At 38.1% G+C, this 72089-nt stretch overlaps 2 protein-coding genes and 3 long non-coding RNA genes across 5 annotated transcripts in view; 3 read left to right on the top strand and 2 right to left on the bottom strand.

Moving 5' to 3' along the window:
• The first annotated feature begins 13593 nt into the window (after positions 1–13593).
• On the top strand, positions 13594–21399 carry LOC115928251. The gene is made up of 4 exons (XR_004065978.1): positions 13594–13747; positions 17731–17837; positions 20692–20763; positions 21053–21399. It is a non-coding gene; the product is annotated as an uncharacterized LOC115928251 (long non-coding RNA).
• Positions 21400–21728: 329 nt separating this feature from the next.
• Positions 21729–22598, top strand: LOC105447206. The gene is made up of 2 exons (XR_974005.2): positions 21729–22141; positions 22172–22598. It is a non-coding gene; the product is annotated as an uncharacterized LOC105447206 (long non-coding RNA).
• A 2322-nt stretch (positions 22599–24920) lies between these two features.
• LOC105447207 lies at positions 24921–28441 on the bottom strand. The gene is made up of 2 exons (XR_004065942.1): positions 28258–28441; positions 24921–25798 (listed from the first exon to the last, which is right to left on the bottom strand). It is a non-coding gene; the product is annotated as an uncharacterized LOC105447207 (long non-coding RNA).
• A 5651-nt stretch (positions 28442–34092) lies between these two features.
• Positions 34093–39875, top strand: LOC589306 (hormonally up-regulated neu tumor-associated kinase homolog A). Its single transcript, XM_030994568.1, has 4 exons — positions 34093–34460; positions 38138–38430; positions 38865–38920; positions 39184–39875. Exons 1-4 carry the CDS (start codon positions 34194–34196, stop codon positions 39783–39785), a joined length of 1218 nt encoding a protein of 405 aa, XP_030850428.1. The 5' UTR covers positions 34093–34193; the 3' UTR covers positions 39786–39875.
• A 25688-nt stretch (positions 39876–65563) lies between these two features.
• The window catches only part of LOC115927880 (nuclear receptor subfamily 2 group E member 1-like), a 10570-nt gene continuing 4044 nt past the window's right edge, over positions 65564–72089 (bottom strand). The window contains exons 2-4 of the mRNA XM_030994185.1: positions 67593–68083; positions 66737–66995; positions 65564–66121 (exon numbers count right to left, since the gene is read on the bottom strand). Of these exons, the coding sequence (XP_030850045.1) occupies positions 65880–66121; positions 66737–66995; positions 67593–68083 (992 nt within the window). The 3' untranslated portion in view covers positions 65564–65879. The remainder of the gene's footprint in view (positions 66122–66736; positions 66996–67592; positions 68084–72089) is intronic.

The following is a 72089-nucleotide window of genomic DNA, read 5'->3' as shown; positions in this document are numbered from 1 at the left end:
CTTCATAAATTGACTGTGCAAATCGATGCTATTTAACAGTATTTCTATTAAGTAATAATCTAATAATATCCATTAGGTCTAAAAATATTTATTTCACCAAATCCACCGTTATATCAAGACAAATATACCAATAAAAGTAATTCAATAAAAATCAAATCAAATATGAAAACGAAAACATTCATGTTAAAATTCCAAAGTAAGTATAATAATATCTTACCATACTTACAATAGAAGATATTCTGGATTTTGAATCTTAGTTGAAGATTGATGGGTGTTTCTTCTGACACAGAAACCAATCGCTTGAAGAACGTTGCCGCGATGTGACGTGTTCGCAAAGGAATAGGAAGTTTATAGTTTGTCCATTTCCAACCCAACAATCTTCGTGATAATGGAATCTACAATATTCTAAGATGAGTAAGGGTGGATTAAAACTTGGCCCTTACACTACTTTAATATTAATTAAGGGCCTATGTGTATCAATGTTGTCCTAACGTTTAGATTTGGCCAAGCTCAAACCCATCCTGACCCATCTCAGTGAATTATAGAGCTCCATTAAGATCACAAGTGATATTGCTGAATTCTCTACAGACAACTTTCACTTACCCCGACATCTAGTTGTTCAGTCTCAGCATTCTCCGGTTCAGTCTGGCAGGAATATAATCCAAATGATTGAATATCCATCCAACAAATATTTCCTTGCACACACAATAAATAGGATCCAAAAGAATTCCTCAGGCAATCGTCGATTCAGGTCCAATATACATGATTCATAAACAAGTGTTCAGCAATGTTATTCCATATGGTGATCTTGGTAGTAGAAATCGTCAATGTTTGCATTTAATCTTGAAGCCTTTCTGCGCGTCACAGACCAATCAACAAACCTTTTGCAAGGTTCGAATCAGTCAGGATGATATTTGGCTTTGGCGAATTCTGTAGACGATGTTGACATCAGTCCCTTCTTAGTTATGCTTTCTTCAGTTAATGGTGATATTTGAAAGAATGGTTCATCTTATTACCATCCGTTTCCATATCTGTCTGCTTCTGAAGCACGCGTCGAAATGTTCACTTGGAGATAGATGATTGGAAATTTAGCAAAATACGCGATATACATCGATGCTGTTTATCAAGTTTGAGGGCCTGTTCCTGAATTGAACATATTATTAGGTCACAGGACCTTCGAACTGTATATTTCAGCTGAAGAGATGGCGTTTGGATTTCAAAGTATGTTGAAACATGCAACATGTTTTCCGAATGTCGAACAGAGTCCCGAGAATTGTGTTGCAGAAAAGTCCAATCATCGTTGTCGAAAATCAAATCGTAACGATACCATATACAGTGGACACAGGATTAATCACACTCAGTCCTTTATGTCCAGAAAAGAGTTTAAACTTGATATATTTGTGCCGAATAGATGATAGATTCCGAAATTGGTTGAATGCAGTCACAAAAAGCCCAGTGTCTTTGATTAGTACAGGTTAATGTCTCCACGTTGCAGCAAGTCCACTTGTGTCAATAACCATGCACTGTCCAAGGGACATCCTTTTCTTCATAACAAGAAGTTCATGTCCAGAAAGAATGGCGAAGAGGTTAAACTCGAGATGGAAGTCCCAGGTTGGGGCATTGCATTCCCGATGTGCGTGACGACCCATTGGCTTGAAGAAGATGTTCCTGTATATCAGTTCGGCCTCATCCTCTACCTGTATACATGGCATGAAAATATAATAAAAGCCAATGAAAATGTAATAAAAGCCAATGATTTTTATTTAATATATTTAATCGAAAATTAATATGTTTAAATTTAATAGACCGGTTTACTATTAAACACATTTTAATTTATGGATGTTTCTTTCCTGGGGACCTAGTGACGAATTATTCCATTAACCTGTTATTAGTGAATGAACTACAATACTTGGAATTCAGTCTGCATGCATTATTTGTTGCTTTGTCGGGCAAGCTTTCTGGTTCTCAAAAACAACGTTTGTTTATAAAGTATGCATAATATTTGCATATGTTAGTAAACCGGTCTATTAGGATGAAGTCCACTTACTCTCAAAAGTTGTGGGGGGCACTTTATGAGGGAGCTAGGGAGTGGAAGGGGTAGCCTTCCCCCATGAATTTGTCAATTTGGGGTCATACAGAAGCATTTCAATTCACTGTGGAGAAAGAAAAACCGCTCAATCTCGTTGGTGGGCAAGTGCTGTGGTACCACAAACTTTGAAATGACAGGATATAGAACAGTGCACATTTTACTTCCCATCTCGTATTGTTTGTAAATTTTTGAGATAGATTTCGATATGATTATTTGCAAGATAAGGAATTGGTGACATTTTATTTTGACAGAATGGTTCGAAAGATAAAATGGGTATCGAGTGACTTTAACGTATATTACGAATTACAGTTTTCCTCATCAGGCTTTAGCTACTTGAATGTACGTGAACCCAATTCCATCAGGCTCCATAACCAAGAACTGTCAAATAATTCAGAGAAACTACCATTATTTATATTAAGGCTTTTACATTAATCTAATCTATCGATAGTTTACTTAATTGACTGCAGAGTCAGGTAAAAGTGTCTGGTCTTTGTAAGAATTGTTTTCGGTGGTGCCTTGCCCCCTTGAATTATGCTACTTAAACGCCTTAACCTATTTGATGTTATCTTTTAGATCGCTTTTTTCTTCAGATCTTTTGACAAAGGTTTAGGAGGAAAAGTATATCTCACAAACTGAACTTACCAAATTGAGTGCCTCAGATAGGTTAAAGCTGTCCCCTATATGTCAGTTTTGGCGAGACGTCGTTGCCGATATGGAGACCTAAAAACAATAGTTATTGGTGAGACTTCATTGCCATGACGGTGATCTGAAAACAATAGTTATTGGTGAGACTTCGTTGCCATGACGGTGATCTGAAAACAATAGTTATTGGTGAGACTACGTTGCCATGACGGTGATCTGAAAACAATAGTCATTGGTGAGACTTCGTTGCCATGACGGTTATCTGAAAACAATAGTTATTGGTGAGACTTCGTTGCCATGACGGTTCCTGAAAACAATAGTCATTGGTGAGACTACGTTGCCATGACAGTGATCTGAAAACAATAGTTATTGGTGAGACTTCGTTGCCGACACGGAGATCTGAAAACAATGGTTATTGGTGAAACTTCGTTGCCATGAAGATTATCTAAAATCAATAGTTATTGGTGAGACTTCGTTGACATGACGGTGATCTGAAAACAATAGTTATTGGTGAGACTTCGTTGCCATGACGGTTCCTGAAAACAATAGTCATTGGTGAGACTACGTTGCCATGACAGTGATCTGAAAACAATAGTGATTGGTGAGACTTCGTTGCCATGACGAAGGTCTGAAAACAATAATTATTTGTGAGACTTTGTTGCCATGACGGTGATCTAAAAACAATAGTTATTGGTGAGACTTCGTTGCCGACACGAAGATCTGAAAAACAATTATTATTGGTGAGACTTCGTTGCCATGAAGGTTATCTGAAAACAATAGTTATTGGTGAGACTACGTTGCCATGACGGTGATCTGAAAACAATAGTCATTGGTGAGACTTCGTTGCCATGACAATTATCTAAAAACAATAGTTATTGGTGAGACTTCGTTGCCATGACGGTTTCTGAAAACAATAGTCATTGGTGAGACTTTGTTGCCATGACGGTTATCTGAAAACAATAGTTATTGGTGAGACTTCGTTGCCATGACGGTTTCTGAAAACAATAGTCATTGGTGAGACTACGTTGCCATGACAGTGATCTGAAAACAATAGTTATTGATGAGACTTCGTTGCCATGACGAAGATCTGAAAACAATAATTATTGGTGAGACTTCGTTGCCGATACGAAGATCTGAAAAAAAATTATTATTGGTGAGACTTCGTTGCCGACACGGAGATCTGAAAACAATGGTTATTGGTTAGACTTCGTTGCCGATACGAAGATCTAAAAACAATAATTATTGGTGAGACTTCGTTGCCGACACGGAGATCTGAAAACAATAGTTATTGGTGAGACTTCGTTGCCAACACGAAGATCTGAAAAACAATGATTATTGGTGAGACTTCGTTGTCGACACGAAGATCTGAAAACAATAGTTATTGGTGAGACTTCGTTGCCATGACGGTGAAATAAAAAACAATAATTATTGGTGAGACTTCGTTGCCAATACGAGATCCGAAAAGAATATTAGTGGTGAGACTTCGTTGCCGATACGAAGATCTGAAAACAGTAGTTATTAGTGAAACATCGTTGCCGATACGAAGATCTGAAAAACAATTATTATTGGTGAGACTTCGTTGCCGACACGGAGATCTGAAAACAATAGTTATTGGTGAGACTTCGTTGCCGATACAGAGATCTAAAAACAATAGTTATAGGCGAGACTTCGTTGCCAAAACGGAGATGTGAGAACAATAATTATATTGGTGAGACTTCGTTGCCGACACGGTGATCTGAAAATAATATTTATTGGCCAGACTTGAGACGTGTAATGAAGGTCATGACCTTTTGATTTCACTTCAGCAATTCCGATATGATATTGCTTTTCTTTGAATTATCTTGTCTTGCAAATATTTTTGTTTTGCAAGTACATGTAAAAAAATATTGCTTGGAACAACTGCAGAATACCCCGCCACACAAATAACCCTACCCTAATCCTATATCTAGTCCTAATCATAACCCTCACCCTAACCCTAACTCTAACCAGAAGGGAAGCTAATCCTAAAACTCACATATTCTACTGATGCGTGGTATAGGGTATTCTGCAGTTGATTAATGTAACTACACAATACTGTACCGATACCAATCCTACCATTACTGGTACAATTTCTGATACAATTAAGCAAAACGAACTAAAACTACCCCTTTCCTTTCTATTTCTTGGTCAATTTATTGGTAGGGCCAAGTTGTCTTATTCCTTTCTGTTTTGCCGTATTATATTTTCGTAAGATCGAAAATTATAGGCATGACATATAACGTTTGATAGCAATGCCAAATATATTAGCTATCTTTTTTCCGTCGTCGTTTTTTTCTACTTAGATCGGTATGTATGATAGGCATCGTCAATAATTACTAATGCCAAAATACACTGTAAGGCAAAAATCTCTTTTAAAAAATGCCCTCTTATTCTCCTATTATAGATCTAGCCTTCTTCGTCGTAACTCCGATTACCAATTATAAATTACCAAATCAGTCATTACCTACTAATCATTTAATTATCCAATGCATGTCTAATGCTGGGATAGCATGCTATGTTTATATCTACACAAATCTTCTAATTCTCTTATCATAGATCTATGCTTCTTCGTATTATAATTCATTATTTCAACTATCATTAATCAAATTGTTATTCATCAATTATCATTTATCAATTATTAATCATCAGTTCCTAATGCTAGATTATCAATATTACTATACTCTCTCTATAAAATATCTACTTTGTCATTTAGATCTATTATTTTACTTCATGATAACGGGAATTTTTCATTTTTACTGCTTAAAATTATGCCTTAATACATTTATTGTAATTCTTTTATTCTATATTTAAACTTAAATCGATACATATATAACGTAAAAGCATAGTTTACTGAAACAATAAAACAATATCTTATGCCTTACTTTATTGTGTAATAGTACACAAATCTATTGATATCGGTAACGTATTGTGTAGGCATTGATTTGCATATGGTCAGGAAAGACCAGAGTAAAATAGCGGATCGTAAAAACGTCATAAATTATTGACTGTGCAAATCGATGCCAGTAACAGTATTTCTAGTAAGTAATAATCTAATAATATCCATTAGGTCTAAAATATTTATTTCACCAAATCCACCGTAATATCACGATAAATATACCAATAAAAGTAATTCAATAAAAATGAAATCAAATATCGAGACGAAAATATTCATGTTAAAATTCCAAAGTAATAAGTATAATAATATCTTACCATACTTACAATAGAAGATATTCTGGATTTTGAATCTTAGTTGAAAATTGATGGATGTTTCTTCTCACACAGATACCAATCGCTTGAAGAACGTTGCCGTGATGTGACGTGTTCGCAAAGGAATAGGAGGTTTATAGTTTGTCCATTTCCAACCCAACAATCTTCGTGATAATGGAATCTACAATATTCTAAGATGGGTAAGGGTAGATTAAAACTTGGCCCTTACACTACTTTAATATTAATTAAGGGCCTATGTGTATCAATGTTCTCCTAACGTTTATATTTGGCCAAGCTCAAACCCATCCTTACCCATCTCAGTGAATTATAGAGCTCCATTAAGATCACAAGTGATATTGCTGAATTCTCTGCAGACAACTTTCACTTACCCCGACATCTAGTTGTTCAGTCTCAGCATTCTCCGGTTCAGTCTGGCAGGAATATAATCCAAATGATTGAATATCCATCCCCAAAATATTTCCTTGCACACACAATAAATAAGATCCAATAGAATTCCTCAGGCAATCGTCGATTCAGGTCCAATATACATTATTCATAAACAAGTGTTCAGCAATGTTATTCCATATGGTGATCTTGGTAGTAGAAATCGTCAAAAGTTTGCATTTAATCTTGAAGCCTTTCTGCACGTCACAGACCAATCAACAAACCTTCTGCAAGGTTCGAATCAGTCAGGACGATATTTGGCTTTGGCGAATTCTGTAGACCATTTTGACATCAGGCCCTTCTTAGTTATGCTTTCCTCAGTTAATGGTGATATATGAAAGAATGGTTCATCTTATTGCCATCAGTTTCCATATCTGTCGATATCTGTCTGCTTCTGAAGCACGCGTCGAAATGTTCACATGGAGATAGATGATTGAAAATTTAGCAAATACGCAATTCACGTCGGTGCTGTTTATCAAGTTTGAGGGCCTGTTCCTGAATTGAACATATTATTAGGTCACAGGACCTTCGAACTTTATATTTCAGCTGAAGAGATGGCGTTTGGATTCCAAAGTCGGTTGAAACATGCAACAATTGTGTCCCGAATGTCCCGAATGTCGAACAGAGTCCTGAGAACTGTGCTGCATCAAAGTCCAATCATCGTTGTCGAAAATCCAATTGTAAGGATAACATATACAGTAGACACGGGATTAATCACACTCAGTCCTTTATGTCCAGAAAAGAGTTCAAACTTGATATATTTGTGCCGAATAGATGATAGATTCCGAAGTTGGTTGAATGCAGTCACAAAAAAGCCCAGTGACTTGAATTAATACAGGTTAGTGTCTCCACGTTGCAGCAAGTCCACTTGTGTCAATAACCATGCACTGTCCAAGGAACATCCTTTTCTTCATAACAAGAAGTTCATATCCAGAAAGAACGGCGAAGAGGTTAAACTCGAGATGGAAGTCCCAGGTTGGGGCATTGCATTCCCGATGTGCGTGGCGACCCATTGGCTTGAAGAAGATGTTCCTGTACATGTATATCAGTTCGGCCTCATCCTCTACCTGTATACATGGCATGAAAATATAATAAAAGCCAATGAAATTCATTTAATATATTTAATCGAAAATTAAAATGTTTAAATTTAATAGACCAGGGGGTGTTTCATAAAGCTGTTCGTAAAGTTACGCATGACTTTACGAACGACTTGTATATGAAAAGCCAAATGGGATGCTCAATCATTTTTGATTTTTATTTATTAAGTTGAACTGTGCAGATGTAGATTAACATTCTTGTTATAACAAACAATTTTAATGCAAAGTATATTTTTTCCCATAATTTAATTGAGGTTATTGGAAATATCAGAAAAAAATTTGGGCATCCTATCTGGCGCTTCATATAAAAGTCGTTCGTTAAGTCATGCGTAACTTAACGAACTCTTTATGAAACACCCCCGGTTTACTTACACATTTTAACTGATGGATGTTTCTTTCCTTGAGACCTAGTGACGAATTATTCTATTAACCTGTTATTAATAAATGAACTACAATACTTGGAATTCATTCTGCATACATTACTAGTTGCTTTGTCGGACAAGCTTTCTGGTTGCTAAAACATATTTTGTTTATAAAGTATGCATAACATTTGAATGTGTTAGTAAACCAGTATATTACAATGATGCAAACAGGCTCTCAAAAGTTGGGGGCACTTTAAGAGAGAGAGCTAGAGTGTGGAAGGGGTAGCCCCCAAGAATATGTCTATTGGGGGTTATAAGGAAGCATTTCAATGCACTGTGAAGAAAGAAAAACCGCTCAAGGTACCACAAACTTTAAAAGGAGAGGATACAGAACAGTGCATATTCTACTTTCTATCTCGTATTGTTTGTACATTTTTGAGATAGATTTCGATATGATTATTTGCAAGATAAGGAATTGGTGACATTTTATTTTGACAGAATGGTTCGCAAGATAACATGGGTATCGAGTGACTTTAAAGTATATTTCGAATTACAGTTTTCTTTATCAGGCTTTAGCTACTTGAATGTACGTGAACCCAATTCGATCTGGCTCCGTAACCTAGAACTGTCAGATAATTCAGAGAAACTGCCCATGATTTATAAGGTTTTTACGTTAATTTAATCTATCAATAGTTTTCTTAATTAGTCAGGTAAAAGTTTCTGGTCTTTGTCAGAATTGTTTTCAGTGGTGCCTTTTCCTCTTGAAATATGCTACTTAAACGTCTGAACATATATGATGTTATCAACATTTAATATTATATCTAGATCATTTTTTCAGATCTATTGACAAATGCAAAGGAGGAAAAGTATATCTTTCAAACTGAACTTACCAAATTAAGTGCCTCACATAGGTTTAAGCTGTCCCCTGGATGTCAGTTTTTTGGAAGGGGGGGGGGGTCGACAAACCAAACTGTACTCCATTTTTCTTGGGCGAATAGAAAATCTGGAGAAGCAAACAGAAATGCAGATATACGTCAACGTCAAACTTGTTATACATGCCAGAATGCCAGAATATGGCAGAATGCACGTAATACGTGGTATTGCTAGGTCAGACAAACTGTCCCTATTTTCACGAAGTGACTGTAGTGAGGAAAATCGTCACGCAAAGTGAATGCAATTTTTTTTTCACTACCGTCACTTTGTGAAAAACAGTACACAATGGTTTGTCTGGCCTCATAAAACCTATCGATATGTGCAGTTTGTATTCTGATTATTAAAACTAGATGTGGATGTAATAATTTATCATTAGACACACACAACAAAGAAACAAATTCTATATTGACCATTTACAAAATTCAAATGAATGCATTCAAATCAAGTTATATCTATATATAGAGACGAGTTATTACACTCACCTGTCACGAATGATTATACTTAAATTGTAAGAATGCAAATTACATAGGTTACATGTTGCCAGGTTAGACAAACATTATGGCTTGCCCTATCTAATACTTGCATGTAATTTACATACTGACGTTTGAAATACAATTATTCGTTAACAGGTAAATGGAATAATTCGTATCGGAGCATTCACAAAGACGATGGCGTTTTACACAGGGAAACAAATGGGTATATAGGGGTAGGAAATCTCAACGTGAAGTATGATCACATAAATATTATGGCCTTGACTAGTCGAACACTGAAAGGGAATTTTGAAATAAAGAATCAATATTTTGAAAAAAAAGAGTAAGAAATATAGGAAATAAATAAATCAAGAAAAATGTTCCACTTTACCGCTTTAAAAGGTTAACAATATTAAAATTACTCAAGTTATAACCTTTAAGATATTATCCAAGAGTGATTTTAAAAGTATTCAGAATACAGTAACTCGCTCTTGAAAATGCAGCGGTAGATCCACGGGGGCTGGGGGGCATGTGTCCCCTGGAAAACATAATCTCATACACCTTTAGTATATTCAAATACAAGAGAACATGACCCTAAATGAGTCCCTCCCCCCCCCCGCCCTATTCTCCCGGAAAACATTTCCCCCAAAGGCACATAGACTAGCCCCCCCCCCCCCCCCCACCTCCGGTGAGAAAACCATGGATACGCCACGGTTAGTTCTTTATATTGATTAAGGTTAGCCTGCATGAATAATGTAAATTAAATACTACTGATACGTTTATAATAATTTCTTACCAAATTGGACGCCTCAGATGTTTTTTTCCCTCATGATGCCCTGTATGTCAGTTTCTGGGATAGACGAAGATAGAAAACGTTTTGTCTTTTTTTCTCTGTCGAACAGAAAATCTGAAAAGTGAGCAAAGTATAACACATTTTTTGAAAATTTTATCTCAAGATTTGATGACGAATGAGGTGAAGTTCAAATTAGGGGGTCATCGAACCTGGTACGCCATTTATGAAGTATTTGAAACGGAAAATTCATATAAATTTCTTTCAGTTTTTTCCTGTCATTATAAATAACATTGATAATGACATTTTTTGTATTGAGAAGAAAAAGATACTCAAATTAACTCCGTTCTAAAATTTTAATTCAATTATAGAAATTCCTTTCCATCCATTATAAAACACAATGAACAATGTATGCTACTTTGTTTATTGGATTCCCAGGCATTATATTTTTTCAAAGAAAAAACTCTTATTTATGATTTGGTCAATCCATCTGGTTATACAAACAAATACAATAGACCATTGTTGCTAGATATGACAAACATTATGGCTCGTCCTACCTAACAATAAGTTACATGAAATCGCATGCAATTCGCATTCTGACTAAGACTATGTAAAAACAATTATTCGTAATAGGTTAATGAAATAATTTGTAACGAGGCACTTAACAAATATGTGTGCATTAAATTGGTTGCATTATGATATGATCTAGAGTTTTCGAAATAAATTCCAACATTCATGAATCTGTTAAAAATCTAAACAATTTTTTTAGATAAGCTTTAACAAGTTAGAACTGAAATGAAGTATTACACAAAAACACTCTGAAATAAATCTAATTATAAACATCTCAAAGAGAACATCACTTTTCCCAAAACATTGATCCGTACTGAGTTTGAAAAAAATATATTAATAACAATTTGATCGCAGTCCCCATCAGAAATCAACTTAATTTCAATTTTCCGAAACTAGACTAGACTAGTCTGTCTTGTACAGTTAAAGTAGTTTCAAATCCAATGGGAGTACGTATCACAGTAAACGTGTTTAATAATATTATGCAAACGATGCGATGAGAAACGACCCCTCTACTATTAAAAATAAGTGTTTTCAGAGCTGGTTGTCCTATGACTTACCTCATCGAAAACATTAAAACAAAACGCTCCCCGAGAACGATGAAATATAATCCTAGCTCTGATTTTGACAATTTTGACAATGACTTCAACGACGACTTCGACGAGAACAACGAAATTCAAAGCATAAGTAAAGGGTTCCAGTGAACTAAAGTAACTGAATGATGAGCCATAACGGAGAGCCCGCACCCAATCACCTTCCCTGATTTTACATCTATCAGCAGTACTAACCAATCAGCTTCAATCTTCTGTACCTTGATTATCACGTGTCTTTACTTTAGCCAATCAATGTGTACAAGAACAAAATAGCACGTGCTTTCAGCCTCCCAAAATAGGCGTGGCTTACAAGGCCAGAAATATGTCCGGGACCCAAAAAAGAAATATACATAAGCCACGCGACTATGAATAGGCTGAAGATAACATGAATTCCATTAATGTTAATATTGGGCTAGTGTATATACCAGTACGAACACCTGTATGAAATTCCGTTATGACTGACAGATCAAGCAGGAACCGTCTCAAAATATGTTGAAAATCACCTGGCTCTATAAACGAATTCACGCATACACAATTCAATACCCAAAGCCTATGTTTGTCCGTGTTAGTTAAATTTCTATTTTTGTTTGCAAAGTTCCAAATCACTTTTAATACGTGTTTAAAGCCCTCACATTTTACTGGTCTAGCGCCCCCTCTACCCAGAAGAGATCACGAGGCAATACAAATAAAATCCATCATGTGACGATCTTTAGTATTATGAACGATAATACAAGAAAACATAAAAACAATTAGCTGCAGACAACGCAATAATTATGAAACACTTTTATCATTCGGTTATATTTTCCTATCAAACTGCACTTCTCTGATAAGTTCTTCTTTCAAGCTGCCTCCTCTGTGCATTTATTTATTTATTTATTTATTCATTTGTATTTTTACTCATTTATTCATTTTCTATATATTAATACATTTAATTAATTATTTTTTCCCCGGGGGAAGGGTGGACGGGGGGGGCGTAAAACCGAAACCTACATTACCTTGTCTACGTTCCACATTCTTATAAGTGCCGCTTATCATCTATGATAAGCGCCCTCTTCCCCCATGATAGTTGCCCCTATTCATTTTGACGCAAGCCCAGTTTTCATTTCTAACAAGAGTCCCTTACCCTTCGAATAAATGCCTCTTCTCACATTTCTCATTAATGCTTCTATTAAAATCTGAAAGGTGCCCTTTTTCCTTCGACAAGTGCTTATTTTCCTTTGTAATAATCGTCCATTTCCATTCTCATTATGTGTCCCTATTCATCTCAGGTGAGTGCCCCTATTCATCTCAGGTGGGTACCCATTTTCATTACAGGTGAGTGCCCCTATTCATCTCAGGTGGGTACCCATTTTCATTTCAAGTGAGTGCCCCTTTCAGGTACAAGAAGTGCCCTCATCACCTCTGATAAGTACCCCTTCACCTCTGATTAATTTCCCCCTTTAAAATCTAAGAGGTGCCCCTTTTATTTTGCAGTACGAGCCCCTTTTTATTCTGATAAATTATGCTGATGACACTGCTATCACAGGTTTCATTAAGGGAGGAAATAGTGAGAATGGGTATTTTTGTCAAGTTAATCACTTTGTTGAATGGTGCGATCGCCACGACCTATATTTGAATGTTAAAAAAACCCAAAGAGATTATTATAGACTTTCGACGTGGTGACGTTAATCATATTCCCTTGTATATTCATGAACAGGCAATCGAACACGTACATTGGTATCTTGATTGATGATAAGCTACGATTTAATAAGAACACCAACGCTGTACACAGTAGAGCTAATCAACGGATGTTTTTTCTAAGGAAGCTCAACAAATATAACGTTGACAGGACGATCTTGCATCTTTTCTATCAGTCTATCATTCAAAGTGTTCTTCTATTCAATCTCATTTGTTTTTATGGAAATCTCACACAAGCAGACAAAACTAAACTCGAACGTCGTAGGAAAATTGGCTCAACGGCTTATCGCCATTGAATTGAATTAAATTACCACCCCTACCAGTTTTGTTTGAAGATCGCTTATCGACTAAAATAACTTCTATCATGAAAGACCTATCACATCAACTAGTTTCTTGTTTTATCTTTATCCGCTCAGGAATCCGCCTGCGTGTACCAATAACCCGTAGAGTCAGATACAGAAATTCTTTTATTCCAAATTCCATGCACATCTATATGGTGGCCCTGAAGGGACATCGCGAAAAGACTAAATCGTGAAAAATATGCGATAAAATTCACGATATCGTCAATTTTATCGCATATTTTTCACGAAGAAATTCACGAAATCGTCAATTTCTTCGTGAAAAGTTCACGATAAAGTTCACGATAACACGATATCGTCAATTTCTTCGTGAAAAATATGCGATAAAGTTCACGATAAAATTCACGATTTCGTATATTTTATCGTGAACTTTATCTTAAACTTTTTTCTCCTGGCTTGGGCGCTTCGTAAACAAAACCAGCCCTAGCTTGATTGACATGAATTTGAAGACGATTAAATATTATGACGAGACGTTTTTACGATGATTTCTGTGAAAATGGTAGGTTTAACTTCATATTATGCTCTAGAGTCTATTTGTATTTTATCTTTGACAAGATAGGGATAAAAGTAATTGCACAGCGGAAAAATTACCCGGTATGCAATGGTCTAACGTTAGAGATGCACTGTTTTTAATTCCCATACATTCATTTCCATGTTGTAATATCTAGGCCCTATTGAGTAATGTAATTGATCTAGATCTAGGCCTACTTTTATTAGTAGGCCTACGAACTAGCACACTCAATTTATCAAACTGAGTCAACAAAGACTGATAGAGTCCATTGCAATAGCACACTCGTACTCATCGACTATAGACGCAAACTGAGCTGAGCTGAGCTGAGCTGATTCAATTCAATGAAAAGTTAGATCTAACTTTAGGCAAGCACCAGAGCTAGATCTACAAATCATGATCATGATTATAGATAAATCCAAGGGATCGTTTAACAATGTTAAGTCTCACTCTGAGATGCAATCATGCATGGCCCTAGATCTATGTGTTATTTATAATATTACTATGTCTGTGATACAGTGTAATAAATATCATTATTTTATGACATGATTAGGGGCGCTGGTCAGAGAATGAGGATCGTCTGCATAAACAAGGATATCCTAGAGTCGTAAAAACGGACAAATTGCGTTCGCGAACGTCTTTTTTTCATCGGCACTCTGCGGGTTTCAGGTTCCCAGCGCGGGCATCAGGGCATGCAAAAAAACAGATTCCTTGTAAGAAAATAACCCCAGTCTCCTTGGCGCTTGTTCAGAAACGTATCTAAAATTTGAGCTGTAACTCCGGCGTACTGGTGGGGGGGCTTGGGGGGGGGGGCGCCAGCCCCCCTCAAATAAAATTGAACCATGACTTATTTTCACAAGTAATGTATAAATGTTCGTGATATCATATGATTTTCAACAAAATGCTAGTTTCTCCATTATTTCTTGCAAACTGACCCATTCCCAAATAGCCAGGAAGAGCATGTATGTTGTTTATAGTCACTAAGGGCCTGATAGTGGCCACCAACAGTAACACTAATTCCTTTCCAGAAGCTACTGTGCAAAGCACGGTACTGTCGGGAGATAACATGCTACCCACCACTCGGGCTGAGCATGCACAGATTTGCGAACGAGCGTTCAATACTTACACCATGTAACACTGCACATATACCCTTAAGGGGCCCATGCAGTGGGGGGAATTGAATTCAGACAAGATTAAGAGTAGAGAACGGTATAACGAATCGTCTTAATCTTTCTCTAATAATTAATGAAACACAAAAATGATTTCAGACAAGGATTAAGAGTAATAATGTATTAAACGTCTAAGCTTCCGCGCTTAGCACGGGAGGGGGGGGGGGAACTGAATTCAGACAAGGATTAAGAGTCGGGACCGGTACAATGAATTGTCTTCTTTCTCTAATAATTAAATTTAACGTCATAGCTTCCGCGCTTTGCGCAGGAGGGGCGAAACAAGCTTTAAGAGTTGAGAACAGTACAACGGATCGTCTTCTTTCTCTAATAATTTAATGAAGTGTAAAAGCTTCCGCGCTTCGCGCGGGAGGGGAAAACTGAAAAATAACTTAGTTCCTGGCCCCGGGTTTAAAGGGTAAAATTTGTAGATATTTGGAAATTGACATTTTTATATTTGTCGGTAATAATATTGGTGGCTCGTTTTGTCGGTAATCGGCGGCCTCTACACCCTCCCCCCCCCCTCCCCCACTGAAAAAAATCTAGCAACGCCCCTGATAACGACACAGTTTATACACTCGAGATAATTTTTGCAAGTACTACTGGTGAAGTACCGACCACCGTATTTGTGCATTGTGCGGCATCAAAGCATCATTTATACAACTTCTCACGACGTGACAGATCACTTTTCTCTAACTTCTAACTAATCAGAGGGCCTCTTTTTTCTCCATGAAGTGCCGGTGGACATTAATGCGCCAAATGTGGTTCTCAAATTGCAAAAGATCCCTACTCTTGGAAGGGGTAGGAGAAAGCAATTTTACGTCATATTACTCCAGGAAGTGCCTGAAAATGCGTCTAATTTGGTTCTAAAATTGCAAATGCTTCTTACTCTGGGAGGAGGCCAGGACCCCCTCCCAGACCCACCCCCTGCTTGGTCGCTCCGCTCCCTCGCCGTTAAAGCCTCGTTCTGTTACTTCATCGTTTTACATATATTTCACCCCATGCCATTTTGTGCCCCCCCTCCCCCCCGGTAAGAAATTCCTGGATCCGCCACTGATGCCCATACCCCATGAGCTTCAGGGGCTTTGCCCCTTGAACCCCACCGGGGCTTTGCCCCTAGACCCCACTTTGAGAAACGTAATTCAGCGGGGCCTGCATGTTAGAGTGGGGTGATTCAGATTTTTTTTTTTGTCAGCCCCCCCAAACATTTTTGCTCATTACGCCACTGCCTACTATAACATACCGGTACCCAAAATGAGGTAAATATTCATTAAATGTCCAAATAAGATCATGAGTTAAAAGTCATTACCGGTATGTTTATTACCTGTTTCGTGTCAGTTTTTTTGTTATTTTTGGAGTATTTTTCGGAAAAACAATGATATTACTATACACTTTTTCTCAGGTTTCACGGCAAACCGCTGCACAATACAAGTGCATATCGATGGTGAGTTGCGGGCGGGCGCACGACTGTGTGAAGTTATCTACCGTAATGAGGATCCAAGACATAACTTCACACAGGCGCGCATCCGCCCGCAACCCACCATCGGTTTGCACTTGTATTGTGCAGCGGTTTGCCGTGAAAAAGTGTAGGTATACTGATATCATTGTTTTTCCGAAAAATACTCCAAAAATAACAAGAAAATTGACACGAAACAGGTAATAAACATAACAACTTTTAATTCACGATTTTTATTTGGACATTTAATGAATATTTACTTCATTTTGGGTATGTTTTGCCAGAGTTACGGGTCAAATTTTGGATAGGTTTCTAAACAAGCGCCATCTTCTTTTATGGGTTGTCCGTCTTCTCGAGGATTTATCGCCCCTAATGTGAAAGTCTCTGTACAAACTTAAGTCAATGTAAAATGCATCAATAAAAACATTGCGGAATCCGTTTTTCGCATCACCAACGCGCGGATTGGAAATTGGAAACGTCTGCGAAAATGCAGATGATCCTTATTCTTGTACCAGCTTCCCTACTGAATATTGAAGCCCTAAACAAATTTCGCTTCAAAATGATCATGAAGTGGCTCAAAAAAGTAATAATCTTTGAGTGACCGGTTTTACCATACTTATTTTCCTGAATAGACTAGGCTTAGGCCCTAGTTTATAAAAACCGTTAGGAAAACGCAAAGTTTGATTTCGATTTCCAATCATAAATAACTTGATAATCAGACAGACGATTGGCTTGTAAAAGTCACGGGATTCCTGACTGACCTAACAGAGGCTAAGCTAAAGGTTTAAAATTATGATTGCAGCATGAGCTAAATCCATGATTCTGTTTCAGAATCTGAGGCAATGTTACCGAGTCACTTTAAGTTAGATCTATATTACTATTAGGTATTCACTAGTCTATTTAGCGAATTACGGCTAGCACCCAGGCCAGGGGCCCGTTTCTCGAAACCGTCATAAGTCTAACTTCTTGACCAAATCAGCTTTAGTAAGCTACTTGTCCGCTACATGTTTCAAGAAGACCTCTTTGCCAAGATTAAGGACAACATCCTGACTAAGTACTACCGTATGTATTTATGACGCCTCTGACACGGTTATATCTCTGTCATAAACTTGATAAAAACATAAGACTCATAACTTTTTAGTCGATGGGCAGCGAACTCGTAGAGTCCTACGATGCATGAAGTCTAACCGTAAACGCTAAAGGGTAATCCAATCACAGTGTGATTATCTTACAAAAATTCATCTCTTGTAGTAAAAAAAAAGTGTTATGATGTTTTTCTTTTTCTTTTATAATGTGCAAAGTTTATCACTAGATTTTGTTTGCATATGTTTCTTTTATTATTCATTCAACAGATTACCTGGTTGGCATTCATGCAAGCAAGCCCTACAACTTGTAGTACAACTGCCATGTATCAACACTCCATACAAACCAGCTCAGGATGATGGGAACTAAGCTGAATGTATCCTTATTAAGTGTATGCGTTGAAATGATAACAAAATAAAAATTATCTTAGATAATGACGGGTTATAGATTGCTAAGCTGCTGTTACAGACACTGATGTTGTTTCCCTTCATATCCCTCGCATTCCCTTCTCTTTAACAACCCCTGGGGGCTGGCCTAAGATGTTGTTTTCTTTATGAAGGAGTGTTACTACAGTCGAACGACTGGTAATACTTTTTTTTTTAAATTGTCCTTGCTAAAAACCTAGTTGATACATATGATAATATAGTTGGGAGAATTCCGGAATTAAGCAGATCATTTTTTCAAATTTTGATCATTAATGATAGCCTGTTTTCACTCAAACTTTCAGATTATCTTTAAATGTATATCAAGCATTGAAGTCACTACCTTATCACCATTTTCTATCATCTGAACAATGTTAACAAGAACCTTAAATGAAGCTTGCACAAGAAATACTTTTATTTGTAAAGGTATGAACTAGAAATGTCCAATAGACACCAGTTTAAATATAAAAAGGACTACTTTATTTTTAAGACCTGTTAGAATTGTCAATGGAGAATTGGGCAGTTACCCTTTTTGTTTAAAAGTTGAAATGCAGTGTACATACCACATGTATGCTCATCTAAAGGTCTGTTAAAATGAGATCTGCTTACTATTCATAAGGACCGCTATTCATTAGGACCTCTTTCATAAGGCCCGCTATTCATGAGGACCACTATTCATAATTTGAGAAAAGGGTCATTATTCATTAGGGTCATTATTCATACATGTAAGAACCGCTATTCATAATCGAATAGGAGGGTTGCTTTTCATAATGTGAGAAGAGGGTGGCTATTCATGATGCGGAATGAGGGTCGCTATTCAAAATACTAGAAGAGGGTCATTATTCATAAGGACCGCTATTCATAAGGACCGCTTTCATAAGGACCGCTATTCATAATTTGAGAAAAGGGTCTTTATTCATTAGGGTCATTATTCATACATGTAAGAACCGCTATTCATAATCGAAGAAGGGGGTCGCTATAATACGAGAAGAGGGTGGCTATTCATAATACGAGAAGGGGGTCGCTATTCATAATACGAGAAGAGGGTGGCTATTCATAATACAATAAGAGGGTCGCTATTCATTTTAATTAATATAACCAGGCGCTGATCCAGGGGGGGGGGCCAGCGGGCCTTGCCCCCCCCCCCAAAAAAAAAAAGAAAAAGAAAGAGAGAGAAGGAAAAGAAGGGAAAGAGGGGAGAAAGAGAAAGAAAGAAGAGTTGCAAAAAGCCCTTGCCTCCACCCCTTCCCCACCCCCCAAAACGGGGGGAAGGAAGGGAAAGGGAAATAGGAGAGCTAAAAGGGAACAAAAAAGAGGAAGAAAAAAAGAAGGGGAGAACAGTTACAATTTTTCCCGCCAATAAGGTGTAGATCGGGGGGGGGGGGGGGGGGGCTCGGTTTATTTCTAATTCGATACCGGTGATTTACAAATGCTGCTGAAATGACATAATTTTCAGAGATTTTTCCCTCAATGTTTAGTAAATTATACTTTTTTATGCGTTTGTTGGAAAATGGCAAATTCATGAAGAAAGAAAGAAAGAATAGTGACCTGCCTTTGTCACAAAATAATAAGGTGCTCATATGCTCATCTGACTGTAATTATTGCCCAAAGCCCCTGAGCTTCAGGGGCTCTGCCCCCTGGAGCTAACCTAATTTGTGTCCTGTCAATGTCACAAATAAGGTATCAAAAGATGCTAATCTGACCGTAATTTATTACCCAAAACCCCTGAGCTTCTGGGGGCTCCGCCCCTGGACCCCACGCCAATTCGTGACCCGTCAGTGTCACAAATAGGGTATAAAAATATGCTCATCGATGGTAATTTAATGTATAAAACTCCTGAGCTTCTAGGGGCTCCACCCCTTGACCCCCGCAGGGGCTTCCCCCAAGACCCCACGCTAATTTATGCAATGCTCTACCTAATTTGTACCTACCCCCCCCCCCCCCCTCACCTACTTTAGAAACGTTCAGCGGGGCCTGCATGTAAGAGTGGGGTGGTGCGGATATTTTTTGTCTATCCCCTTGACGAAAATTGTTGGTAATATGTACTTGTCCTAAGGGAATGCTGCAGGGAGGGTGGGCCGAATGGCGCAGCGTGGTCGGACTGATTGGGGGTAGGGGTGATGTACATTATTGTAGCACGCCTTTTTTTCTTTATTTCTTCAAAAATGTTTGTTTTCAATAAATGTTTTCGACAAATATTCAAGGCCATGTATCATCCCCCCCCCCCCCCATCGCTATGCCACAGCCATGGGAGTGGGGGTGTCCCCTTTTCAAAATTCCCCTTGTTATTATTTTGTTTGCTTATTTAATTTTTATGAATAACGACCCTCATTCCGTATTATGAATAGCGACCCTCTTCCCGTATTATGAATAGCAACCTTCTTCCCGTATTATGAATAGCGATCCTCATTCCGCATTATGAATCAAGCAAGGTTACCACTTCTATAATATTGGCATCAAGAGAACTGTACTGGTATATTGGTATGCTTACGAGTCTTAATGTTCTTTTAATCAGGAACAATGTCACAGACCTAAATGTATGACCTTTGAAAAATTTTAAGTCATACATATTTTCAAGTCATTGTAAATGTGCAATTCATTTGATTTCAACCCCAAAAGTGTTCTGCAATACTTCACTTTATGTGTAAACCATTGGTAGGATCTTAACACATGAGTAACTAGTATTCCAAAGCTAACCTCTTGATATAATAGATGTGAAAACAGTTATTTAGTGTATATGTGGATGCTTTTCTAAGTTTAAAAAAAAATAGTTTTGCTCCTTGATTTCACAAATTCTATAATGCACAGTACTTTACCAGATTGCCTCTTACGGTAGCAGGGTATTCATGGAGCATTATCGAGATGGCATCAGGAAGAGAGGTATGAACTATGAAACAATTTTTGTATACGTGATGTTTTTGTATTTGTTATAATTTTATTCATGGATGTACCTAACCCGAAATATAAATCTTTCAAAAACCTGGAACATTTCTTAATAACATAAAACCCACCTTCATGTATCATTGCTTTGAATGGCATGCTCATAAAATATCTGATAATGCTATTGCATAATTTTAAATCAACTGTTGGGGCCTCCTAATATTATTATAGTATATATTTAATTGTATTTAGGGTTTAAACTGTGATATATTTATCTTTCCCTTTATAGTGTTCGGCAGGTGAAGCGCATTTGTAGAATCCTCAGACTTCGACGCCACTGCCCAGAATCATCTGAGCATGACATTGCCCGAGCTATTTGTCCGATGCCCTCTCGCCTTATCCTTGCTGATCACACTGTCCAACACTGCAATGTCATCAAGCTGCTCGGAGTGTTTATGCAGTCCAATATCAAATGGGACACTCATGATTGATGTCCCATTTGCAGGCCAAAACAAATGAAAAGGTTAAATTCCATGACATTTGAAAGATAATACTAATTTAGAATTGCCCTAAAGAAAGTTGGGCTTGAAAAAGTCTTCAAATGGGCCAATAAGTAACAGTCTTGATGTTCAGACCATTGTACCGAATGGTCATCTGTTTTATGCTGCGCAAAGATTCAATCAGTTTAATTTTGGCCGTCACAAGAAGTGGGTTATTGATGTAGACAAATGTTAATGTACCCTTTACAGCTCATTTCATGTATGTTATTACCAGAGAAGAAAAAAAAGCCAGTCAGACACTCAATAGTGTCTGACAGTGAAGTCTAGCAAGTATAAACGGGTTTCCTTGCATAATTTGAATATTAGGACACTGCTAACGTTTACATTTTACAGATAGGACATACATGACATATTCATAATTCCTGCAAAGTTCTACAGAATTTTAGGTTGGCTGCAAAAGGGACATAGTACCTTTAATATGAGGATTTTTTTTTAATTTTTTAATTTTGTATATATATATTTTTTTTGGGGGGGGTCTTTAGTAAAGATTAACTTTACTTTTATACCTCCGGCACATATTACAGCAGGAAGCATTAAGGTTAATTGTTCAATTTTTCTTTGAAAAAATACATCAGTACAACAAAATTTAATCAAATTTGGCAGGGATTATTCATGAGAAATGATAGGTTGTTGAGGTACCTTGCCCCTCAACGGAACCCCCGAAAATGTCCATACATGTATATAGCAATTTCTTTACTTTGACTCTAAAACTTAATGCTGACACTCAATAAAATTTGACATTTTGAGAGGGGATCTGAATTTGTTTGTATTGATTACTTTGCCCCTCATGAGGACTCAGGGGCAGTGCTCCCCTAAGGGTCTCAATTGTGGAAAATTATTACTTTTAGGTCTCTTGTACGTAGTGTTGCCAGATGTTTATGCATGGGGGGGGGGGGGTATATTAAAGAAATAATCATCTGTGGTACATTTTCGATGTAGGTACCCAAGGGCACAAGTGATAATATAGTAATATAGTATAGTAATAATTGATGTGGCCACTAATTTTACAGGCTCTGTTAAACACAAGGTCCATTGATCTCTTGTTATACATCTGTATGTTGTAATAAAGGTATTGAAATGATATTGATACGCAATTATGGTTCAAGGGGAAAAAATACTTGCGTTCATTCCAAAGTTTTCTCTCCACTATTTATACATGTAAATTGTTTAGCAATTGTTTGGCTCTCACATTGCTGAAGCAAATGGTCATTTGATGCCATATAAGATACTCATATGTTTGCAATTTTCCATTCTCAAATAAGCAGGGGCGGCGATCCCGTCCCCCCCCCCCCCCTCAATTTTTTTTAGGGGGGGGGGATCATCCCCCCCTGAAAAATTGAAAAAGTGAGAAAAAAAGTGTATAGCAAATACTGACTAAAGACTGTAACAAACTTTTAGGCTCTGGAGGGCCCTAGAGTGCAGCGTTTAGACAAATAAAAATGCAAAAATCTTCTCGCTCTGGAGCTACGCTCCCCCGCATAATATTCTTCGAAGTGTACAGTAAATATTCTCGAAAAGTGAAGTGTGAAACAGGTATATTGCTTGTTTTTATACTATTCTTTTGCTAATTAAAGTATGTAATTTGTTAATACAACAAAACTTCAAAAACCTGTGAGGTGATAGTCACTTCCGTAACCTCTACCCCTCTCTTTCTCTTTGCTCCCTCGCCTTGGCGTAATGATGAGGGGGGGGGGGGCTTGGGGGCAATTGCCCCCGTGATAAAATTCAAACTTGATTTATTTCTAACTCGATACCAGTGATTTACAAATGTTGCTGAAATGGCATGGCTCTGCCCCCTGGACCCCACCAGGGGCTCTACGACGAGCCCCTGGATGCTCATCTGACCGTTATTAAATGCCTAAAACCCATGAGCTTCACGGGCCTACGCCCCTGGACCACATGCCAATTTACGCTCCACTTGCTATGCTCGCTTTGCTCTACCTAATAAAATACTTTAGCCTCCCCCTCTATGAAAAACGTTCCGCGAGGCCTGCATGTACAATGTTAGAGTGGGGATGCAGATTTGTTTTCTCCCCCCCCCCCCAACGTTTTTGTTCAATATACGCCACTGCTCCCCCGTCCTTCGCATTTCGTCCCCCCCGGTCATGAAAAGAAATCGCCACCCCTGCAAATAAGCATTACCGCCAATTATGTTATTAAATGTACTTCTGTTTTGTCTTCCACACTAAATAGATGGGCATTTTTAAGCACATTTTTTAAATGTTCTTGAAAATCTATTACAAAAGCTGTGTGTATCAACTACAGATCTATTTTCCTATGTTCATACTTGTTTATACAGTTTATATTAAAATAACCTAACAAATGTTACCATAATCATGTTTGGTGTTGGTTATTACTTCATGTGTCAACAAACACTACACGTTTCAAGTGTAATCAGTTTTTGAGAGGTTTCAAGAAATGTAAAGTGTTAGCAGCCCAAGTTTTGTGGCAAAAATTAACACACACTTCTGCAAATATTTTTTAAAACAAATATGTTTGAAGATGAATATTGATGACAGAATGCCCTATTTGAGTTTATTGTTGTAGGCAGAAAACCCCAATTTCAGTTTCTTAAATTTTGCAGCAGTTTTTGTTTCAATATCACTTTATTAACAAACATGATTATAGTACATACACTTGTATAGATACTACAAGTAGAAAAGAGAAGAAGCCCAGGTCATGTTTTATTATTAACAATGCAGGGCTAATACTTCATATTATTCCTAATGGAATTTGTGATGCATAATGTAGACAAATATTAACGGACACGTTTAACATATCGTCTGTTTGGGGTCACAAGGGCCCTGACTCCATGTCAAAGTAATACAGATCAATGCCACTGTGGCTCCAAACAGACAATGCATTCAAAATTAATAAATAGAATTTAGAAACAATATATGTGACTGATATGTGTAAATTACATTATAGAGAGAGAAAACAAATTGATTTTATCTGAACTCTACATTCATACAAAAGCTGTAGAACAAGTATGAATGATGAATTAAGCATAACAAGAAACATGACCAAGAGGAATGATAGGAAGCAGAATGAGAAGAAGAAATAAGAATGAGAGAGGAAAAGGGGGCAGAAGAAGAAAGAGAAGAAGAAAAATAGACAGAAAGAGAATAAAAAGGGAGAAAAGAGAAGAAAGAAAGAAAAGGAGGGGATCAAGAAACAGGAAGAAAAAGAGTAAGAATGTGGAATATGCATTTATTAAGACTTCAGAAGGCTGTGGCCCTCCCAACATGGCTTATCCTTAGAGCAGTATATTGTAAAGGAAGAAGTTACTGCAATCTTTGATACGGTGTAAAATACGTTCAGAAATTATACAGACGTGTCCTTGTAACAAACACAATCAAATAATTGGATCAAATTACCATAAAAAATGAGTGCTTCAGAGCATGTTTGTGGCTTTTTGAAAAGATGTTGCTGCATATAGAGTTTTGGCAAGAACTGGATTAGGAGTTGAATGATCATGATCGATGATCGTAACTTGGTCAACATCCCAATTAATTCCTAATTTAATTCTTCCTTTTCTCTCTACTGTGATTCACGAGAGACCAGACAGCTATAATACAAAATAGTGGACACAAGATATATCATTTAAACCATGAGCGTTTATTCAAATCCGTGCTAAAATCTAGCCAGGAAATATTCCAATAACAGTCACATGTTAACAATTAAGGTAGTCTATTTATAAAGCGAAAGACTGCCGCTTTTCAAATTACACTACATTATCATCAAACTTGTCGAATGCGTTGATGTTATTGTCAATGATGATGAACCGACGATGTCAAAGAAACAATTAGGGTCTATTCTGTTGATGACGACAAAGGTATAGTTTTTGATGATCTCGAAGAAACAAGATTTGACGATGTGGAAAAGAAGACCGAAGTTTCTGACGATGTCGAAGAAACAAGAAGAGACGATGTGGAAAAGAATAGCAAAGTTTCTGACGATGTGGAAGGTAAGCGTAAATCCTGATCTTCAAACAAAGAACGGAAATCGACGGTGTAAATATACAAACTGGGGTTTGTATACTGTTAAACAGAAAGATGGCGTGGTCTTCATACAAAGAAACGATGTCGATGATGGCGAAAGTAAAGTTATCATGATGATTATGAACAAAGAAACGAATGGTCGATGTCAAAGGTAGAGTTCTGATGATGAATGAAGACACGGAAGGTCAATGTTGAGGATAAAAAAGGAAAATGGCGACTTTCAAACAACCAAAATAAGGTTTTCAGCACAAAAGTGATGATGCAGGCAAGTCAGTCAAACTGTTGCTTTATTGATATATTGCCGAAACAACACAATACAAAAGAAATATCACTGGATACTGAATGGTGCCAAATCGAGGAGGAACAAATAAGCAAAGGTCCTCCCGTTACCACTTTCTCCCATTGCCAAACAGTACTGTTGATCAATTAAATCCAATTGCGTCACATCTATTTCATGCTTGTAGTCAGTAGTTCCTGCAATAATAACATAAAGAATACATTTTTGATTACACAGAGAAACAGAATTTAGACAATTATTTGGCAGAGAGATTTTCAGGATTGAAGACAAGTTTGATTTTGCTCCAGAAGTTTGGATCTATCACTGCATCAGTGTCATAAATTATCAATTATCTCCAAGCTCCGATACAGTTTTACATATTGTTAGTGTTACCACGGTTAACAGTCCGTGTCTGCATGCATGGGCCTGGCCATGTACAATTTTTGGTTTACTTTTTAAATAAATATCTTTCAAACCCTGCTCTGCAGTTGCAGTACCATCACTCTGGAAACAATATCCGACCTAGGCCACACATAGCAGCATTAGTGTACTTTTTTGTATTACCTCTATTGATTCTCAACATTTTAAACAACACTGTACAAAACTCAACTGAGATCACTCAAAATAAATTGGTACTTTAGTGACAATTGATGACACCTATATAGCAGTAAAATAGTCTTTTCAACTAACCGATGTTAGAAAAAATTCTTTGAAAATTAAAATCGTGAGTCTACTGTCAAACTTGCCGATCATATCAGCCACTTCGTACTCATTGTGTCCACGAGTGTGTAATTGTGTGCAATCGATTGCCCTCTCAGCACGTATGCAGCGCTATAGAGGTCTACTAGTGCTACTATGCTTGGGGTCCAGACAACTCGCCACAAAGACAACCCGCCCCAAGACAACCCGCCACAATACCCTGGACATCTCGCCACAATACCCTGGACAACTCGCCACAGGCGAGTTGTCCATGGTGGGGTGCCTTTTCGGACAACTCGCCAGACTTTTTTCCCCTCATGATTTCTAGATCTAGAATCCCTCATCTTCATGATCTTAGATGAAATTGTCATTTTATTTGTTCATTATTCTTTTATAAACACTGTCATGACAGGAAACATGGAAATTGTGAGTATTTTGAGAGCTGTTCTAAAGAATAAAGATGATTTTCCTTGCGCTTGCAACAAGACCCGCAACAAGAATCTATTTTGGACTGTGCGAAACTAACCTAGAAAATCTAGAAATAAACCATATTTCAATTTTATTTCGCGGGTCAACTGCCCCCTCCCCCATCAGGACGCCAGTGCTTCCAGTACCCTTTCATGAATTCCTACCATTAAAAATTATCAGAAGAGAAAAAGGACATGTACAAAGGATAAAGGGGCCCTTTAGGGGAACCTGAAAAAGTGAGGGCACAGTGTCCCCCCCCCCCCCCCCCCCCATGAAGAATGCCGCCTCTGACGAAACTAACCCAGAAAATCTAGAAATAGATCACATTTCAATTTTATTTCGCAGGTCAAATAACCTCCCCCCCCCCCCCTCATCAGTACACCAGTGCTTCCAGTATCCTACCATTAAACAATTTCTGAGACAGAAAGATGCAGCTGCTATAGACCTCGAGATCTAAATACCAAGTTATCCCAATGATATGGCGATCGTACGCCTTCGGTTTGTCAAAAATATATTATTGTTGCAAGGGAAATCAGCTTTATTCTTTATTCTTTGTAATGACTATGTTTATAAAAGCACGAAAATCATGAAAAATGACAATTTCATCTAAGATGAGGGATTTTAAATCTAGAAATCATGAGGGGAAAAAAGTGTGGCGAGTTGTCCGAAAAGGCACCCCACCCTGGACAACTCGCTTGTGGCGAGTTGTCCAGGGTATTGTGGCGAGATGTCCAGGGTATTGTGGCGGGTTGTCTTGGGGCGGGTTGTCTTTGTGGCGAGATGTCTAGAATTCCTATGCTTTACTGGAATGACCTAGGCTAGGCCCTAGCTTAATTAATAATTCATGTTGTTGCAAGCATTGAAAAAAATATTAAAAATAAAATGTCTGCCAATGCAATAATCACTGGAGCCTATAGTCTACATGTAGGTCTGCATCAGCTGCATGCAGCTAGCTAGTGCACTAGACCGAATTTTCTGTCTCTCTCGTTCGTTAGCCTCTTATTGGGGTAGGGTCGGCTCTCTCTAAAGTGAGAGCCGACCCGAGAGCCGACCCTACCCCAATATGAGAGGGAGCCGACCCTACCCTAATAAGACTTAAGAGGCTAACGAACGAAAGAGACAGAAAATTCGGTCTACTAGTCTAGTGCACTAGAATGCTACTATTCTATATTCTGCTAGCCGCTGCTACCTATTACTTATTAGTATTAGTTCTACATCGACTCTGTCAGTCTTTGTTGACTCAGTTTGAGAAATTGAGTGTGCTAGTACGTAGGCCTACTAATAAAAGTAGGCCTAGATCTAGATCAATTACATTACTCAATAGTCTATTACAACATGGAAATGAATGTATGGGAAAAAACAGTGCATCTCTAACTGTTAAACCATTAATTAATTGCATACCGGGTAATTTTTCCGCTGTGCAATTACTTTCATCCCTATCTTGTCAAAGATAAAATACAAATAGAGCATAATATGAAGTTAAACCTACCATTTTCACAGAAATCATCGTAAAAACGTCTCGTCATAATATTTAATCGTCTTCATTCAATCAAGCTAGGGCTGGTTTTGTTTACGAAGCGCCCAAGCCAGGAGAAAAAAGTTTAAGATAAAGTTCACGATAAAATATACGAAATCGTGAATTTTATCGTGAACTTTATCGTGAACTTTTCACGATAAAGTTCACGATATCGTGAATTTTATCGCCAATTTTTCACGACGAAATTGACGATATCGTGAATTTCGTGAATTTCGTCGTGAAAAATTGGCGATAAAATTCACGATATCGTGAACTTTATCGTGAAAAGTTCACGATTTAGTCGATTCGCGATGTCCCTTCAGAGCCACCATACATCTATATTGCACAAATAACACGAAGTTCTCAGCTTTGGGCGAAATAATAGCGATAATAGCGATAATAGCGATTATGATTATTTGTTAACTTTTTCTCTACCCACCCAGTAAAATAAATTTGTAGGGATTGGGTTGGAAAGTTTTCCACCTTATCACCTCTGTGGGTCAAACACATCCGTTGTTTAGCTCTGTTGCTGATTTTTGTCTACAGTACTATGGTGATGTATTTTCTGTCATGCATTATGATTGGAAATTATGCCCTCTCTCCTTCTATCTCTCCCCTTTCCAGGCACGTAGCCACGGGAGAGGGGTGCAAGGGGGAAGGTACGGGAGGGGGGGCACGTGCCCCCCAAAATTTCCAAGATCGGTTGAACTTTTTTAGACCCCCTTTTTTTTTTTACCTCGATCGATTACATGTATGTGCCCCACCCCCCACCCCCAAACATCAAACTCTGGCTACGTGTCTGCCCCTTTCCCTTTGGACCCTTACCAACTCTCCCTATATTTCTCTCTTTTATCAGTCCTTCGAGCTTGAGCTCTCTTTTCCGTTCTCTTTCTGCTCGTATTTCGATCGTGATACTGCTCCTATTCTACTTTCATATTCACATTTATATTCCTACCTGAATTTATTCATGATGTGATTCAGAATTGAATTTAGAATTCTTGCTATGTATAAGTCATAATCTGTCTTGTTATGTGTTGGGCTGAAAGCCGGAGGACCGTATCTGCTCATAGACTTTTTCTCTATAGAGTCTTGACGCCCTTCTGGCTTTCAGCACACGACACCATGTTTTTGTCTTATGTTTTATATATTACATGTTACACCAATGGAAGACAAATTTCTGTATTATATTATGGACAATAAAATCTCTCCCCCCCCCCCCCCCACTCCGAGAACGGACGGACCCCATGCGTGTTGCCAAAATGTCCTTTTCGTAACAAAAGAAAAAGGTCGACCGTATTGACTTTACACACCGGACTTTTGCTGAAAAGGGGGGGGGGGGTGCTGAAAAAGGCTCGTATACAAAAGAAAAAGGTCGAGCCGTATTGACTTTACACACCGGACTTTTGCTGAAAGGGGGGGGGGGGGTCGGTTGGAACACGCATATGCGTACCCTAAATAACACTGAGTGGGGGGGGCCGGGCTCTAGGCCTATTCAAATCTGAGAGTTACCCCTTTCACTTGACAAGTGCCCCCTTTATACTATTGTATGTCCTTAATCAGAACCATGATCTTGTTTTTATCCCATATAAATCCCGTATAAATGTGTTTCAATACATTTATAAGAATAAATTAGGTAACGATTACCGTGATAGGGCAATGATGTGATGGTTGACCAAATATTAATTGCTGATTTCAAAATTCTCTGCTGGGGTTCTACAAAAACAACCTTCCCTACCCGAACAAGTTTTCGACTCCCAAAAGTTAAGTGAGGAAAATATTGCAAGATTTAAAAATCGACAAATTGCTGTTAAAACCTCATGAATCTTTAACAGTCTCTTAAATTATCTGCTTGGCCGAAAAAACGGAAATGTACAACGTTGAACATTGTGAGGACTTCAAAATGAAGAGAAAGGGAAACTGGGTCCGTGAAATTTTGCAAGTTAAAACCTAGCGGGAAAACTTAAATGATGTCATTATGAAATTGAAATAAAGCTGAAGTATTCTGAAACGTACAAATTAACACATTAACATATACGCACTTTAAAAAATACGTCCGTCTTAAAATTGTAATTTTGAAGAAAAAAAAAACCCAAATTTCCCGGCCCTGCAATGAATGAGGTGTAACCGTAAACAGAATAACTAACGATTCATTAACTACCGCTGTTGTTTATCTTGCAAAATAATGTATTGAAATAATTTTAAAGTTAGCAATTAAAGTAAGAACTTGAACAGATCAACGTGCAACTTCCTATCCCCAAGGTTTTGTTCATTACGACACTGACTGCAAGGACGATTTTTTCTAAAGTCACTAAACGATGAGACGTAACAAAAGAGACTGCATCCAATCAACTACCCTGATTTTATCAGTGCAAACCAATCGGCTTTAATCTGCTGTACCTTGATTATCACGTGTCTTTACCGTAGCCAATCAATATGTGCAAGAACAAAATAGCACGTGCTTTCAGCCTCCCCTCGCGAGCTCAAAGTTCTTAGGAAAAAAAATTTTTGCGTCCGGGACCCAAAAAGAAATATACATACGCCACGCGACTATGAATAGGCTGCAGATAACATGAATTCCATAAATGTTAATATCGGGCTTGTGTGCATATACCAGTACGAACACCTGTACGAAATTCCATTATGACTGACAGATCAAGCAGGGACCGTCTCAAAATATGTTGAAAATCACCTGGCTCTGTAAACGAATTAACGCATACACAATTCAATCCCCGAAGCCTACCTGTTTTCCGTGCTGGATAATTTTCTATTCTTGTTTACAAAGTTTCATATCGGCTCTTTTAGTACGTGTTTAAAGCCCTCACCTGTACATTATACTGGTCTAGCGCCCCCTTTACTCCGAAGAGATCACGAGGCAATAAATGAAAGCCATCATGCAAGTGACGATCTTTAGTACTGTGTATTTTGAAAGATAATACAAGAAGTCATAAAAACAATTAGCTGCGCATAACGCAATATGAAACACTTTTATCTTTCGGTTATATTTTCCAATCAAACTGCAATTCTCTGATAAGTTCTTCTTTCAAGCTGCCTCCTCTGTGCATTTATTTGTTTATTTATTTATATATTAATGAATGTAATTAATTATTTTTTCCTGGGGAGGGGAGGGGGAGGGGGCGAAAACCGAAACCGCATTCTTATTAGCGCTGCTTAACACCTTTAATAAGTGCCCCTTCCCCCATGATGTCTTTCGTCTATGTCTGATCGTCAACGAAACAGAGTTAAGTCTTTTGTCAATTCTGTTTGTTGCTACGGCAGGCAACCAGGGAAAACGAATTCTTTTAATAACATTATGAAAATGCAAGCATCATTTTAAACAAACAGAACTTTGTTATTCCTAGCTCGTTTTTCCTGATTGAGGTGTCTTATGAAAGGGCAGAAAATGAACTTTCTAGAAAATGTGATTTTCTCTTTGAAAAATCTGATACCGTCCGCCAAATGACTTTTTGTTTCCCTCTCTTCAAATAGATTGTTATCACTCAGGCGTGAAATATAAGTTGCATCAAATGAAAGAGTAGGATCTAAGCTTTAAAAATATGTGCCATTTATTAATAATAATTGTGATAAAATTATGATAAAACATCGAAAGTTCTCGGTTTTCTTTTGTACGCGCCGGTATACGCGTTTATGGTAATTTTCTAGCCACCAGGGCCAGACCGGAGGGGGAAAAAAAAGGGGGGGAGTGGTGATAATGCGCATTGGCGAGACTTCCGGCCACCGCCTGCGTCTGTCGCTCTTTAGATCTTCAGTAGATCAAGATGGATGCTCACGATACCGACCCAGACCTACCAAGTCTCACGCAGATAGCTGGTCCATTATACTTTGTTTTGCATAGTAGAATATGAACTGTTCATTGTACATTGTGTACTTTTTGTAAACACTACATGCACTTTAGATCGAATTTGAAAGGCAATTCTTTTTTTTAAAGAAAGGACTTATGATGTCTGCGCATTAAACCTATTTTGAAGTGTACAGGTTGATGTTATTGCTTCTCCATTGAAATAAATATTTACATTGTGAATTTTACATCAGAAGCGCAATTTGATTTATTTTACATTGTCAACAACTGAAATGGTAATCCCTATCGCACTTCAAAATGCTCAAGAGGTTACAATTTTACAATACTTGTTTAGGAATACACTTTTTTTAAAACCCGTTTAGGGTGTGAATTCGGGAAAAAAACATGCGAAATCCTCATTATAGATGTATTTTGGTTCCAGAAGAAATCCTCGTGTAGAGGGTTTCAGGAACACCTGTGGTCACACATGCTTACAGTACATGACTGAGAACCCCGGCTAGGATTGACGCCCTCTGGGTGTATACGCTCAACACTTCTCTAAAATCGTTCCAAAAATATGGACCTGCTTTATCAACAGAATGCACACGAGATCAGTACTATGTGAAACACTGTTTGTCGTCAACTGAATCGAAATGAAACGAAGTTTGTTTTACATTGTCGGTGTGAGGATGGTTACATTTCTGTAGTGTGCAGCCTTGTCTTTGTTTTTGTCTTGTTTTGTCCTGTCATGTCTTGATTATCTTGTCATGTTTTGAATTGTTTTGTCATGTCTTGTCTTATCTTCCTACGTCAGTTTCCTGTCCTTTGTGTCCCGTTTTTTTGTAATTCTGATCTTTTTGTATATTTCGATTATTTAGACACTTTAAAAGAGTTTATGAAAATATGTTATTATATAATATATATTTTTTACTGTGATTATTAAGACAATTTAATATGATTGATGAAAATAATGTTCATATTATATTTATTCTTGGGAACCTACAAAAACAAGCTATGCTTTCCAGTAGGTTCCTGTTTCATTTCATAATTTTAAACTTAATTTGTCAACTATGTTCTTTAGTGTGCAAACAATTGATATAGGAAATGGAAAAAATTCGAATCAATCAATCAAATATATACCCATCATCTCTTTCTACATTTTTGTTCAAATAAAATTTGCTCTATTTCAACTCCATGAACTTGGACAAATTGGAATGTATAAGTATACCGACATCTCACCATCAGCACTACCAGTTCGGGAAACAAGGACAAGGGTACGTAAATGCCACTTATTGGACACAAGGAAGGGTCGAATTCGTTACAATCTCCTGATTATTAGTAAAGTAATGAAACCTTGGTAATGATATAGGTCCTATTGCTTTGATAGCAAACCTCAAAGATTGGCTCCAAACCCGATACAATGACAACCTTGTCGCCAAACTTGAAAGTGATCCGGTTGCTATGGACATCTCTTTCACTTCAGTCTTCCGAAACCACTACCCCTTTCTTCCCCCTCTCTCTCACTCTCTCCCTCTCTCTCTCTTTCTCTCTCTCTCTCTCTCTCTCTCTTCCTCTCTCCCTCTCTCTCTTCTCTCCTTTTCAAACCCTTCTCTCATTCTCTCTCTTTCTTCCTCTCCCCCTCTCTCCATCTCCCTCCCTCTCTCTTATCTCCTTTTCAAACCCTTCTCTCATTCTTTCTCTTTCCCCTTCTCTCTCTCTCTCACTCTCTCTTTCTCTCTCACTCTCTCTTTCTCTCTCTCTCTCTCTCTTTCTCTCTTCCTCTGTCAATCTCTGCCCCTCTCTCATCTATGTCTCACTCTTCTTTTCTCCCTAGTCGAATGATCTGAAAGGTCTTCCTGTTCTAGATAAAAACTCATGGCAATATCGCATTGTCTTCTGGGCGAAACCCTCACCTAATATACCCACTGTAAATATTGCATATTTATTTAATGAGATTATTTTATGATATCGATATCAATTTGTATACGACACGCCACGCATTGTGTCATTGACCTGTCGTCTGCCGTTGGATCGCAGTAGCGAAACGATCGGCCGTTTGGAAAGGGCAGGCGATCGCTTCCATCAACCTTTGCCAACACCGCATCGTCGCGGTATGTCGGCTCTGAAGCCCCTCCAGTACGTCGCGACCAGGCCGAGGTCATCGATCAACAAGCGGACATCGTCGATGCCCACGAGGAGGAATTACGGGCCTCAGTTGCAGGGCGTTATGACGGTCGTCGGGCGATCGGCGTTGTCGAAAGAGTTGATGGCTTCCTACAAGCACACGAAACGGCTCGGACCCTATCTCCTCGGCCCGACCATCGGCGAGGGAAGCTTCGCGAAAGTGAAAGAGGCGATGCACGTTCTCGTTGGCGAAAAGGTGAGTTGTTGATTCTTTTCCTTTAATTTTCATACAGTGGAAATTTGGTGTTGAATTTACAACATATTAATATGTAGGAAAAATAGTTAATATCAGATATGTATTAAAAACTAAGGAGCGCAAAGTAATTGTTTGCGTTTTAATTTGATCATGTTTTCCTTGGCTTTGGTACCGGGCCGGCTATGGTTTCTAAAATGTAATCGCTTCAATTTCATGTTTTCAAGTTAACATGAACACTTTAACATATAGGAAGAATCCACGTATGTTGAAACTATTATGGTTTTTATCATTCGTTGTATGTTATCAATAGAAAATGTCAAATATATATTTTAAAAACTTTATTTCTGAAATACATACAAGGTTTAAATGTGTGAATGCTATAGTTTAGCATTGAATTTATTTTACAAAAGTTGATATAATAGTTTAATGTGTTTTATTGTTATTATATTTACAGTAAGAGTTCAGTTTGTATTGCGGACTATTCCGTATTATATCTTCGATATATTGGTTGAGACACCCTTTCTAAGTTTTATGAATAATGTTATGTATCATAAGTCGATCTTAACTTGATAATTAGCTGTCGTCTTTTTTTTATACCGTCACCTTGTCATTGTCGCATTGAACTTGTTGTCATGACAACCATAGACCCATTAAAAACATAATTCGTCAGTTACTGATAATTTTAAAATGGTCGTACTATTGCAACGAGTTTAGCTTATTCCTAAATTGCAGCCCGTCTAATTCATTAATCGTATTAGATCGATTCAGGTGTACCAATCTTTGCCTTCATTGCAATGCAAAATGATATTTAAGGTAGAATATATTACTTCATAAGACGGAGATTGTGATTTTCTATCATTTGTTGAATGCGTAGTATGAGGGAACAAGCAGAAATCAAACAAAATCACATCTGAATAAATGAGATAAAGTGAAAAGCGAGACCTCCGAAATCTATGAATTAAAAAAAATGTAATAGAGAGAATCAAATGTTATTTTATGGATCTTAAAACATTATGGAGTAGAATACGGGAGCAAATGCGAAAGGTCATCTCAGCACATTTCTTTTATGCCGTTATACCTCGTTTATGCATTACATTATTTCAGAACATTAAATCAAATCAAATTAAAAAAAGACATCGGCAATTGTCATTTGCGCTACCTCCTTGGTTTCCGCAATAATAATAATAATAATAATAATAATAATAATAATAATAATAATAATAATAATAATAATAATAATAATAATAATAATAATAATAATAATATGTCTTGTTTACCCAGAGTGATCCTGGTGGAATTTGGATCTGACGGGCGAATATAGACATACGTTTTTGTTTTAATCCAACCTAAACATTGAACAATGTTTAAGTATGATTTCCCTTTATCGTGTTGTTTATGATCTAATTTGTTCTCACGTTGATTAACTATATTATACATGAAAAAACATACGCCCATTATACCAGACAAAAATTGTATTGGGCAAGTTGACCGAACCGTTTGCCACAACCAGTATTCACAGACCACGGGTGCTATATTTAGGGGTGATTGTTCACGGTCATTTAGATTAGAATAACATCAAGTAACTGGCGAACTTTGGACAAAGGCGCATAATTATGTAAAACAAGTCATTCGTATCGGTCAGTTTGGTCTAAATTGGGACCGAAGTGCCCACACTCGTCTTTGATTTCCAGATCCAATTTCTTGGACTAAAAATGTCACAGAGAGAAGAGTGAGAGAGATGAGCGCGGTATTCATGAAACCAGTTTAATTTTAGAACGTCTCTTTGTGTGGGCTATATACATCTTCAGATTAGAATGATATGACTTAACTATCTCAATTATCTCATTCTCATAATTCGAGTCGAGGGATGGACCTTTTGAAAGTATTGTATCACATTTAATATTTCGTTTTTTTCGAACTTCGGTTTTAAGCTGTAGATCTGGTCCCCGTCTTAGAGTTGCGACTGATCCAAATCAATCGCAAGTTTGCAGTCTCCTATCTCTTATGTACATATAGTTGCGATATATATCAGTCGCAAATAAGCTGCGATTGATATCAACTCTTTATAAGACGGGCCCTAGAGTTTTAAGATAAAGACAATGTGAAGTAGTAATAGAACACTGATTTGTTTTCCTTCAAAAATTCGTAATGCAAAAAGTTTAGATTTACCGATAATATGCACAGAGTTTGTATTCATGGAAATTTCAGATATGAAAGGTGTTAGTATTGGGGGTGTAAATATTAATACTTTACATAAGCTGATGACACTGTATTTTGCACAGAGAATGAAGCAGATTTACATTATGTATGGGATATTGTAAAAGTCAAGAGTGAAGAGTTTGGTCTAAGCATGAATGTCAAGAAAACTAAGTCAATGATTTTTAGTAGAACAGAGAATAAGCCTAGAATATATTTGAAACTCGATGGACATATTCATTGAGCAGGTCTGTAATTACGTTTCCTTAGGACAAAATATCACAGATGATGCTAGATTCGAAGCAGAAATAAAAAGAAGAATAGAAATTGCTTGGATTACATTTCTGGCAACGAAAGGATCATTCACAAATAGAAAGGTGAAATTTGAGCTTAGGTTGAGACTAGTAAACTGTTATGTAAGGTCTGTCCTTTTGTATGGAGTGGAAACATGGACAATAAGCAAGGCCATGGAAAATAGAATAACATCTTTTGAAATGTGGATTTACAGAAGAATGATGAAAACATTCTGGAAATGAATGAAAACCAACAAAGAGATATTGCACATGGCAGGGCGTAAACAAATTGCACTAGTAGGATTAATTAAGGAGAGAAAATCAAATACTTTGGTCATGTTAAAAAGCACCAAAGCCTCTTAAAGGATGTATTGGAAGGAAGAGTAAAAGGAAGTAGACCTAGAGGGAGACCCAGAATTAACTGGGAAGAGAATGTCAAGAACTGGAGTGGACTAAAACTGCAAGAGTGCACCAGAATGGCAGAAGATAGAGTGAAATGGAGAGATGTTGCAATCAACCTCCGAACCGGGAGAAGATACTTAGTTAGATCTGGACCTTTATGATCTCAACTTGACACGATGTTCATTTTCTCATGGACCCTGACAAAGATTGTTAGACCGGGAAACATACTGTTATCTAAATGTAATTGGAAAATGATTTAGATTATAACGTATAATGTAGGGGGTCTTTGCCAAGAAGCATTTTCTGGGTTATTATTATTATTATTATTAAATAGTTAATTTTGGAGGTACACATATAACAACAGCAGCAGTGTAGCGGCATCCGTTTGCAATAATTTATTATTATTGTTAGAGTTATCACCATTGTCTTATTTTTTTTCTTTTCATGGAGGCGCGATAGCTCAGTTGGTAGGGCAGTGGTATCATAATCCGACGACCCGGGTTCGAAACCAAGACGATGCGCTTGTGCCCTTTAGTAAGGCATTAATCCTCAATACCAGGTCTCTCGGAGAGGACCTAAAGCTGTCGGTCCTCGGACTGGTTACTAACAAGCATTTATGCTTTCTATGCAGTCAGGTAAAATAAGCAACACTACAAATTATCGCAATCCTCATCATCATCACCATCATTACCACCTCCACCGCCACTATCTTCATCAGTATCAGAATTAGCATTTTCATAATTTTCATAATCTTTAATGGTATTTCCGTCAATGTTTGTTTTCTAGGTTGCCATCAAGATAATTGACAAGAAAGCCGCGAGGGAGGACGCCTACCTCCACAAGACGCTCCGTAGAGAGGCGGGGCTTCTCCAACTTCTTGGCCACACCCACATCGTTCGCCTTCTCGAAGTCATGGAAACGGACAACAACCTTTACCTGGTACTGGAGCTGTGCGGGGGCGGGCCCCTGCTGGATAGGGTGTGTGAGAAGGGCGGATTGGAAGAGGGCGTGGCCAGACGGTACATCAAACAGGTGGCTTCGGCCGTGTACCACATGCATCAAATGGGCGTGGTACATAGGTAACATGATTTTGATACGTTTTGTAAAATAAAGTAAGTGGCGAAGCGGGGTTTAAATATTTTTGTCAAAATGTGAGGTAAATTGAATTGCAGGGTTTCTTTCCATTTGAAGTTGAAATACCCATTCATTTGCAAATTTATGTTAATTGAAATCTTGAGGTTTATATTTGTTCTTTTAGAAAAAGAAAATGAGTATAAACAAACATGGCAAAATAATGATCATTATCCTGTTTAATAGTTATCCAACTAAATGTAGCGATTAGAAGGGCTATGAAGGTTCTTAACATGTTCTGCTCCAATAGAAAAAAGGCAAACATTAAAACTATTACACAGTACGTATGCATGTAGTTTTGTTTTATTACTGACCTATATAATCAATTGGGAATGTAAATAGAATGTAATTATTTCTTTCATGTCTTTAAAACAATCGACAGAGACCTGAAAGTCGAGAATCTTCTTCTTGACGACAACGACAAAATTCGAATAATAGGTAAGTTCAACTTTCAATGATAATATGGCGAAAGGTTAGGCAACGTTCTTTGTTGCATCAACATTTCAACTCTTAATCAGACGGTTCTGAATTCGGATTTCGGATCGAGGCTTACGGAATAATGGAGGGAAATTAATATTTTGATGATGGAAAGGAATCACTTGGAAAATTGAACACGTATACGTTCATGCTTTAATATTGCTTCCTATCTCAATTACTGAAATAATACTTATATTATTTTTATTTTTTAATTTTTGGTCTAGATTTTGGACTGAGTAATTTCATCGGGAATCTGGAACGAGAAACCGATCTTCGGGATGCTAAGAAGAGGGAACGGGATTTCTCAAGCCGCAAACAGGCGGACGTACGCGCTAGCCGGAGAGTGAGCCGAACCGTCGGAGGAAGGAATGGCGCAACGGGTGATGATAGTGGGGGACCAGGTAGACCAGGTGAGCCCAAGGGCGTGGCCAGGGCGCGGCTTCCTTCTGATGACGGGACCAAACGAAGGACCAGAGGATCTTCTCTTCGCGAGGACAACGGCCAAGAAACGTGGCGCGAAAGAGCGGGACTGCAGCGGAAAAGCAGCAAGGAACACTCGAACATGACTAGATCCAACCCGAAACAAAATAGCGTCCGAGTTAATGGAGGGAATGTTCGATTTTCTGGACAAGACATACACCGTCGGATGGGCGCCGAAGAGCAGGATTCGCCAGAAAAGAGACGGAATATGCTGAGGAATAGAACATTGGATGTATTCGGGACTAGGGATTTTGCGGGAACGCTTTGCGGGAGTCCTGCCTATGCAGCGCCTGAGATTATTGCCAGGAAGCGATATGGCCCCAAAGTGGATGTATGGAGCATGTAAGAAAATCTCTCATTTTCTTTTTGTATTGGGTAAAATGAAAGTAGGAAAATATAGAATACGTAGAGACATTTTATGCGCAGGATAATTATATACATACTCTCTTAATTTCTAGGACTTAAATTTTAAATCCATTTTGAGACTTAAAATATTTCAAGTCTTTAAGACTTAATAAATTGGGAATTCGACTAAAAGTTTTATCGAAACCAGCTTCTAGATATAAATCTTGGAAAGACTTAAACTTCTCGCCAATAAGATGTGCATATTTCCAGTTGCACCTGTTGATGACTGACTGTTGGCATATTTCCAGTTGAACCAGCTGACACCAATTAATTTGCATATTGAATATGGGGTGCGTGCAGATCTATGTTTTTTTAACAATTTTTCTGAATTTACAGCATATTTCTTAATTACTGATGATTTAGGTATATGCAATTCATTTCGAAAATACTACAAATATAAATTACAAGTTATTAGGACATTTCGCTACTTCGTATGAATTCCATTTAATTAAACATGAATAAGGGAAACATTAACTATGAACTAAAATAATTTCAATAAAATACAAGTATATGAAAAAAAATTAGATTAATTAAATTATGTATAAGTCTACTTATTACCGATGCCTTTACATTGATAATACAGACGTACCAGTATTGAAGTGTTGTTGCCGTTCAATTGGTTGGAAGTTTTACCAAATGGTTCTAATGGCTTAGCTAGACCAGTAAAAGTAAGACTTTAAGATTTAAAAATAAGACTTTCAAATTTAGAGAGTAGCACCAACGAAGTAGAAAACGAATGGAAGGCACTATGGAATGGTAGTTCGTATTTTAGTCATGGGACAAGTCATAGTAAAGGGGTTCTTATTTTGTTTGATTCTAAACTAGATATTCAAGTCATTAATGTAATTGCAGATGATAACGGTAGGTTTATTATAATGGAGTGCATTATACAAGGGTTAAGGCTTACAATAGCCAATGTATATGGAAAAAATAATCAGCTAATAATAGGAGGTGATTTCAACATGATCAGCAATTTTAACCTGGATTACATGGGAACTGGTAAACGAAAGGTTCTCTCAAAATTTGGTAGACTCTTTGAAAATTTTGTGGATAGATTAAATTTGATTGATATTTGGAGAGTGCGAAATGGAATGAAAAAACAATTTACGTATAGACAAATCAATCCTTTTATGCAAAGTCGACTTGATTATTGGTTTGTATCCGAAAAACTAGATGAAATAATATCAAAATGCAATATAATATCATCTATAGCTCCTGATCATTCAGCTGTACAACTAAACTTTTTTAATTTACCTTCGAATGATATCAAATTCAAGGGATCTTATTGGAAATTTAATAATACTTTATGTAAAGATGAAAAGTTCATCGTGTTAATGAAAATCGCAATCATTGAACTGAAAGAGGACTATAAAACAGAAATAGAAAGTAAAAGAGTTTTATGGGATTTTTTGAAAATGAAAATAAACAGTTTATCAGAAAATATTCGAAAGAAAAAGCAAAGCTCAGAAAGGAAAAAAATTGGGAATCTAGAAATAGAAATACTCTCCCTTGAAGAAGATCTTTTGAAAGCAGTAGATAATGAGAAGATTGCATCTTTAGAACTGAAACGAAGAGAATTAAAAGCATGCTATGATTATATTAATGAAGGACTTAAAATTCGTTCTAGAGCATCGTACTTTGAAAGAGGAGAAACAAATACTAATTACTTTTCCCAATTGATGGAATCAAATAAGAGAAAAACAGTAATCAGAAAACTAATGATAAATGAAGAGAAAATAAGTTTTGATCAGAGAGACATAATTAAAGAAATACACAAGTTTTATAGCAAACTATATGCGCATTCCACGGTAGATTCCAATTCTAGTGATGCTTTTTTCACAAATCTACCCAAACTAAATCCAGACTCTAAGGATATTTGTGAAGGGAAAGTTACCGAGAGGGAATGTATGGCAGTTTTGAAAGAAATGAAATTTAACAAAACACCAGGTAACGATGGTTTAAGTGTTGAATTTTATTCATTATTTTGGCCGGTAATAGGAGACGTATAGTGGTCGATGCTTTGAATGAATCCTTTTGTGAGGGAGAACTCTCCCACTCACAAAAACAGGCAGTAATTACTTTAATTCATAAAGAAGGCAAAGATCCGTTACAAATTAAAAACTACAGACCCATTTCCTTACTTAATGTGGACTACAAGATTTTAACAAAAGCTCTTTCAACAAGAATTAAAAAAGTATTACCAGAAGTTATTTGGATTGATCAGGTGGGATATCTAAAGGAAAGAAATATAGGTGAAGCTATTCGGTTAATTGACGACATGATCTTTCATACAACTCAAAATAAAATACCTGCTTATTTGTTAGCGATAGATTTTGAAAAAGCGTTTGACTCGGTTTCACACATGTTTTTACAAAAGGTCTTAGTAGCCTTTGGTTTTGGACCGACATTTTGTAAATGGGTGAAAATAATTTATAATAAGGCTCAAAGTTGTGTTTTCAATGGACACATATCAACTGGATATTTTTCTATTCAGAAAGGTGTAAGGCAAGGTGATCCTTTGTCTGCATATTTATTTTTACTTTGCATTGAGATTCTTGCTCGCGCAATCCGCAGCGACTCGGCTATTCATGGGATTCCCTTTGATGATATTCACGTTAAACAAATTCTTTATGCAGATGACATGTCGGTGTTTGTTCAAGATATTGAATCTGTTAATAGACTAAACTCATTGTTTACTAGTTTTGCAGATATGTCTGGATTGAAGATGAATAGAGACAAAACCTTTGTATTATTGTTGGGTCCTAACGCGGATAAAGATGTAATAGTTCCATTTGGTAAGATAGTAAACATTGTAAAGATATTAGGTATACAGTTTACGTTAGACAGTTTACGTTAGACGTGGAAAGCCAGGAAAAAATCAATTACAAAGAAATCTTAAGTAAAATTAAAAAGCTGCTTATGTGGTGGAAACAAAGAGATTTGACTTTGATGGGGAAAATTCAACTAATTAAGACTTTTGTTTTATCAAAATTAGTATATGTATCATCACTCACACCTGTACCGCCGTGGGCATTCCGTGAAATTGAAGTGTTAATATTTGATTTTTTATGGAATGGAAAAGATAAAATCAAAAGGAGTACTATGTTTTTAGATTACGATAAGGGAGGTCTTAAATTGACAGATTTTCAATTATTTATTCGAACACAAAGAATCATGTGGATGAAAAGACTTATAACAGGAGATTCAAATATGATTTGGAAACGTTATTTTAAATACCTGACTAGAAAATATGGCGGCCTCTTGATTTTTTTCAGTAATGTATCGCCAGATTTACTTGCACTGTCATTACCAGATTTTTACCGTAGCATGCTGAAGGCTTGGCTGGGGACAAAAGCCTTTTTGCTTAAGAACGAAATTTCAAAAAGAAATCAAATTATTTACAATAATAGATGTATCCGCATTCAGGGGCAAATATGTTTCCATGAAGACTTATTTCTGAAAAATGTTTTTAAAATACATCATATTGTTGATAAGAAAGGTGAATTGAAATCTATCACAGTATTTAAGAAAATGGGTTTAAACAAAATTGAAATAAATACAATAAAACAGTTATATGAAGGCATTCCATTCTCATGGAAAACTCTTTTGAATATATATGAACATCCTTGTGAGGATACTGAATTAAGTTTAGAATTCATTATTAACGGACACCCTCACTCTTTGCAAGGCATAACATCAAAATATATCTATAGTACATTGTTAAAAATGAGAACGGAAAAATCTTATGCTACATGCAACTTAGAACGTACGTACAATATGGTCGAAAATGACACGAGAACAATTTTCTTAAGACCCCGAAAATCCACTATAGACAGAAAGCTGAGGGAATTTCAATATAAAATGTTTTATACAACACCTACGTGAATCCTTGTCATTTGATTGGACGATTGTTGGTCACATGATATTCAATAGATGGTATATTGCACGGTCGTGCATTTTTGGTTATATGCGCCGTGCATTTTTGGTTATATGCAGATTGCGTACCTCTCTGCTGCATGTGCGCGTATCCCTGCGTGTATCTGACGCGAAGGCAATCTGCATGTAATTGAGAAGGCTTGACTCGAACTGTAATTTATCTTTATAAGGAGTAAAGCATAATTTGTTGATTAACGTTCTATTAGGTCTTCTTCGATGTTGTATAAAACAAATAATGAATGTTTTTCATTCGTTTAATAGTGCAAATATTTTCATTCGTTGAAAGATTAACGTTAATTCTATTCAACTCGGCTGACGCCTCGTTGAATAGAATGTTAATCTTTCAACTCATGAACATATTCGCACTATTGAACTCATAACCATTCATTATTTGTATAATATAATTTAATTTATACAAATAAGCATCTATACACTTTCAAACATGTAGTGAGCAATCTTTGCTCCTTTTGCAATAAACACGAAGAAACCTATGAGCATCTGTTTTTTACCTGTGAAAAGGTAGCAAATATTTGGAAGGACTGCGGTGACCTTTTTTCCTTATCAGCGTTAAAAAATCTACATTGGCAAGAAATTCATATCGGGATAAAAAGATCCAATGTGGGATAAGAACAACTGTTAAATCTCATTATTCTTTTAACAAAACATATGATTTTTAAATATAGTTCAACTCAAAATAGACCCCCAATTCCTCAAGAAATTAAAAAAAGAATTTTTGAAAATAGGCAAGAAGAAAAGGAATTAGCGGGGGAGAGAGGCACTTTAACACTTCACTTCAGAAAATGGGACAACTTCCACAGTTAAAGAGAGGGTTCATTGATTTAAAAAAACTAACTTTAATGTCATTATTGCAAAGGTGACACTTTGATTGGCCAAGGTTATCAAAAGCCAATGCTTGGAAACATTTGAAGTAATGATTATTAACATTTACAAAACGCTCAGATGTAGCCCCGACATAGCACCTGAAAAGGCTCCCCAGTCGCTGCTGAGATATGACGTCACATGTTGAACATGATGTGCATAAGCAGACGATGTCCCATGACATGTCACACAATATCAGTGCCTGTTTTGTCATCTTTTCTTCAGTTATTTCTCTTACTTCAACACCCTCAGGTTAAATTTGTAATCTATTGCCTCACTCTAAACCATGTGCATGGTATTATTTTGATGAAAAATGCAAGGATAAAAAAAAAAAAGGGAATCCGTCGCTTGTAAACAAAATAAGACGCCATTGTATTTTCAGCTGCATACACCGCGGCATGTTCGGCGTTTCAAGAGGGAACAAATGACGTCCGTGCTTTCATTCCGGAGGTTTTTTAATTTGAAAGTGTGGTTTCTTTGATTGTTCATTAACCCCTATCCTGTTTATTTACAAAAAAAAGAATTTAGTTATAAGAATGGGGGTCATATCCCTTTTTGAATGGTGTAAAATTCCATCACATTTATATACACTAAACTCAATATAATTTGAGAAATAAAAGCATTGCAATTATGTTCATTCTTTATGGGATGTCGTCTGCTTGCGCAGGGTTGGTTCATATTGTGACGGCATTAAAACATCGTTATTTTTCCGGTGAATCTCTCGCATATCCCAGGTGCTTTAGAGGTTGTTTTATTTGTATTTTTATAAATCACCCGATATGTAGTTGACCTAAAACTTGCATGATGGCCATCTGTTAGCTTAACAGTTTCTAGTAATACGCTATTTGCCATATTTGAGATTTTCAATGAACCCGCACTTTAAGGACGGCGAGGCAAATACTTCTTTTTCAGACTCAGACATTTTTTTTGTTTAAATATATAGTTTGGTCTTAAAGAAAAGGAAGAGACAGGATTTCCAACAAATATGTAGATGTGAATGCTCGGGCAGGGAGGGGGGATTTGTTAAGCTTTGGAATGAAGGGGGGAAGGGGGATATGTCAGTTTGTACATGTATGTGTGTCTGAGTATTTGAGCGTGTGTGGTGTGTCTGTCTGTCTGTAGGTAACTCTTTGATTTATGATATTCGTTCAGTATAATTAAATGTAAACATTATGTACTGTGTATTAAACTATCTTATGTATTTTTTGAGAAATGTACAATTTTCTTTATATTTTGATATATGTAAATCAATGAAGCTGTATGTTTGTTTTTTTTATATATTTTGTACTGAATGAATACAATAAAACAATACTACAAAAAAAAGAGAAAAAAAGTAGAGTGGCGGTGCGAATAAACAAACACATTTAAAAACTGAGTGGTTCCCAAGCCCTAAAAAGATGCTGGTGTTATTTCCCATCAGAAGCTTATATATTGAACGATTTTTTTTTTAGCAGTGTGCCTTCAAAACGGGGCTTCAAACTGAACGAAATGCCCGATACATACTGGCGGTTTCAGTCAGGGGGGGGGGGGACTTCGGAAAAATAATAAGACTTGGTGTGCGTCCCCATAATTGGACTATAAACGCTCTGCCACGATCTTTGGCGGAATTATCGCTAGTCATAAGACCGCTATTCATATCACGAAAAGGGGCCACTATTCATAGAGGCTTTAATAATTAAGGACCGTTATTCGTAAGGAGCGCTATTCATAATGTGAGATAACGGTCGCCATTCATAATTCACATTGAGGGTCATTACTCTTAAGGATCTCTATTCATATACGACACTGGGGTCGCTATTCATAAATATGAAGAGGGGCGCTATTCATAATTTATATTGGGGTCAGTACTATTAAGGACCGCTATTCATAATACGAGAAAAGGGTGAATATTATGGAGAATTTTCATGAATCATAAACTACCATTTGTTTTATTTTAAAATAATAATAATTAACAAATCACATGGCGTATGATAGCCTACATTCCACGTGACGTACGAGTCCGACCATCACTAAAAAAAATTCACGTTACACAAAAACTTTCTCTTATCTGCTGTAAGATTATGCTTTTCCACGCTTATTTCGAATTATCTACCGTTAGTGCAAAATATAAAAAGAAAGCTGAAGCGATTGCCCATAAATTTGCGAAATCCGCTTACCAGACCAAATAAAAATGCGCAGTGCCATATAATGTCTTCCATTGCGCAATAATGATAAGCCATGCTTATAACACCGCTCAGGCCACAATCATACGTATGCACCTATACAAGTGCCAAGCTATAATAGGTGCCCCCCCCCCCCCCCCCCAGTGAAAACTTTTGTGTGCGCCAACAAGCTCCCATTATATAGTGCTGAGATCTGTGCTAGCGAAGGGAGTTGCATCAAGTTGGAGACCAGTGTCGGGCGCAAGATCAGATCATTCTTCCTAGAGCTGTGGCTTTAATAGATTTGGAACCATTTAACGTTGCTTTTTGTAGCATAGCAAACGATTTGTGTTATAACAGCATCGCTATATACCATTTTGATATCATTAGTTTTCTCAGTGAATCAAAATTAAAAGGGTGGAACCAAATTTCGAGGAGATTGATTAAAGATGTCGTCCGACAATAACAACAAGTTATGCGTGGTGGTTCCCCTGGTGTGCTGTGCCCTCATCACAGTCCTCAAGCCCCTGAACCTGGCCCAGGTGGGGTTGCCAGGGAGGGCCAGCAGCGATCATAGTTCCTCGTCTTCTTCTTGTAAGTATATATTTATGTATGTTGCCTAATTTCTTGGCTTCATGTAATTTGTATGATCCAGGAGCGTCCGAGAGTAATGTGGGAGTGTGGAGGAGGGGGGCATTGGTAGTTGTCCCCACCTACATAACTACTGGATAAGGACTATTGTGCTCTGTAATAATAGTACATCAATAATCATATAATTGGGTATAGGGCGGGGGTTCGAAAGGGGATGTTTTTATAGTACAATAATGGCATATATATTTGTAATGGGCCAATTTGTGTGTTATATTTCTACATGTATAACAACAATAAATATGTGTATTCCAAATGTTTTGTTATGTTCATGCATGTTTATTTTTTTTCCAAGTTCTTCTTTTTCTTTCCGTTCTTTCTTTCTGGACATCGAGGAAGAACAGAGCCATTGAATTAATAGCTCCGAACAGAGAAACCCAGTCGTATTCATTTTACATAATCGTCACTATTTTAAAAATGTTAATGATGCATGTACATGTTTTTATACGGAAATATAACCAAACCGAATAACGCAGATTATGTTTTCCAGCACAGAATTGCTCTCTATGCATCCGACCCCGCTTTATAACATCAAGAGTTGGCTTTGTATTTATTGATCCTTAATTGCAATGAGAGCAAGGTTGTACCTCAGCTAGTTGATGTGCTCATATTCCTCACATTTACACTACTTTTATTTTTCGTTTCTATCTCTTTTCCATTTGATTTATGATATTACAGACTCTTCCTATAAAGTGTTGAAAATCTATTACATCACGTACATGGTAACATTGATTTGTTGTATGCGGTAAGGAAGTATATGGCAATACAATTCGAGGGAATAGTTACATTTTTTGCTGGCTCAAATGGAAGAAGAAAATAACAATGAATTACTGATCATTTGCAAAATATAACAAATACGAACATTTTGTTTCTTAATTAGGTAGAACTAGCACATGCAAGAAGAATACAATGAATGACGAATTACTTAATAATAATAATAATAATAATAATTGTAAATTTATAATGCGCAGTTTCTATATGTATATACTCAACTGCGCATGACATATTGGATATTATTATTACCCCGGCTTTAGCTGTGCTGCCATTATTAATGACACAATAGGGGGAGATAGAGAAAAAGAAAGGAGTAAACTGTTGTAGAAAAGTAGAAATGGGGAAGAAGGAAATAGACGAAGAACTATAAGTTAGATTAGACTATTCTTTTATGTCACTCACTGTGATGCACAGCTTAAAAGTTGGTTTTATAAACCACAAAAATACTGCACTAAGAAGCTTAGGGATCATAGTCTTTATTTTCAAGGTGAAACCTTAGTAGACGTCCGAAAATAAATCATTGCTTTTAACTCATATGATTTCACTCAGGTCCGCCCTTCGTTTCTCAGTACTTGGTCGTTTTATCCTCATACACAGTGTGCCTGCTGTGATCTTTCTACTATGCAGTGCGCCCCCCCCCCCCAAAAAAAAAAAAAAAAAAAAAAAAAAAAAAAAACACGCAACCCCATATCAAACGTTTATAATGAACAAAACATAAGTTTTATGAAAATTATTTCTTGATCATAATCAAGTAGAACTAAGATGCTTTTAAATGAAACATTTATTATTCAATTTCTACAACGTATGTTACTTTTCACTAGTACACACAATATATTTTGTATACATTCAATTATTTTATCGGATCGATCCGAAATAGTGCGAATAGTCCCTTGTAAAACATGAAACTATTTCATGCCAGCCACAAAGTATGCAACTTTTTTTGTTCTATACAAAAACCAGTACCAGTCGGAAACGTGTTTGGATCAAAGAAACTCGGAATGGGCTTTTATTTATCGACTTTCTTTATTTGAATAACTCGAAAAGGATTAAGACATCGAATTTCATTTATTGCAGCCCGTCCAAAGAGTTTTCACACGTTAATAGAGAGAGGCAAAGGAAGTGTTTTTCTTGTTCTTGATTTTTTTTCCATATTGATTTGTATTACTTGTCAACTTCATTGTAGTCTTGGATATACGGTATTTAACAAAATAGAAAAGAAAAGGTGGAATGTCGAATGGATTTTTCCAACAAAGAGGTTTTCTGTGTTCTTGAGTGATATTCAAAGGATTTTGAGGGGGAAATCAAACATAAACAAAAATGGTATGATGAAAATCGGAAATTATAACTTTGTCGAGCAATATATTAAGCCAAAAGGAATTAGGGGAGAAAAATTCAGAAACTGATAAAATTGATGTATTAATATAAAGAATATCATTCAAGATTCTGTTGATTGTCGGCTATATAAAGCACTGATCGGTCAAGCCCCATATATTGTAGAACTGTTAAAGCTCAAGTCTCACAAAACAACTTGCGCAGCTCCAAAAATACTCTGTTATTGCAAACTACATCACTTAAAACAAAAATAACATCGAGAGATCGGGCATTTGCATGTGCAGGCCCAAATAAAATAATCTGTGTTATTATTGTTATCATATTAGTTACGTCGTCAGTGATTTAATATGCTATGTTTTGTTATTTTAATCCAAGTTACTACCTTCGGAATTGGGGTACAGCTCTCGACATTTATGGCATTCGAGTTTAGATGCTGTATTCCCTTCAACAGAAAGGGATAATCAATCAATTTAAAGATTTCCTAAACTTTAGTATTAGTATTGTTATCATATTATTTAAATCGTCAGTGATTATGTTATGAATTGTTATTTTAACCCAAGTCGGAGTTGGGGAACAGCTTACGAAATGTATGGCATTCGAGTTTAGATGCTGTATTCCCTTCAACAGGAAGGGATGATCAATCAATTTAAAGATTTCCTACTAACACTTTTGTTCAACCAAACGAGTCACGGACTGATTGGTATAACAATGATACAATACGACAATGAATAAGAAACTAAAGTTATAAAAAATGTATGATTTGTCGTTTATCAAACCGAAATTCTATTCATGATTTTGAGTTTATTTTCCACAGATCATTAGGCCTATGGGTTGCCAAATTGGCAACAATTATTGCAGTTGTGTCACAAACATTAGACCTACCCATTTCAAGCATCAAACTCAAATTGTGCATTACATTTTATGATAATAATCTTCTCTAATCTCTAATTTGGGCGATAAAATTGATTTGACCAAATAATATAGTTGGACACAATAGCCTAATATTGTTAGGTATTTATAAATCAAATTATTGCAAAGATTTTTTTCCTAACAGCTTTCTCATTCTTTCTCTCTTTCTCCCTCTTTCTCTCTCTTTCTCTCTCTCTCTCATTCTCTCTCCTTCCCTCTTTCTCATTATCTCTCCCTCTCTCTCATTCTCCCTTTCTCATTATCTCTCTCTCTCTCATTCTCTCTCTTTCTCTCTTTCTCATTCTCTCTCTCTCTCTCTCATTATCTCTCTCTGTCCCTCTTTCTCATTATTTTTTTCTCTCTCTCTCTCTCTCATTCTTTCTTTCTTATTATCTCTCTCTCTCTCTCTCTCTCTCTCTATCTTCCTCTGTTACTCTTTTACAGCTTCTGATGATGAGGTTTGGCTCTTCGCGATTGGTGACGAGGACAACTTATTGGAATATCTGTAAGTAAACACTCGTTTCTAAAGATATGTGACTATATTTTGTACCCAGTATGCAGGTCTGGGATGTAATCAAATAGATGGAAATATAGTTACTCCCCAGATTTAATTTTAATGACAGACTAAGCGTGATAAACTTGGACATCCAAGTAGACCAACAGCCCACAGAATAAACAATTAATTTCGAGGGAAAAAAGAAGAAAAAAAGCTTCTGTCTTTCCATCATTATGATTTTCAGTCATTCAGATATATCTTTGACCCCTATACTAGAACTACTGTATACTGAGCAATATTTGCTAACAATTTCTTTACCTTTTTTAAATTCTATTGTTTGTATGTGTTTCATAGTTACCTTAATGCATTGATTTCTTTGCAAAGCCAATTCTCCACTTCATTTTTTGTTTTCTTTTATTTCAGGGACCCTGTAACATATCAGATCAAAGGCTACAATGCCGACATCATCGATGCAGGTATCCAAGGAATTTTTACATCTTTGTGATCAGGGCTCAAATTAAATTTTTGTCCACGGGGGCTCTTCCAACAAAAAAGAGCCCCCGTGAGCCTTCTCACGGGGGCTCTTTTAGTGCTGACGGGGGCTCTTGTTTTAATACAAATTTCCATTGGATTGGTACCCATGAAACTCCAAAATTCCTTGGTATTTTATCATTATCATTTAATTATAGTCGGCATTTTCCCTCTTAGAATTGTTACATAGCTGTATACTTTTATCCCCGTGATCAGTGGCGGATCCAGTTGGGGGGGGGGGGGGGGCCTTGGCTTTAGACCTAATTTAGGTCGTAACTGTTACTGTTTGAAAATCTAAAGTAAAATTAGACGGTTTTCATGGTTAGACCAAGTAATTGAGAAAAAAAAGTTTACCCGTCACTGAGACCTGGTCAATCAATCTTCTAGATCCATTATAAGGGTTTAACGTTAGTAGATAATATAAGGTAGATGCAGGCGTGGATCCAGCGGGGTGAGCGGGCCTTACCCCCCCCCCCCCCCCCCCCACCCCCTTCCGCAAAAGAGAGAGAGAGAGAAGGAAAATAGGGAAAGGGAAAGAGGAGAGAAAGGGAAAGAAAGAAGAGGAAGAAGAAAAGAAAAGGGGGAAGAAGGAGATCGGGGGCGAAAGGGCCTTGGCTCCCAGGCTAATGCCTCCCCCCAATAAAAAAAAAAATAAGAGAGAAAGAAGGAAGGAAATGGAAAGAAAAAAGGAAAAGAGGAGATAAAGGGAAGGAAAATTGAGGAAGAAGTAAATAAAAGAAGGGGGATATCAGTTGCCATTTTCCTGCCAAAATGTTGCGGATGGGGGTGGGGCAAAAGGCCTTTGCCTCCCCCCGCCCCCGCCCCCGCTAAAAAGAGAGAGAGAGAGAGAGAGAGAAGGAAGGAAAAGGAAAAAAGGAGAGCTAAAAGGGACCAAAAAAGAGGAAGAAGAAAAAAAAGGGTGAAAAGAATTTCGATGCGGTGTTCGAGTAGAATTCTGTGAGATGATATACTTTCTCGTAGCTTGATGTGACGAAGTGTCTCTATCCAGATATCTGATGATAGTATTATAGAATATAGAAGCCTGAAATGACCTTCTGCTCGTAACCGACAAGTCACCGCATTAAAATTAAATTGCAAATAGTGTCCAACAACACGCTGGTGGATGAAAATTTCTAATATTCGAAGATATATGACCCTGAGACCATATTGTTTCATTATTTTTTATTCAATCAAACAACGTCAAAGAGTTGATTTATCGTCGCTCTTCAATTTATTATTTCACCTTTTAATGTACTTTCATTCTTATGCATCACGAAAGAACACTGAATTGGATTCGTCAATGTTTGTTTTGATTAATTTCCTTCCCTTTCCTTCTCCCTGTTTAATACTGATACAATTTTCAATTTTTCTTAATCAAGGCAAAATATTATTTTCATATTTTCTTTATGCAAGACAGGGAGAGAGAGAGAGAGAGAGAGAGAGAGAGAGAGAGAGAGAGAGAGAGAGAGAGATATGTTAAGTGAGAATAATTATCGAGTACAACTATGAATTGCATCCTTTTCAATATTATTCAATTCGCTGAAAATATTCAGAATATGAATATGATAAATCCACATAATACGCCAACGCTGTTCAACGCATTCAACGCTCCAACCATAGCCCATATGCCAATGCACCATATGTATCAAATATGAAAAGATTTTTAAATGAAATGTGAAGAAAAATCAAATTTACAATGCACTGACAGGCATTTTGTTGAAATCATGAATTCTCTGTGACTGGCTTAGCACTAGTTTCTGAGGGACCAGTCACTGAAGAGGTGATAAATGGAAGTAAAATTGAGGAAGAAGTAAAGAAAAGAAGGGGGATATCAGTTGCAATTTTCCCGCCAACCAGTTGCGGATCGGGATGGGGGTGGGGCAAAAGGCCTTTCCCTCCCCCCGCCCCCGCTAAAAAAAAGAGAATAGGAAGGAAAAGGAAAAAAGGAGAGCTAAAAGGGACCAAAAAAGAGGAAGAAGAAAAAAAAAAGGATGAAAAGAAGGGGAGATAGATCAGTTGCGCTTAATCCCGCCAGCAACGTGTGGAGAAGGGTGGGGGCCGAAAGGACCTTGCCTCCCCCCCCCCCCCCCCCCAGCAAACCTAAAAGAGAGAGAAGGAAGGGAAGGGAAAGGGAACGAGGAGAGAAAGGGAAAGAAAAAAAAAGCGAAAGAAAAAAGGTAGGGGAGATCAGTTGCCAACAAAGTGTAAATCAGGGTGGGGGGCTCTGGCCTACTGATTGGGGAGGGTGCTCGGGGGAAATAAAATTCAAACGTGGTTTATTTCTAATTCCATAACGGTGGATTACACATAATGCTGAAATGACATAATTTTCCGAGATTTTTAGTAAATTATACTTTTTTATGCGTTTGTTGTAAAATGACAAATTCCTAAATTTACAGCCAGGCAAGAAATATGCTTATTGAGATGCCTAGGGGCCTACACGTCAGGGCCCGCGGAACGGCGGGGATCGGAAGCCTCGAGGTCCCCCCCCCCCCCCCCCCCCCTCTTTTTGAAATAGTATATAAAGAGAAGTGGAAAGAAAAAATAGTTACCTGCCAGTGTCACAGCAAAATAAGACATTTTCCGTAATTAAACGCCTAAAACCCCTGAGCTTCCGGGACTCAGGCCCTGGACCCAACCGAGGGCCCTAAGGCGGGCCCCTTAATACTCATCTGACCGTAATTTAGTGCCTAAAACCCTTGAGCCGAGTCGAGAACGGTACAGCGAATCGTCTTCTTTCTTTAATAATTTTAATGAAACGTCAAAGCTTTCGCGCTTCGCGCGGGAGGGGGGAACCGAATTCAGACAAGGATTAAGAGTCGAGAATGGTACAACGAGTCGTCTTCTTTCGCTAATACTTTAATGAAACGTCAAAGCTTCCGCGCTTCGTGCAAGAGGGGGGGCTGAATTTAGACAAGGATTAAGAGTCGAGAATGGTACAACGAATCGTCTTCTTTCTCTAATGATTTAATTGAACGTCAAAGCTTCCGCGCTTCGCGCGGACGGGGGGGGGGGGGTAAAACGAATTCAGACGAGCATTATTTTGGAGAACGGTACAACGAAACGTCTTATTTCTCTAATAATTTAATGGAACGTCAAAGCTTCCGCATATCGCGCTCGAGGGGGAAACTGAATTCAGACAAGGATTACGAGTCGAGAATGGTAATACGAATCGTCTTCTTTCTCTAATACTTTAATGAAACGTCAAAGCTTCCGCGCTTCGTGCAAGAGGGGGGAGGGGTAAAACTGAATTCAGACGAGAATTATTTTCGACAACGGGCAACGAATCGCCTTCTTTCACTAATGATTTAATGAAACGTCAAAGCTTCGGCGCTTTGCGGAGGAGAGAGTGGGAAAATCGCCCCTCCCTGCACCCCTCCCCCCCCCATTACGTCAATGCTGGTCACCATTACGTACCTATATTTGGCTCGCATAATTTCAAATTTGCCCCCCCCCCCCCTTAAGAAATGCTGGATCCGCGCCTGCCCGTGATGACATTCTCTCCATTTCTTCCCGTTCTGCACATAATGTCCTCCTCATTATTCGGAACAACCTTATTTACATGCTTTACCATATCCTGCCAAAACACAGGGGCGGATCGAGCTTTTTGCTAAGGGGGGGGGGGGGTAACCCAAATACGATGTGGAGCATCGTCCACGAGCCGCATAGGGGCGAGGCGATTTTTGTTGTTGCTATTTTGAACCCCCGTTATTACTGTTTTCCTGGCATCTCCTGACACAGGCGCGCCGGAAGCAGTTTGGGATTGGGGGGGGGCAAACATTCCAGGGGGCTCACCTTCCGAGGGCAGTGACGTAATGAGAAAAAACGTTCGGAAGGGGGGGGGGCAGACGAAAAATCTGCATCACCACCAGTCTTACACGTTACATGCAGGTCCCGCGGAACGTTTTTCAAAGTGAAGTATTAACGATCAGGTAGAGCGTAAATTGGCGTGGGGTCCAGCCTCGGCAGGGTGTCAAGGGGCTGAGCCCCCGGAAGCTCCGGGATTTTAGGTATTTAATTACGGTTAGATGAGCATCCAGGGGCCTCTTTAAGGCCATTGACGTGTTCCAGAGGGGGGGGGAGCCCCCAGAAGCTCAGAGGTTTTAATATTTAACTACGGTCAGATGAGCAACCAGGGGCCGCCCTAGGGCACTTGGTGGGGTCCAGGGGGCAGGGCCCCCGGAAGCTCAGGGGTTTTAGGTATTGAATAATGGTCAGATGAGCATCCAGGGGCCCGCCTTATAGGGCCCTTGGTGGGGTCCAGGGGGCAGAGCCCCCGGAAGCTCAGGGGTTTTAGGTATTTAATAATGGTCAGATGAGCATCCAGGGGCCCGCCTTATAGGGCCCTTGGTGGGGTCCAGGGGGCAGAGCCCCCGGAAGCTCAGGGGTTTTAGGTATTTAACTACGGTCAGATGAGCAACCAGGGGCCGCCCTAGGGCACTTGGTGGGGTCCAGGGGGCAGGGCCCCCGGAAGCTCAGGGGTTTTAGGTATTGAATAATGGTCAGATGAGCATCCAGGGGCCCGCCTTATAGGGCCCTTGGTGGGGTCCAGGGGGCAGAGCCCCCGGAAGCTCAGGGGTTTTAGGTATTTAATTACGGTCAGATGAGCATCCAAGGGCCCGCCTTAGAGCCCTTGGTGGGGTCCAGGGGGCAGAGCCCCCGGAAGCTCAGGGGTTTTAGGTATTTAATTACGGTCAGATGAGCATCCAGGGGCCCGCCTTAGGGCCCTTGGTGGGGTCCGGGGGCGGAGCACCCGTAAGCTCTGGGGTTTTAGGCATTTAATTACGGTCAGATGAGCATCCAGGGGCCCGCCTTAGGGCCCTTGGTGGGGTCCGGGGGCGGAGCACCCGTAAGCTCTGGGGTTTTAGGCATTTAATTACGGTCAGATGAGCATTTTTTATGCCTTATTTGTGACATTGGCAGGTCACTTATTTTTTCTCTCCGTCTTTCTTTCTTTTTCTCTTTAACATACTTTTTCAAAAAGTGAGGGGGGAGGGGCTCGAGCCCAGCCACTTTGCAGACCATGTCATAAAGGCTTCTAAATAAGCGTATTTTTCGCCCGACTGTAATTTGGGAAATTCTTATTTTCCAACAAACGCATAAAAAGGTATGACTTAAAAAAAAATGGAGAAAAAATACCGGAAAATCATGTCATAACAGCAACATGTGTAAATCACTGGTATCGTATAGATATACCCCCCCCCCCCCCCCCATCAGTACGCCAGCGTTCAGGGGCTCATGTCTTCTCACCCCTATAACAAAACCAAAAAAACAGACACGTTTTCCCATTCTCGCACAATATGTCCACGATATGCGCGTATCGCTATTATAAACCGTATAGGTAGCATGCGCAATGTTTATAAAAATTTAATTCCTGTGAACTTTCCTTTTCTTTGAATGGAATGGTATATGTGCTTTAATTCAGGTTTTTATTATTGTTATGTTCTTTTGGGTTAAAAATACAAACCATGTTTATTCCTTTACTGCTTTTTTTTTTTTTTTTTGGAGGGGGGGGGGCGTTTTGGGGGGGCAAAAATGCGTTTTGCCCCCCACTTTTTTGACTGGGGGGGCAACTGCCCCCCCTGCCCCCCCACTTCCGGCGCCTATGTCCTGACATCTACTACTACATGATAGCGTTTTCCTATACACATCACATCACATTTTCACTAGGCAACCCAGGGGGGATCGGGGGGTTAAACCCCCTTAACCGCCTAGATCCGCCCCTGCAACATCTTTGCTGATCTTCTTCTCAATATTGATTTATTGGTCGAGTTACATTATTTGCTGGTCTTTTAGAACAACCAGGTTTCAGAGGATTCACACTTTTCACAACGAAAAACTTCTCCATGTTTCAGTCCTTGCGCGATCGTCTCCAGCTCCAGCAGATATTGGGCGTTAGCGTGCACACCGGTACTACCGGCGCAGTATAGCCACTGCTGACGGCCGCATTAGCTGCACTGCGAGCTTCCGTTGTTTGTATCGGTAATACTCATAGAGATTGGAGAGAAAGCGCCATCTAAGTTCCATTTCATTAGTTTAAGGTTTGAAAATTGATACTCAATTTTGTGTTAAAGTTATATAAGAAAAGATAATCTTTATTTTATAATTCCACGGGGGCGATTTTTAATTTTGCAATTGCCCCCGTGGACAACCTGACGGGGGCGATTATGGAGCTCACGGGGGCGAATTGCCCATCGCCCCCGTGTATTTTGAGCGCTGTTTGTGATCAGATTTCACGTACGATACAACACAACAGACGAGCATGAAAGAGTAATATAGCGGAAAGACATAATATGAAATGTATTACCTTTACTGAAATAGAATTCAGCATCACTTCTTTCCGACATTTTGTTTCTTTGTCCATTTTTTTAAACCTCTCGATTTTATTTATGCCTTTAAGATAACTTGTTCGTTCGTTCGTGTCTCCTTAGATCAAGATTAATGTAATCTTGATTTTCGGAGTAGTTGCTACAACCGGCCGTGTCAGACACGTTGCCCCGGGGTGCGAGATAGGACTCTTGTAGCGTGCCCCATTTAAAACAATTATACAATTACAGTTAACATTACATTTAATTAATAGTATGAAACTATTAAAATTACTCTCATGTTACGGGAAAAAATATTGCATATATGTATTATGAATCAATTGATGTGGTCGATCCAGTTCGATGGCACAAACACGGCACTACTGGACAGAGATCCTAATAATTACAGAGCTTGTAAAAAAATAACTTGTGAAAAATAATCTTTGAAACATCACTACGTACACGATGACAAAGACTTTTAACAAATTAATTCATATCCGAATTCAATGTCCTATTGTACTGCCTGTAAAAATCATGTTCAGACTATCAATGTAATGTTCTTACATAGCAATAAGAAGCACTGGCGTACTGGTGGGGGGGGGCTTGGGGGGCGCTAGCCCCCCCAAATAAAATTGAACCATGACTTATTTTCAATTCCATATACAAATGGTGTATAAATGTTCGTGATATCACATGATTTTCAACAAAATGCGAGTTTCTCCATTTATGTTGCAAACTGACACATTCCCAAATGGCCAGGAAGAGCATATGTTTGTTTTTTTATAGTCACTAAGGGCCGTTGCCACTAACAGTAACACTAGTAAAAAAAAAAATCCTTTCCAGAAGCAACTGTGACATGCACTGCCGGGCGTTCAATACTTACATCATGTAACACTGCACATGTACCGTTAAGGGGCCCAGTGGGGAAATTGAATTCAGACAAGATTACGAGTAGTGAATGGTACAACGAATCGTCTTCTTTCTTAAATAATTTGATGAAACGGCAAAGCTTCCGCGCTTCGGGAGGGGGGGGGGGTGGGCAACTGAATTCAGACTTGGATTAAGTGTCAAAGCTTCCGCGCTTTGCGCGGGAGGGGGTGAACCGAATTCAGACAAGAACAGGATACACCGAATCGTCTTCTTTCTCTGATAATTTAATGAAACGTGAAAGTTTCCGCGCTTCACGCGAGATGGGCGGACATGAATTCAGACAAGGAATAAGAGACGGAACCGGTACAATGAATCGTCTTCTTTCTCTAATAATTTAATGAAGTGTCATAGCTTCCGCGCTTCGCACGGGAGGGGGGGGGAACTGAATCCAAACAAGAACACGATACAACGAATCGTATTCTTTCTCTAATAATGTAATGAAACGTGAAAGCTTCCGCGCTTCGCGCGGGATGGACGAAAATGAATTCAGATAAGGATTAAGAGTAATAGTTTAATGAAACGTCAGAGTTTCCGCGCTTCACGCGAGATGGGCGAACATGAATTCAGACAAGGATTAAGAGACGGAACCGGTACAATGAATCGTCTTCTTTCTCTAATAATTTAATGAAGTGTCATAGCTTCCAAGCTTCGCGAGGGAGGGGGGGGGGAACTGAATTCAAACAAGAACACGATACAACGAATCGTATTCTTTCTCTAATAATGTAATGAAACGTGAAAGCTTCCGCGTTTCACGCGGGATGGACGAAAATGAATTCAGATAAGGATTAAGAGTAATGATTTATTGAAAAGTCAAAGTTTCCGCGCTTCGCGCGAGATGGACGAAAATAAATTCAGTCAAAGGATCAAGAATAATAATTTAATGAATCGTCAAAGCTTCCTCGCTTCGCACGGGATGGGCAAAAATGAATTCAGACAAGGATTAAGCGTGATGATTTATTGAAACGTCAAAACTTCCGCGCTTTGCGCAAGATGGGCCAAAATGAATTCAGACAAGGATTAGGAGTAATAATTTAATGAATTGTCAAAGCTGCCTTGCTTCGCGCGGGATGGGCGAAAATGAATTCAGACAAGGATTAAGAGTAATAATTTATTAAAATGTCAAAACTGCCGCGCTTCGCGCGGGAGGGGGAGGGGGAGAACTGGATCCAAACAAGAATTGAGAGTCGAGAATGGTACAACTGATCGTTTTCTTTCTCTAATAATTTAATGAAGTGTCAAAGTTTCCGCGCTTCGCGCGGGAGGGGGGAGACTGAAAAATAACTTAGTTCCTGGCCCCGGGATTATAGGGTTAAATTTGTAGACATTTGGACATTGGCATTAATATATTTGTCGGTAATTGGTTGCTCGTTTTGTCGGTAATCAGTGGCCTCTACACCCTCCCCACTCCCCCACTGACAAAGATCTAGCGACGCCCCTGATAACGACACAGTTTATACACTCGAGAAACATTTTGCAAGTACTACTGATGAAGTACCGGACCACCGTCTTTGTGAATTGTGCAGCATCAAAGCATATACAACGTCTCAAGACGTGACAGATCACTTTTCTCTAACTTTTAACCAATCAGAAGGCCTCGTTTTTTTTCCAGGAAATGCCGGTGGACATTAATGCGCCAAATGTGGTTCTCAAATTGCAAAAGATCCCTACTCTTGGAAGGGGTAGGAAAAAGCAATTATTTTTACATCATATTACTCCAGGAAGTGTCTGAAAATGCGACTAATTTGGTTCTAAAATTGCAAATGCTTCTTATTCTGGGAGGGGCCAGAGCCCCCTCCCAGACCCACCCACGCTTGGTCGCTCCGCTCCCTCGCCGCTAAAGCCTCGTTCTGTCGCTTCATCGTTTTACATATATTTAACCCCATGCCATTTTGTGCCCCCCCCCCAGTAAGAAATTCCTGGATCCGCCACTGATGCCTATATCCCTTGAGCTTCGGGGGCTCCACCCCTTGACCCCTGCCGGGGCTTTGCCCCTAGACCCCACTTTGCGAAACGTTCAGTGGGGCCTGCATGTTAGAGTGGGGTGCTGCGGATTTTTGTTGTCAGCTCCCCCAAACGTTTTTGCTCATTACGCCACTGATAAGAAGGTTTACAGATACAATCTGCGTATGGGCAGATAAAGGTCATTTGTACCAAAAAGGTAAAACCCAAGGAGATGAATACTGGATATGCGCTCATGAAAGTTATGTAACATTATTCATGTATGCACCAACGGTACATTCTATGATACGCAGGTGGAAGTATTCTTTTCAAGAGGGCAAACAAAAGGTATTCATGAAGCACATCTAGGACTTTGGCAGTTATTATTCTAATATGCTCAAAGTGGAACTTCTCCATGTGTAAAAGATCTGTGGATATTTGGGGTCATTTGTACCATGTGCTATCTGTAAACTCCCTTATATATGTGACGGACAAGGCTAATGAAATTGCCTAAGGTTGATTATTTGAAAGTCCTTGCGCTCGTGTTTATTAAATGAGTTGATAAGCTTATAATACTCATGATTGCAGTTTTCCAATACATTTGTCTGCCATTTATTTTGTTTGAAGGCAGATCGTCTATCGTGATATATAAAAACCTTACCATTTTAAATGCATTCTGAGAAGCAAATCATATTCATTCTATCAAATTTTAAAGTATTTTTTTCTAAAAGAGCAATGCTTTATTCCTGTTTTAAACAAAATGAATCTGGGGTCATAATATTTTGTTCTTAATGCTTACATTTTCATTGTTATGTTTTATGTAATGTTTTTTTTTTGTCTTTTTAATTGTACATACACGGCCCCCCTGCGAGAGCGACATTCGCTTTGAAAAGGCCCCCCCCCCCCCCCACTCCGAGAACGGACGGACCACATGCGTGTTACCAAAATGTCCGGTAAAGGGGTACTTTTCGTGAGGCAAAGTCCGGCCCGAGAATTGTAAAAAAAGAGGTGTATTAACTTTTCACCCGGAGATTTCTTTAAAAAGGGGGTGTTTTTTTTTTTTTTCTCTCATCTCTTTGGACTCCTGAAAAATTATTTCGAATTTAGGGGGGTACATTGAGCATTTTTCATGATTTAGGGGGGTCTCTAAGGCAGGGAAAGCCCGCGAAAAGCCCGCGAAAGGGGGGTTCGGAAATGTTGGCAGTCCTCAGATAGGGGGTGCATTCAAAAAGAGGGAACAAGCATAATATGCGTACCCTAACTAACACTGAGTGGGGGGGGGGGGTGGCGGGGAAAAGGGTACTATAATATATAAATAAATTAAATAGAAATGAATAATTCCATTATCAAATAATAATATAAAGTATGGACATTTCTGTTTTACTTTCAGTTTGTGATATAGCCAACAAGAACTTTGAGTTGGTATGGGATTTGTACAGTAACTGTTGGGACAGCCGATCAAAAGAGAGAGCCCACGGCGGAGTCGGTCTGATGGCCAAACGGTAGACCGCATGCACAGGTAAGAATCAATACTCATTAATGATTGTTTATGTTTTATATCTTCTGAAATGCTTGAGTTCATTAATTTTTGCAAAAGATTAGCAAAATTACCCAAATAACCTTCATTATATAAAGGTACGCATTGCAGTCAAAATATATTTACAAATAGCTCTAATGGGAAAAGGAAACTTGGAAACTTTAAGGCAATAACAGACTATAAAGCAAAACACAAGTTAATGACGTATGAAAAACGTTTGCCGTCCAATTATCAAACGCCTAATGTGATCATTTTGTTGTTGTTTTGTTTTAAAGTTATATCATGGGTAATAGAAATGTCGTTTCAGTTTTAAAGCCCAAATGTTGTGAAAATCAAGATTGATAATTCCAGGTAGTTTGGTTAAAATACATTTTCAAACACAACATTACGACTAATTTTCATATTGGTAACAATCATAATTTTCAAATATCGTACATTATGTTGAACCATCGTTTTAAGAGGAGGATTTGGGTATGTTAGATTTTATGCACTAACAATGAACACTCCTTTCTGCACAATCAAAATGTATATTATTACATTCCATTATAACTTAGGATGGGTCCAAACCTATGATCGTCTTCTAACCTTCGACTTCACACGACCATTCTCCCAGAAGGGAAAGGTCGCCCTCTACGCCCAAAGTGGAAGCAGTCAGGATTACTCTGATCTTTCAGGACTCAAAGTTGGTTTCCTAGAAATGTGGTTCTCTGATGAGGCTTGTCTGTCTCGTTTCACCACCGATTCGTCCTTCCCCATCGTGGTATGGATACATAATTATCGTGATGTTTATTCTTGTACAGATTTTATATAAGAACTAACTTCTTCCATAGTAGGAGACCAGCCTGTAGGTCCCGTGACCAATCTCTGGGAACAAAGGTTTGAAAGTGTTTTTGTGTTCCCTGATGAATACCGAACAATTTTGACTTGGGCTGCCCCCTTGAAAATCCAAGGCATTTTCGTGAGGGGTCAACAAAGGTCACACAGGAATAAAAATTCAAATAGTTCCAATCGTGTCAATATGCATATCAAATTACTCGTCAGGTCATAAGGATTCCAAAAATGTATAGTTTGTTATACCTCCGACCTTAAATGAGGGCGCTATTTATACCCTTTTATACATTTAAGTATATGGAAAATGTTGGGCGCCCAGGATTGTGTAATTAGGAATTTCCACTGCACTGTATCCGATACAGGCCAGCCTCACCGAGGCTGGCGCTGGCCTTTAGTTGAGTTTTACATAGTCTGCACTTGTTTCTGAGTATACCCCGAATTTTGGTTGGTACATGGTTGGTTCGCATTATTAAAGAATTCGGCATGATTGGTCTCATTTCTTAGAGCAGTGATCGTGAAACCGTAGTTAGACAAAGCAAGGGATGAGAATCAGTGACAGGTGTTGACAAAGCATGATTGATTGCCCGAGGGATGTTCAATTGATTGATGATGTGCTCAAGACGTTTGGGGTGGCCGATTGCAGTCGATGGATGCTGCATGATTGTTGAGATACGCCTAGCCTGTGAGCAGTGAATAACTCGAGCCATCAAGCTATGGGCATATACTTTGTCCAAACGGACGGAGAGCGCCTAAACAGACACGGGGCATCCTGACAAATATTCCGTGTCGAGCAAGGTGGCAAACCGTGTCCGTCACAATACTATAACTTATTCCGGCTGCCTTTACATTCATTAAACCTATCTCGACTTTCTTCTTTTTCTTTCGCTCATCCAGTTGTATTTTACTCCCAACTGACCCGTATGCTTCGTCTTGGTCATCCCCGCCTTCTCTATACACCCCTTGTCTTTTCCCATTTTCTCCTCCCTCTCCCCTCCATCTCTCTCTCTCTCTCTCTCTCTCTCGCTCTTTCTCCCCTCTCTCTCTTTCTCTCTCTCTCTATCTCTCTCTCTCTCCCCCTCTCTCTCTCTCTCTGTATCTCTCCCTCTCAACACCTCCTCCCCTCCCCTTCTCCTTTTTTTCTCTCTCTTTCTCACCACTCCCTTCTCCCCCTCTCACTATCTTGATCTTTCCCTCTTATGCCGCCATGTATCATCAAACAAATAAAATATATACCTACATGCAAGTGTGTAACTATTCGTTTTCATTCAATGCACATTTTATTATGAATATTCTTCATAGAGTAAAACATTTCGACACAAAAGTGGCAAAATTGAATTATGATGCGTAATCCTGAGGGATCGGCGAAATAATAACTGATATTATGGACATAAATAGAAAATAATGGAATGTAATAGCTATAGTGTAAACTGTAAAGTTACGTATTAATGAAACCCTTTATTTTGCACGAGGGCACTACTTCGAGTTGAAACCTAGATAATCTACAAAAATGATTAATCAAAAAGAAATATACTGCGTAGCAATTATTGTTAAAAACCGCATCTATCAATTAAACTAATAATACTGTTAAAATGATGTTACTTTGAGCAAATTCTCATAAACGGCTTGAATATGAATAACTACAGATGACTGCTTTCAAGAATGAGTATCCTATTTTTGAACGCGAATTATTTCATTATATTATCTAATCGTTTAGAGAAAGAAAGACAGAAATGAAGGGAGAGAGAGAGAGAGGGGGGAGAGAGAAAGAGAGAAATCAAAACTGACTATGGTCGTGTTTTTTTCTGGTTCTAATACTGGATATTAGTGTATGTAGTCACTTTTGAAAGAATACTGGCTATTCAAGTTTTTCTAATCTACTCAAATTAATACATCGGTGATGATCATAATCCTGTCCTATCATGACAATAGGATTTGGGGTAAAATTGTTTAAGAAAAACATAATCATGAATTTAATTAAATTAAGTACACGTATATACTACTTCTAAACTTTTACAATTTTTCGCGCAATGCTGAAAATAATTTCATTATTTTACACTTTCGCTTCAAATATTTTAACAACAGTTTATGTTACAGTCCTCTAAAGTTTACACTAAAGTTTGAACTTCTTTATACAAAATAAATAATTTACAAGTAAATTAGACCTGGAATGTTGAAAAGGATAAGTTAAAATTCCTGTACATATTTACAATTTTATATACACATAATAATGAGCCTTCTGCTCACTCTATTATGTGCAAAAGGGGACAGTGCTCGGCTATAAACACACGCCCAAAAGCCCTCTTTTGTATCCATTAATGCGTACGATATCATAATGGTATTAGGACCAGTTATATTCACAAGTTCTTTAGATGACCTTTTCAAAAATAAATACATTAATACTGCTCTGAACATGGGAATGTATATGTCAACAAAATACTATTTAATAATAATAATAATAATAGGCATTTATATAGCGCTGTCCATCTAGACAATTCTATTCCGAGGCGCACAAGAAAGAATGAGAGAGTTTGGATGAGTGTCATAGTGACAGGTATTGTTAAACAAGATAAGATCCATTTTCGGGATGGGTAGGATGGAGGGGGGGGGGCTGTGGAGGCAGACGAATGAATAGCAATTGTACAAAACTTGAATTTTGAAATTTCGAATTATTTGTTGGGGTGCCCCACCCAAGCTATATTTGATGCATCTGGCTAAATTGATGTGCAAATCGTTTAGTCATTTAGTTTATTTAAGTTTTATTTGAATCAATTAAACAAAACAACCTGCAAAAAAAATAGTTCGAATTTAATGTAATGTTGTTTTTTTTTAAGTAATCGTGGTAATTCATCTAACAAGTCTGGAACATGTCACTGAGCAATCTTTCGATCGGTATCTCTCCGATGATTTGCTTGAAAAAGAGCTTCTCTAAAAACTTGCTGCTGACGGCCCGAAGAGCAGAGAGCATGAGGAGAAGTCGGCCGAACCGTGGGGGTTGGGAGAGGTGAGCGTACCGTACGTAGTCCCCGAGCATGACCTGGGCTTGGTCTTGGAGAGACTCGACGCGATGGGGCTCGCTCAGACCACGGGTCTCTGTTTAACGAAAGAAGAAGAAAAATGAAAGATTGATAATGAAATGATATATGATTTGCTACAATGACAAATAATATAATATTAGAAAATGATAACAAATTAATGACATCCACTGAACAAAATATAGTACGAATACAATGAAACCCGAAAAACATGAAAAGTGGTCTTTATAGGCTGGTGGTCTTTATGTACAGGTTCCTTTAGTTTCAATGAAAAACCATATTCAAAGGAAAAGTAAGATGCAATCTTTATACGGTAGACAGGTGGTTTTTATGTAGGTGGTCGCTAAAGCGTGTTCGACTTTGTAATAAAGCATTTTGATTTAGAGGAAACGCTTAGTCACACTTGGTAGAAATTGTCTGAGGAAATCAGTGCCAAATTGCAATAAGGATCCAAAGGGATGAACGAATAAAAAATCTTTAAAGAAAAACATCAATTGATTAGGCTGCTCGTAAATAAGAGGAGGTCGTATCTTCTTTTTACATCTCCGTTTCTCCTTTCCAGCTATAGGCTTGTATACCCCCTTTCGATGATGTGGGTAGGCGAGAGGAAGACACGTGCCCCTTCGCGCCCCTACCCCAATTGAATAAAACTACGCAATGGCGATTGACGTACCTGATTTGAACAATGCTATAGCCTTCAGGCACGCGAACTCGGTGAAGTCGACTTTCATCGCCCGTAGCTTAGCAACCGTCTCCTTCATGTATCGGACCTGCGCTGCGAGCTCTGCCGTAGTTTCGGCTGAAGTCTTGACTCCCTTCACACTCATGCTCACCGCTAAGGATTTAAGGAGGGCGTCTGATTCGAGAGGGACCGCCCACTGACACATCCCCATCAGGAACAAGTCTCTCCAGGTTTCTTCAAGAAGGATAAGCTGTGAGGAATAAATGAACGCAGAGATAAATAAACAAATAAACATATAAAAAATAAACAAATAAACATATAAATAAATATATGAACGGATAGATAGATAGATAAATGAATGTATGACTTTATGAATAAATAAACCTACAAATAAAAAAAAGACTTAATACATGAATATATGCTTAATAAATACTTTTTTAAAAATGCGTTTGTGTCATTTACATTTTTTCCTAATTACTATTTTGTTTATTTGAATAACAGAGCTAGAAACAATGGTGAATTCGGGATTATCTGGCCTTGGAGGGTGGAGGCCGAGGGGGGGGGGTGGTGGTGGAAAAGGGTACTTTTTTCGTCTACTTCAGATTGTGGCAGATGATGTTTTTGAAAGGGCATTGATATATTGCTTTTAGAAAATGCTGGCAAGTTTCCCCACCTAAATGGAGTTAGGTAACACATTGATCTGTTTGCTAAGGATAGCCCACTTGCATGGGTTTCGAAGAGGGGCACCAAAATCCACCAGTGCATATGATATGTTTTACTGTGGGGGGGGGGGGGGTTGTCGTGCAAAAATACTCATTAATTATTAATTTATGGATACTCCACTAACCTGATCTCTGAATGGCAGCAATCGAAAACAGGTGATGTTTTTCGCCCACTTCACAGAGGTAAAAAGAAGCCTCGCCGTCACTTCGAGCAAATTATCTGGAGATGTCGTTCCAAGCCCCTTCACTCGACCCACCTCGCCGCCGTCATCCTGCCGTACGGCGTCCAGCGCGAGCGGGTTGATGTTGTAGTGCTCTGCGGTGAGTAAGCTATGGTAGAACGTTCCGTAGTAAACAGACGTAGATATGAAGCCACTCGACGGGGGAGGCAGCGGGGCTGAGGCACCTGTAAGCGAGGACTTGTCCCCGGTTAGGGGGCGGTGCGGTATGGTTAAGGGCAAGATTGAGTGCCCGGTATGACGGGGCAAGGGGCTTAGCGATGTGGTACTGGTTGGGGTCTGGGATCGAATTGTACCAGGAGTTCCTGTCGATCGGGCATCTATCGAAACCATAGGCTTGTTCTTTGGCTTGCGTGGACCACGTTCGTGTTGCACAGCTGATAAATAAAGAGAGAACGAGAATTAATTTAAATTGTATATTCTTGTGCATCACAACATATTGCTTATTTAATTTCTGGCCAGCATTTATATTCAAGAATCCCAACTTTCGTTTGGTAAAGGCACAATAATATGAAGAATATGAGAGGGGGAATAGAGATGCAAAAAAAGAAATGAAAAAAGAATGACTGATTGTCATTAGATCATGGAAGAATAATTTGACAAACAAAAATACTCTCAGAGATCTAACATTGGTACAGATTATAGTTTTCATGATTTAAAAAAAGATGTAACATTAAGATCTTTTGTGTAGCAATATTCTAAGGGTGTTGTAAATATCACTATTTGATATCAAACAAAAGTAAAAGGAACATACTTTTTGAAAAGCAGAACATTTTCTGTTTTATTAGGCCTACAAATAGCTAATATGAAAAGTTAAAGAGGCCTACAATGGCCAAACACAAACACACAAAAACACGAAGAAAAAAAAAACATCACCAGAAACACTTCGTATTTTTTTGGTAAGATTACACTGTTTTTTGTTTTATGAAACGTATTATTTCTACAAACAGAAGTAGTACAAATCAAAACAAAGTAAATACAAATTACATCATCCAGAAGTTAAATCAGTTGCAAGTGAAAAATAAATTCGTAAATTTTGTTTTCGTTTCCAGTATACAGCAGAACGCTAATCAAAATAAGCTTATAAATTCTTTTTACAATAAAAAAAGAAGAAAAGAAAATGCTTTGTATATCACTAATAATAATACATGTACCCTCTGAATTAAACATAATACTAAACTAAAGATAGAAAATAACAAAGACACACAACTTTGAAACTCATGGACGATCAGATTTTATTTCTATAAGAGGATTTCAGAAAGCTGTTTTTCCATCGTGATTTGTAGGCTGCTATCAAAGCCATTGCACAGTTTTTCTACTTTGATTGACAACTCAAACACAATAGGAAGACGAGTAAGTAACCTTGTTGTCGTAAAGACCTATCTGTTAAAACAACAACAGACATGCACAGAAGGAAAAGAAATCGCCTGTTGCAGGTGCTTAGTTGGCTAATTTCAGCTTTTTCATGGCTAAAGGTAGAACGTGGGAAAATGTAACATTTGGCACTTTGACAATGGGCGTTTATAAAAGGTGTCATATTTTAGGAGTATCATAATTTTGTCAAAACAAGCGCAGCTGTCAAAGACCAAATTGCGATACTGAGCAAATCCACTCTTTCTGGAGACACAATTATTAGGGAATCATCTCTAAAGTAGTGGCTTGAATTATAGTTGTCAAACATTTTTAAAAGCTTGGTTGAAACTTTTAAAAGTGGTCACTCATACTTATTTTGAACGCATGAGAGGCATGACGTCCATACATTACGTATGTATGACTCGGGTTTTTTCCTGACGTAATTTAAATTGAATTGCTATAATATAAATTTAGTTCTGCAATTATTGATTGCCATAATATAGAACCCTATTTTGTATTGGTGTCATAATGTTTTATTGTTGTATTGAAGCAATACAAATGTTGCAAAAACAAAGATCTAGCATGAGATTAATTCGTTAACGTGCAATTTCATCACAATAGACATGGGAAGCAAAAAAGACAAAGAGAAAGAGAGAGAGAGAGAGAGAGAAAGAGAGAGAGAGAAAGAGAGACGGAGAGAGACATACATACATAAGGGTAATCAATTTGCTCACACTAATTAATTATTGCTCCAAAAAAGAAGAATTTTGATCTCGTCTCGTCAAAAGACCTTACAGTGATTTTCATTATGCTTCAAGAAAGCCTTATTAATCTATCACAAAATAATCTCAAATATATAAACGCTCATTTTGGGCACTATTATAGTCAGTCAGGGTATATCTTATTCCATTGTTTATTCCTCAATTTTTCTTCTTCTTTAAATAGAGACTACCTTGGACATTAATGGGATTTTATTTTGCTAATGGAGAAACAAAGGATCAATTAAATATTCCTCCTGAGCAGTCTTTGTCAATGAGTTATTACCGTAAAAAATGACGGACAACAGACTGCAATCAGTATCATTGTCGTTAAACGTTTAAGCAAGTACATCTCTAAGAGTATATTGTTTCCGTGAGTGGCTCGTGCAAGATCAACGAGAATCTCCTTCACATTTTCTATCTGTCACGGAAAGCAACCACTCAAATCAAAGAGGTCAAATCGCGGACTGCCAGCTATAAATCTCCAGATCCAGATCAAAAGTAATGTCATCCATTATGACATTACAATAAAAATGTAATATCATACACAATGCACCATCATAAAACACAGTTTTTACAACTAGTCTGCGTGGGAAGTGCATTATTTTATAGTAATTACAAAATGGAGCTCGTGAGCACAGATGTGTATGCAACAAAATGATATACTTTCATTTTCTCGTGCTATCATACCTGCAAAAGACATCTTCATAATCAACAATAAATGTTCAGAGTCACCTAGCAACCAGCCAGTCGTCAGAGTGACATTTTAATGTCTTGATATCCTCTCGAAATCTAGCGAAATGGTGTTACTTCTACTCGACGCCTCCGAGTAGGATGCGATCGAGAACGATCTTCAAAAATTTCAAGCACCGCCAGAATCTGAAGTGGCGTTTCGTCACTCCCGATTAACATTTAAATGTTACCCAAAGATAAATATACTTTTTGATGGATAAGCTACAAAATTTTGAATAATGTTGTCATTTTTTTCTTAATTGCAGACACGCTCAAGTGGCTTAACCGAAAGCTTAAAGATTGTGAAGATTCTTAGAAACTGAATTTAAACCCGTAAATGTTTTTCTTTTGGTTCACTCAGTCCCTTATGAGATTATTCAATATAATATTAATAATTTGATGCAAAAGATGACAGATTAAAATGGAGTTCCGTTAAAAAAGAAAGAGTTTTATTTGGCCTATACCGATAATTATATTATGTTATCAGAACAAAATCTAATCCTTAAGCAAATAAAAGATTTTATTTGTCAGATTCCATCCCCACCCCTCCATTCCTGTACATAATAGAGAGTATGGTATTCAATGCAAATATTATAAAGATGCTACCCCCCCCCCCCCCCCCAATCCCGCCCCTCTCATTCCCACCCTCGATCAAGTCATCAGGATGATGCCCGGATAATTACAGATGAAATCAACATCAGCACACACGGGAGCAATATCTTGTTTTTATCACCATATTAACAAAACGCTCCATCACTTCGTTAGCTGCTAGCCCGACACCAACGCCAACGCGCTAACACGAACCCTCGGGGATAGCACGCCGTTACTTCGTGGCGGGCTTTGGGGGCAGGTTGGAAAAGTACGAAGTCACACTATATTAACCGCTAGACATGCTAAAAGGTGCCAATGCTCTTTTTCATTTGTATTTCATCACATTATTAGGCTTTTCCTGTTTATAGAAGTTTATGAACGGGTAGTTTCCTTGAATGAAGATGCAGTCAACTTTTCAGTGAGGCCGATTTTATTCCTCAGCGAATTTCTGCCAAATTTGCATTTGCAAATTACTGTTGTGAATCTACATTGATTTAATGGAACATTAATGAGACATTGATTGCGTGAAACAATTTATATGATAACAATGTATAATGTCAAAATTAAAATGGTTCAGTCTGGTTTAAATGTTATTTGTCTCCTCTAAAATTGCTCTCATCAACCTCCCCCCCCCCCCCCCTCCCTAACTCTAGGCTCCTTTCTCATAAATCATCACTTTATTTAATCCACCACTGTCTATCCTTCTTGTTCCTTCTAAATGCCTTTCATATTTCTCTGTATTTCTCTAACAACATTCCAGGTTAAAGAGGTAATTTTCCTCTCTCCTACAAGATCCAATTATTTTTTTTAGAGAGAAATTAAGATCGTTGACATGAAGTTAATCGTTGGGTGTCTAGAGATGGTTTATGTAGAACGTTGACGTTCAATCTGGGCAAGGTGGCTCTCATCATGCGTGAAGGACCATCGTGAAGCTGACGAATTTCTCCCG

Source organism: Strongylocentrotus purpuratus, unplaced genomic scaffold, assembly GCF_000002235.5.
Source record: "Strongylocentrotus purpuratus isolate Spur 01 unplaced genomic scaffold, Spur_5.0 spur5_scaffold_21, whole genome shotgun sequence".
NCBI lineage: Eukaryota > Metazoa > Echinodermata > Echinoidea > Camarodonta > Strongylocentrotidae > Strongylocentrotus > Strongylocentrotus purpuratus.
The sequence above is the reverse complement of the archived record's forward strand: the minus strand, read 5'-3'. Positions and strand labels throughout refer to the sequence as shown.

Coding starts and splice junctions, on each gene's coding strand:
- LOC589306 (XM_030994568.1), top strand. CDS start 34,194: ATGTCGGCTCTGAAGCCCCTCCAGTACGTCGCGACCAGGCCGAGGTCA. Junction 34,461..38,137: donor ACGTTCTCGTTGGCGAAAAG/GTGAGTTGTTGA, acceptor TTTGTTTTCTAG/GTTGCCATCAAGATAATTGA. Junction 38,921..39,183: donor CGACAAAATTCGAATAATAG/GTAAGTTCAACT, acceptor TTTTTGGTCTAG/ATTTTGGACTGAGTAATTTC.